We start from the raw sequence: 72,089 nt of genomic DNA on the forward strand, positions 1-72,089 counted from the left end.
GGTGGAGTCAAGAAGCTAACTTATAGTATTATCTTCAATCAATCTCAACCTTATTTTCTAAGGCAGAGTCTCTCTCTGAGGCTAAACTTTATCAACCTAGCTAGAATACCTTCACGGAGCTCCCTCTTTCTCCCACCACAGTGTAGGGGTTACAGGAGTGTGCAACCATGCCTGGCTGTATACATGGGGTGCTACCGATCAAAACTCAGATCCTTTGTCCACCAAGGAGCTTTTACTTCAACTGAGTTATGTTCCCAAACACTCTTTAGAATCTTTTCTTATTTTTCAGAGTTTCATAGATGTATGCAATAAAATATGATCATATGACTTCCTATCTCATTCTCCAAATCCATATCTCCCACAACACACACATTTCTATCCCAAATTCATGTCTTCTGGGTTTTTGTTGTTGTTGTTTCTGTTGTTTCAATTTTTTATTAGATATTTTCTTTATTTACATTTCAAATGCTATCCCAAAAGTCCCCTATACCCTCCCCCCCTGTCTTGCTCCCCTAACCACCCACTCCCACTTCTTGACCCTAGAGTTCCCCTAAAGGGGCCTCTCTTTCCAGTGATGGCCAACTAGGCCATCCTCTGCTACATATGCAGCTAGAGACACGAGCTCTGGGAGATACTGATTAGTTCATATTGTTGTTCCACCTATCAGGTTGCAGACCCCTTCAGCTCCTTGGGTACTTTCTCTAGCTCCTCCATTGGGGGCCCTGTGTTCCATCTTATAGATGACTGTGAGCATCCACTTTTTGCCTCACATGAGAAAGCTATATCAGGATCCTTTCAGCAAAATCTTGCTGGCATATGCAATAGTGTCTACGTTTAGTGGCTAATTATGGGATGGACCCCTGAGTAGGGCAGTCTCTGGATGGTCCATCCTTTCGTCTTAGTTCCAAACTTTGTCTCTATAACTCCTTCCATGGGTATTTTGTTCCCTATTCTAGGGAGGAATGAAGCATCCACGTGTTGGTCTTCCTTCTTCTTGATTTTCTTGTATTTAGCAAATTGTATCCTGGGTATTCTAGGTTTCTTGGCTAATATCCACTTATCAGTGAGTGCACATCAAGTGACTTCTTTTGTGATTGGCTTACCTCACTCAGGATGATATCTTCCAGACACATCCATTTGCCTAAGAATTTCATAAAGTCATTGTTTTTAATAGCTGAGTAGTACTCCATTGTGTAAATGTACCACATTTTCTGTATCCATTCCTGTTGGAAACGGGCCCGTGGCTCACATGGACCAGGTTTCACCTGGAAGGCAAGCTGGGGCTGAAAAGAGAGGGGAACTAGGCAGTAGAGAGAAAAATGGAGCTAAGTCAAGAGTCCTGATCAAAGCTCAAATGTTTAATGGCAAATGTGCTTGTAAAGGGCGGGGGGGGGGGGGGGATGAGGGGGGAGACCCATTCCCACCAATTCATTCTTGGAGCCTGGAACCAGCTGCAGGTAACTACATGCAGGATCGGGTGTAGTCTCCATAATAGCTCAGCAGCCTCTCAGCAGGAGGAATAGCAGCAGTAGCTGAACAATAGAGTAATCTAGGGAGGAAGGCTCAGCCCTAGGTAATCTCCTTAGTGGCAGCAAGGTCAAGGTCTGGCTCAGCCTGCTTCAGGCTGGGGGGTTACAATTTCCTCCCTGTTATTAATGTTTTTTTAAAAAGCTGGACTGAGGCATAAAATTTATTTATGCTCTATAGTCCTGCCTTGAGAGCTATGGTGGCTGGCGGCCGTGCCTGACTTAGGAAATCTTAGATCTTCTCGAACCATCCAATTCCGTCTTGGAGGCTCCGTGCAGCTTGTTTGTGTTATATTTCATACAAAACATGGCTCTGTGTTGTGTTATCAACAGCCACGGCCTTTTCACACGTACCTCTGTCTTAGATTGGTATGGTTCCGAGATCTGCGTGCCTGTCTTTGACTGAGAGGTCCTCATTGGCACATCTTATTCCCAATTCAGACCAAAGCCACAATATGTACTTAGAGTGCTTCTTCATGAAGATTAATAACTGCCACCTGCGCTGTTGGAGGCGAGGCTGCACACCTGCTGCAGTCAGGCTGAAGGGTGTTGACTGGCCTGCTTGAAAAACAAAGTGGAGACAGTGAAAAGCAACTGTACAAAAGCTTCTTTGGGGAAGTCCAGGTACTACATTCAATTGCAAATTAGCAACAATCATGTTTAGACTTAGAGCTCCAGGTGTGGGGGAGGTGGCTTTGAGAATTGCAGAAAGGCTGCAGCTTCTCTGGGAGTGGAGGCTGTGCTCCAAATTAACTTTGCTAGGTAATTAAGATTTTAGCTATCTTCCCTAAGATTCTCTAATACTGGAATTAATACTAGACCAGTCCAAGATTGAGTAGAATAACTGATCACAATGAGGGAAGGAGAAGAATCACTATAACTCTTTCTTGTGACTAGTCTTTCTAAGTCACATTACACGGTCTCTAATATTCTATGTCCCATAAGGTTTAAAAGCTTGAAGCAAGGCAGTTAGCTTGGCCAAACTGGGAAAATGGCATGCAAAGGTGGGTCAAAAACATATACCCAATTCAGCTTTCTTGTCACTACAGTCAGGGCACTCAGAGAACTCACCTGTCTGCTTGTCCCAGGAATTAGCCGTCATGCTTCTGCAGCATTCTGTGAAGAGAACCTAAGCTTTTCCCTTTCCCAATAAGGTAGCTGTTCAGGACACAAGCCATATGCCAATAAGTAGATCCTTTTCATCTCACCTAGTCATGATTATGTCTGGTTTTAAGATACTATGAGGCATTTATTAAGTTCTTTGACATCCAAATTTCAAAATTCTTAAAATAAAAGTATGATTTAAATAATGTGCATGGGGATATAATTTCCCCCTTTCTTTGTTTTTTAAGAAGAAGAGTTTTTAAAGTTCCACAATACCCTGTCTTTGAGAATTATTACATTGTTGACAAAACATCTCAAATACTTGACTGTTATAGTCAGTTTTAATATAACAAGGGCAGTGACTAATTACACTTTCAATTGTTTCTCTTGAAGAGTGGTTGTAACTAGAAAGCTTGAAAAGTTATTAAAAGTTACATGTGCATAATTCATTATTAATCAGAATAAGAGCATTCATTTGCAGCAATTGATTAAGTATAGGTCCTCAAGAATTAACACCATTATGTGGAAACAGGTAGGAACTGAGGACACCAAGAGCAAATTTTTTACAATTTGACATGCACATTCTCCAAAAATACCTAAATATTATCTTAAACCATTACTGTTTTGAATATATAAAAAACGAGATTATATAGCTAATTTTTTAAAGTGCGATGAGTACATTCAACTATTCCTTGTCCCATGAGGTTATAAGGAATTCCAGTTTTATGGAATTTGATGCCAAATTCCTTACAAAATGAAGTAAAATTTTTGCTAGAATAGGATGTCCTGTTATCTGTCTTAATAAGTTTAGGCAATTTTATAGCATTAAAGGCTTGTAGGCAATGATCAATTACATTAGAGGCAGAGAAGCAAAAAGAAATACTGAACAAGTGTCAATGCAAACATGTATATATTTTAACTTTCCAAAATCTGCATAATGTGTTACATCCATTTGCCAAATTGGATTAGGCATAAGACCTCGTGGATTAACTCCTAAATGTGGCACTGGAGATAATGTAATACATTTCGGACATTGTTTTACAATCATTCTTTCCTGCTTCTTAGTGATCTTATGTCAGAGCCTTAAGGTATGGCTAGAGAGATGAAATTTTTCATGATCACGTTTGTCCAAAGCAACAGGATCTGAATTTAAGGCCTCTCCTATTAGAGCTCAGTCGATGCAATCATTGCCTGCTGCTAAAGGTCCAGGAAGACCAGAATGAGATCATATGTGGCCAATATAGAACAGATGTTTTCAGGCAAGAATGATGTTTTGCAATTGTGAAAACCAGGATCCTGCTGGCATATTAGGGCTAAACATACCACAAGTCTCCAATAAGGGTACCAATTGTGCAACATATAAAATATCAGTAAAAATATTAAAAGCATCATTCACAGACTGAAAGACATTCAGTATTGCTGTTAATTCTGCTAATTGAGCTGAGAGACCAGGAGTCTTATTGATTACCTGTTGATTATTTATTTATAAGAGATCCAGGGGGCTGGTGAGATGGCTCAGTGGATAAGAGCACCCGACTGCTCTTCCAAAGGTCGGAAGTTCAAATCCCAGCAACCACATGGTGGCTCACAACCATCCGTAACAAGATCTGACTCCCTCTTCTGGAGTGTCTGAGGACAGCTACAGTGTACTTACATATAATAAATAAATAAATAAATAAATAAATAAATAAATAAATAAATAAATAAATAAAAAAGAGATCCAGCTCGCTGTTTAGAGGAGCAATCAGTAAACACCAGAACAGCATTGTGTAAGGGTTGTAAAGAGGTCATACTAGGAAATATCACCTCATGTATGTTTAAATATTTTGTCATCCTATCTTGAGGGTAGTGGCTGTCTATAGTTCCTTAAAACCCTATTTGAGCAAGCAACCAATCTGTACTGTACTGCTTTAGCCAAGTGTCTTGACCTACACTGTAAGGCTAAACAGTAATATCTGGCTCTTTGTCAAAATAAGTTAGTGCCTGCTTCCTTCCAAGGATAATCATCTCAGCTACTGCTTCATAATATGGCAAGATATTACATTTAGGAGAAATCCTCGAATGTATCCACATTAGAGGAGATTTTTGCCATAACAATCCTGTAGGCATATGAATCATATTAAAAATTGACAGATGTAAAGGCGAAGAGTAATCTATATACGTGACAAATTGTTCTTCAATAGCTTTTTCCACTTGTTGTAAGGACAGCAATCCTTCTGAGGTTAAAGATCTAGGGGAGGTAGGATCAAAACTCCCTTTAAAAATATCAAATAAAGGTTTCAACCCCTCTGTAGTAAGCTTTAAATAGGGGCGAAGCCAATTAATATCACCTAACAATTTTTGAAAATCATTCAAAGTCCTGAAGTTGTCTCTGCAAATAACTATCTTCTGGGGAAAAAAAAAAAAAAACAGCTTGATTAGTAAGTCTAAAACCCAAATAATTATAAGGATCCTGAGTTTGTATATTTTTCAGGAACTATCTATAATCCTTTATCAGCTAAAGCTTTATGTAAATCTCTATAGCACAAAAGGAAATCCTGGGGGTCTTTTCCAGGCAACCCAGGACAAATTCTTAACTGTCCAAAAACAGTCTTCTTAAAAGAACAGTATTTTTTCTTATGAGTTGCATAACCAATTGCAAACTTGAGAATTAATAGCATCTGAGGGATGAACAATTTTAAGCAATTGTAAGCTCTGAGATATATATTGATAAATATACAAATTAAAGCTTGATTATTCACCATTTTAAAGCATTATCTATAGTATACAATTTAATTATGTGTGCTGAAGCAGGACGAAACTCAGAAGAATAAGCGTGTGATCCAATTCACATATACTTTTCTCCCATAGAAGGGCTGTTTTTAAACACAGTAATTGGGATGCATGCATGCATGAATTTATATAGAAGATACAGACGCATGCATAAAAACATTTTTTAACTTATCTTTGGAATAATGATTGTCAATTTTATTTAAAATGATGGTATTCAATAGGTCAAATATTAATATTCTATAATAACCAATTTAAATGCTGTTTTGAACAAGGAACAGACACTTTGTCAGGTTCTTAAGACACAATTTTTGTTATAGGTTTTCTAAAATATATGAATTTATCTTACAATTCTTTATTAGCACCACAGCAGCCTTAGTAGGATGTTAAAACTGTGTTTTGAGATGAACACCACCTTGGCCTTGCCCACCTCCAGCCCTCCTCCCAGGCCATAGAGGATAAAGCAGCCCAATCTGTTGTAGGCCAGGAAGCCCGAGCAGGGGCAGCAGAGCACCTAGCAGGAAAAGATACGGCCACCCAGGCAGATGCTCATGGGAGCAATGGAGCACACGACTGGTGCTTCAGGTCCTCCGCTAAGTTTGCTACAAAAGCGCCCACTTTCTGGCGGCATCCCATGCCACCACCACTCAGGGAAAGAAGCATACCCCATGGTCCCTCCCCGCAGCAGCCAGCAGGTGGCCAGCTCCATGTGAGCCAATGGTCGGCCAGGAGGAGAAGAAAGATGACTTTCCAATAATGCTTTCTCTTGCCAAGGAATTGCTGTGGGCACATTTAATAACCAATAACTAAAATAGGCAGCTAATATTTAATTACCATTGATTATAATTGATAACAATTATAAAAGCTTTCTTTAATTTCTGCAAAGCTTTTGTTCTTTACCAGTTAATTTGTGTCTCACTTAATAGCACCTAACAAAGGCTTAAATTCTCCTGTGGTGAGTTTAAGGTGAGGTCTTAGCCAATTAACATCTCCTGGAAGCTTTTGAAAATAAAATTTTGAAGCAAATCAATTTTTCGTTCTTAGATTTTCTGTACCACAATTTTATAGTATAACTAAAACCCTAAGTATTAAAAAGATATTGCCTCTGCATCTTTTCTGGAGCAACAGCTACTCCCCAGAACTTAAAAGCTCTTTGTGTGAGAGCAAGGATTTAAAGTTAACTTCCCTTGAGAGGCATTAGCTACTAAAATACTTTCCACTTAGGAAACAATATACACTGAAAGATTCAAACTCTTAGCTTCTTGTATTGAAGCAGAAACACTAAGAATTTTTCTTACATGAGGTAAAGCTATATTAGCCATACCCAGTGGCAAAATTTTCCAGTGATTACAAGCTCACTAGAAGCAAACTCTTTACAATTTTCCAGATGCAAAGGAAAAAACAAACTCCTAAATCTATAATAACTTTACATAAAGTAGGTAAGTCAAATTGCAATGTCCTGATAAATTCTACAGCCTGACTGACCTTTTTATAAACTTTGAATTTAAACTTTATTTAGAAGAACATCTGGATAGATCTGCAACAATGTTCTTATAGCTAAAAGGAATTTTCCCTAAAGGCAAGGAGAGGCAAGTTTCGAGAGCTTCCTTAAGCACCGTTTGCAAGACAAAAGAAAGTCACACAAGCCCCCAAGAGGCTGCTCTGATCTTAGTTCCTCTTGCTGGGAGGACAGACTTTAGAATTTTTGAGTTTCTTTTGCAATATTAGACTATAACTACAACTTTGGGAAAGCAAAATCCAATTTCAAAGCAATTTATCACCTTAGAATCAACATCAAAACTTCACTATCACATTGCGAAATTTGGCTGCCAATTTATATCTATGAATGTATGACAGTGCAAGTTTTAATGCTTCATTAAAGAGACATTGCTTTAAATATTACCTTTAATTCTACTTTCTAGGATAAGAATCACATTAAATATTATCTCAACTAGAAGTATCCTTAGAGACCCAGCCTCTTGACCTGCCTTATGCCATGTGTTGGAAAGATTCCAAACCTGAGTTACCAATTAAAAACTAACTTTCTAGTAACCAGTGTTACACCTATTTGATCATACCCAATAACTTATAAGCTAATACTCTAACAAAGAAGACATGAAGAGCATATTATACCTCTAAGACCAATAAAAAAACAAATGAAGCAGCTACACGAGTCTAATAAATTTAGACCAATCAAAGAATTTCAATTTTTCTGGCTATAATTATAAGATAAAAAAGCACTTTGTCATTTGCCAAGCACATTCATCATGATTGCAGAGAACCCTCCAGGAAAAAAAAAACATCTATCTGCTTTTTTGCCCCAAAACTAAGAGCCTGCAGACTCCCTTTCTTTGAGAGCAGCTTTTCCAGCAGTGGCTTCCCTGCTGTGCCTGATCCATGGCTAAAGGGTGTGGCCACTCTGCTGAACCAGCAGATAAAGTTTTAGCCACCTTTTATTTTCCAACATGAAACACAGAACATTCAGCCATTCAGACAACTATACACAAACACACATGGATTGACACGTGGTGCACCAGACGGTAGACTAGACATTAGATAACACAAAGAGGACAGAGAACTTCTGCTGTAGGGACCAGAGAGAAAAGGGCAGGACATTCCCCGATTTTTTCTCTGCCTCTGGGAAAGTTTCAAATCCATTTTCCTCTATATTATTTTATTATTACAAACCCTGTTCCTGCTGCCCGATGCAGCTCCTGACTGCGGACATCTGCCTGATTATTTAATTTAAACCCTTTTTCCTCTCGCCTAAAGCAGTTTTTGAAAACTGCGGACAATTGCCTGATCAGTTCCTAGTTCCGAATAATTCACTGCCGAACCTAAGTGGAAACCACCATTGGGTTAGCACTGATTCCAAACTTAGCTCGTATCCTCCCGCACCTCTAGCAACAATTTAAAAAATGAAGTTTTAAGCTAGCACTAGCATGTGAACCTATTGCTCCAGTGCTCGATAAGATCCTTTTCTTTTTCTTCCTGTGGAGCTCAATACTAAGCAGAGTTCCTCCAGCATTTTTTCTGCCATTCCTCAGGTCCCTGTTCGGATACTAGACTATTGGAAGCCGGCCCAGAGCTCACATGGACCAGGTTTCACCTAGGAGGCAAGCCGGGGCTGAAAAGAGAGGGGAACTAGGCAGTTGAGAGAAAAATGGAGCTAAGTCAAGATTTCTGATCAAAGCTCAAATATTTAATGGCAAATGTGCTTGTAAGTGGGGATGGGGGGGGGCACTCCCACCAATTCATTCTTGGAGTCTGGAACCAGCTGCAGGTAACTACATGCAGGATAGGGTGTAGTCTCCATAATAGCTCAGCGGCCTCTCAGCAGGAGGAACAACTGCAGTGGCTGAACAATAGAGTGATCTTGGGAGGAAGGTTCCACCCTAGGTAATCTCCTTAGTGGCAGCAAGGTCAAGGTCTGGCTCTGCCTGCTTCAGGCTGGAGGGTTTACACATTCCTCTGTTGAGGGGCATCTGGGTTCTTTCCAGCTTCTGGCTATTGTAAATAAGGCTGCTATGAACATAGTGGAGCATGTGTTCTTATTACCAGTTGGAACATCTTCTGGGTATACGCCCAGGAGAGGTATTGATGGATCTTCCAGTAGTACTATGTCCAATTTTCTGAGGAACCACCAGACTGATTTCCAGAGTGGTTTTACAAGCTTGCAATCCCACCAGCAATGGAGGAGTGTTCCTCTTTCTCCACATCCTCGCCAGCATCTGCTGTCACCTGAATTTTTGATCTTAGTCATTCTGACTGGTATGAGATAGAATCTCAGGGTTGTTTTGATTTGCATTTCCCTGATGATTAAGGATGTTGAATATTTTTTAAGTGCTTCTCAGCCCTTCTGTATTCCTCAGTTGAGATTTTTGTTTAGCTCTGTACCTCATTTTTAATGGGGTTATTTGAATTTCTAGACTTCAGCTTCTTGAGCTCTTAAAGAAGACCTAATTCCAACTCTTCTCAAACTATTCCACAAAATAGAAACAGAAGGTACTCTACCCAATTCATTCTATGAAGCCACAATTTCTCTGATACCTAAACCACACTAAGATCCAACAAAGAAAGAGAACTTCAGACCAATTTCCCTTATGAATATCAATGCAAAAATACTCAATAAAATCCTCGCAAACTGATCCCAAGAACACATCAAAACAATCATCCATCATGACCACGTAGGCTTCATCCCAGGGATGCAGAGATGCTTTAATATACGGAAATCCATCAACGTAATCCACTATGTAAACAAACTCAAAGACAAAAATCACATGATTATCTCGTTAGATGCTGAGAAAGCATTTGACAAAATCCAACACCCCTTCATGATAAAAGTCATGGAAAGATCAGGAATTCAAAGCCCATACCTAAACATAATAAAAGCAATCTATAGTAAACTAGTAGCCAACATTAAAGTAAATGGAGAGAAGATTGAAGCAACCACACTAAGATCAGGGACTAGACGAGGCTGCCCACTTTCTCCCTACCTACTCAGTATAGTACTTGAAGTCCTAGCCAGAGCAATTTGACAACAAAAGGAGATCAAGGGGATACAAATTGGAAAGGAAGAAGTCAAAATATCATTTGTAGATGATATGATAGTATATATAAGTGACCCTAAAAATTCTACCAGAGAACTCCTAAACCTGATAAACAGCTTCAGTGCAGTAGCTAGATATAAAATTAACTTAAATATATCAGTGGCCTTTCTCTACACAAAGATTAACCAGGCTCAGAAAGAAATTAGGGAAACAACACCCTTCACAATAGTCACAAATAATATAAAATACCTTAGTGTGACTCTAACTAAGGAAGTGAAAGATTTGTATGATAAGAACTTCAAGTCTCTGAAGAAAGAAATTGAAGATCTCAGAAGATGGAAAGATCTCCCATACTCATGGATTGGCAGGATTAATATAGCAAAAATGGCTATCCTGCCAAAAGCAATCTACAGATTCGATGCAATCCCCATCAAAATTCCAACTTAATTCTTCACTGAGTTAGAAAGGGTAATTTCCAAATTCATCTGGAACAACAAAAAACCTAGGACAGCAAAAACTATTTTCAACAATAAAAGAACCTCTGGGGAAATCACCATGCCTGACCTCAAGCTATACTACAGAGCAATTGTGATAAAAAAAACTTCATGGTATTGGTACAGGGACAGACAGGCTGATCAATGGAATAGAATTGAAGACCCAGAAATGAACCCACACACCTATGGTCACTTGATCTTTGACAAGGGAGCTAAAACCATCCAGTGGAAAAAAGACAGCATTTTCAACAAATGGTCCTGGCACAACTGGCGGTTATCATGTAGAAGAATTCAAATTGATCCATTCTTGTACAAAGCTCAAGTCCAAGTGGATCAAAGAACTCCACCTAAAACCAGAGACACTGAAATTTATAGAAGAGAAAGTGGGGAAAAGCCTCGAAGATATGGGCACAGGGGAAAAATTCCTAAACAGAACAGCAATGGCTTGTGCTGTAAGATCAAGAATTGACAAATGGGACCTCATAAAATTACAAATTTCTGTAAGGCAAAAGATACTGTCAATGAGACAAAAAGGCCACCAACGTATTTGGAAAGGATCTTTACCAATCCTAAATCTGATAGGGGACTAATGTCTTCTGTTTTTAATAACCCACTTAATCCAGCTAATGTCATTTATAATAATAAATAATATTATATATATATAATATATATGATATATAATATAAATAAATGAATATATAGCAGTCACTAAAGCACATGAAAAACTTACCAGCCTCCATGTCCCAATAAAGAATAACTCTCCCTTTGGAACAACTGCCAATAGTTCCTCAATGTGGGATGGGGCCCCTTCTATGTAGGTATTTGGGTGGCTTGGTCTTGGATAGTTCTCATGTTGGTAAGCTGAGCTGCTGTGAGCAGTATAGTCATTTCCTTCAGAAATGGCATTCTTGGCCCTGAGTCTTGGTGGTGATGAGGTTAATTTATATGCCCCATTTAGACCTGACCGCTCACTCTCTTATGACTCTCACTTTGACCAATCATGTTTCTCTTTATTGATTGATGCCTATTGCAGAAAAAGGAGCTACACTGACCAGACCATAAATATTTAGAAGTCAATTTAATAGCATGATCATTTAATAAAATAACAATAGCACTTCTATGATTATATACAAACTTAATGTTAGAATATGAGGAATGAATTTTAATGGCTGGAAAGGTTCATAGAAGAAGCTGCTGTTGTATCTGATTACCTGAGTTCAACCCCCTAAGACCCACATGGTAGAAAGAGAAAAAATGATGTTTCATAATTTGCCCTCTGGCCTCCATATATGTGCTGTGGTGAGCCACATCATTCCCTAAATACATAACAAAGAAGTGTGGCTTTTTTTTTTTTTTTTTTTTAAGAATAGATTCACAAATAAAGGCTATGGCTTATCATCTTCAGATGATAGAATGATTCTCAGCAATACAAATATCACAGGTAATCAATTCTACTGTGAGATGAAAACAACACTTGTTAAGACCTAAGTTATACTTAAGACAAAACTTCATGTACTGCTTTAAGTAGCCATGCATCCTCAGAGGATATTCAGTGTACAGCCTTCAATAAACCACAGGGCAAGGGCAAGAAGGACTCAATGCGCATATGTGTGCTTTGGCTTATGTCTGTTGCTGTGAATTCCCTGGGACAATCACTGCCCACCTGACCCTGACACCTGATGGGAAGATTCTCACTCCTTCTCCTGGCTTGAGACTGGTTATCAGCCAAGGACTTGGCTCACAGATGCTTCTTGGAGGAGTAAGATTGCTCCTGAAGCTTACTGGAGACACACCCCTGGAGACCAATCACGGGCAGGGGAACTTTCTTCCTTCTCTCAGATAAGCTGTATCTGTTTCCCAGGGAGGAGATTTGTTCATGCATTTAGAGACTACTGTTCCTGCATGGAAAGCCACTAATTTTTTTTTTTTTCTTAGGCACTCAGAAGCGGCTGTTGCAGCTGCAAACATCAAGATCTTCTCCAGCCTTAAGGGAGACTTGACAGACAGCAGAACCTACCACTTTCCCTCTGAAAATTCTCAGACTCACTCTGCAAGAGTCAACCCTTCTCTACAGATGTAACCATTGCAGCCTTTCCTCAGCTGAGCACCCTGAAGATAACTAAGAACTTAAGAGTTGTAACACCTCCTGACTATTTCAGTTCGTTACCATCTTGTTTCTACTTTTCCATTCAAGTTTCCACTCTCCTATTTAAATTGTTCTTAACTGGCAAATAAAAGGTTCACTTGTTTTCTTTCTTGCGTCATCTTCTCTCCTCTCCTCTCCTCTCCTCTCCTCTCCTCTCCTCTCCTCTCCTCTCCTCTCCTCTTCTTTTCTTTTCTTTTCTTTTCTTTCCTTTTCCTCCTGTCTTCACTCTATTCTTGAAAAGAGGGCAAGCCAAGAACCCAACTGGAGAGTCAACTGTCTCACATGTGTTCTTCACATATAATGGCCAGAGATTGAGGTCTGATGTCTTCCTCAATCTCTTCCCCTGCTTAGTTTTTAAGAAAGAGTCTCTGACTGAACTTAAGTACTAATTCATCTAGAGTAGCTAAACAGCAAATCCATAGATCCCAATGTCTCTTCACTTTCCCCACAGTAAGATTATAGGTACTCAGGGTTTTTTTGTTTTGTTTTGTTTTGTTTTGTTTTTGTTTATATGGATATTAGAGGTTGAATTCATATTCACATGCTAACATATCCTATGTACAGGCAATTTTTGTAATAGTCCCTGCTCCAGTTGTTCAGGACTTACATGAAGACCAAGCTGCACATCTGCTTCATATGTGCAGGGAGGCCTAGGTACAGCCCCTGTATGCTCTTTGGTTGATTGTTCAGACTCTGAAAGCCTATGGGGTCCAGCCTCCTGTGGAGTCCATAACCCCTTTGCATTCTGCAATCCTTCCTCCTATTCTTCCTTAAGAGTCCCCAAGTTCTACCCACTGTTTGATGGCCTCCATTTTTAAATTGAGGCTTTCTCATGTATCTCAGACTAGCTAATTCTCTGAGTTACACAGTATGACCTTGAACTTCTGAGGAACTAGCTCTTCCTCACCAGTGCCAGAACAGCAGGCATGCAACACACACACCCAGTTTATGGAGTCCTGGGGATCTACTCTAGGCTTCCTGCATGCTAAGTAAGCACTCTGCTGACTGAGCTACATCCTGAAGCTGAAAGTCTTTAAGAAAAGGGGGGGCGGGGGAGGTAGAACATCCGGAGCATTCTCACTTGTAATAAGATGCATGACTGTTGGACGGAGCATAGTGGCACACACCTTTAATCCCATCAGGAATCAGATGCTGGTGGGTCTCTGAGTGTTCAAGATCAGGCTGGTCTATAAAGTGTGAGTTCCAGGACAACCACGGCTGTTAAACAGAGAAACCCTGTCTACAAAAACAAACAAAAAACAAAAACAAAAAAAAACATCAAAATGATGCAAACAAAAGCTTATAGGGAATACAGATATCATACCCTACAGATAGTGCATAGTAAGCAAGATCTTTTCTTCCTGTCAATTCTATAAGCTCTGTCTCAAATGCACCAAAAAAGAGCCCCAAGTGATCAGAAGGGCAGAGGGGCAGAGGGAAGAGAACACAGAGCTGAAGAGAAGGGGATCTGTGAAGAGGTTGGTGGGGACAGAAGCAGTAGTGGGAAGGGAGCTAGCTCCTGCAGCTACCAGGGTGATAGTAAGAGGCAGGTTGTCCTACAGCCCCACTTCATCTATGCTGAGTAGACAGCATGACCCATTCCAGCTCTGAAGGAAGAGATGCAGCCCAGGTGCTCTCAATTCCCCAGCATGCTTCACTCTGCATTTTCTAATAAACAGCTTCACTGATTTGCACTTACAAAGCCCATCATACTGGGGTCAGGGATGGAAGGGAGCTTATTAGAAAGACTTAATGCTACAGCAATGATTCCATCCCTTCCATTGACAAAAGGCTTATATTTTGCCTTTTGTTCTAGAAAGACAAATGCATAGGATCACCTTCACAATCCATAAAAGGAGAGGCATGACCCATTTGCTTTTTGCTGCTTGTCTTACTTTTTCTCCCTACACTTCTTGATTTCATGCCTTATCCCATCACCAGCTTTTTTGAGGTTTGTTAGATGTGGCATGTATCCTGTACAGGATAAAACATCCAGGTAGGAAGACTTGTGAGGGCCCACGCTGAAGGGCAAGTTCAGAAGACAATGTAGGTAATGAGATCTCACCCATAATGCTAGGCTCCGAGGACCACTTCCGAGACCACAAGAACAGAACCGCAGCTCTTGGAGGTCACACCAAATGCTTCACACTGTGATCTGCTGAAGGAATCAAAGAGTCCTTTTCTGTCTAGCCTTGATTTCAGAATCCTCTCTAAAACAAGAATGCTGTGTTCTGACAGACAGCTACACTCTCCACGTTTTTCTTCCTTCCTTCCTTTTGCTTTTCTACCTTCCTTCCTTCCTTCCTTCCTTGCTTTCTTCTTTGATTCTCTTTCTCTCTCTTTTTTTAAGATATAGAAATAGATGCAGGGAAAGGGGAGATCCTAAAATACTCTTTTATCACTTAATCAGAAAGAAATCCCAGCCACAGCCTGCCAGAGTTCACATATGTACAATTCCTTCACAATGTTAAAAAACAAAATAAAAGAAACAACCACAAAAATCCATACAACCATAGTTTGTGTTTGAAAAATTCTTTCTGAGTATGCCCTCTTAAAGCATTTAACAAGGGATAGTCTTTCAAAAATCCCTACAGCCTGAGGCTCTCTCGTGTGTGTGTGTGTGTGTGTGTGTGTGTGTGTGTGTGTGTGTGTGTAATTTTGTATTCCAGGAAATAGCAATAACAATTATAAAAATTACTATCATTATATATATATATAGGAAGAAAACATCACAAAGCAAGTTACTTTATAACAGTTACAGTGTAGGCTACATTTGTTCAACTATTGCTTTGCTGGAAACCTGCCTTGCATCATTTAAGATAATTTTTTAATGTGCTTTTCTTTAAGATTGCTAGTTTCCTGACATCTCTATGGTATATTTTCCCATACACACATTTTTCAAACGGTGTTCAGACATTGCTAAAGGTGGAACTGCATGTCAGTATGTAAACTTAGGAAACACGTGGTGTCAGACATGCAGTTGGTCACTCTCCAAAATGGTAGTAAGAAATTGCTTGGGTGGCATGTGGCTTATGACTCTTTCCAGGTATTTTACTTGCATCACCTAATTTATCCTCTACAGCAAACCACACAGGGAGCAGTTTACAGGTGGAGGAGCTAAGACAGAGAAAGCGTGAGTCACATCTTGCAGAATGAAGAATTACAATCAGATTCCAAGCTCTAGAGAGTGTACACCCATCTACATGTGCCCTGTTCACAATTCCTACATTTATTTCTCTGTAAGAAGATTTTTCTCCATCTCATGGTGAAGTCCTCAGCCCCCCTCTCTCTGTCTCTGTCTCTCTCTCTCTCTCTGCCTCTTTCTTTCTGCTCCCCCACCCCCCACTTCTTTCTCCCCCATATTCCATAACGGGGCCAAAAGAACGTTTTCACAAAGGAATCCTTCCTTCAAAGTAAAGGAGTGTGATAGTCACATTTCATGGTAGTGATAATACATCTGAGAAAATGACTTGCGGGGGGTGGGGGGGGGATGTAGAAGTTTGAATAAGAATGGCCCCCATGGCCTGAAAGATTTGAATGCTTAGTCTCCAGGGAATAGAGCTATTCTGCAAGGATTAGTAGTTGTGTCTTGGTTGGAGGAAGTATGTCACTAGGGTGGGCTTTGAGGATTCTTTTTCTGCCTGGAGATCAGAATGTAGAGCTCAGCTAGGGCTCTAGCACCATGCTTCCTGCTAGGATGAAATCAGGCTAAGACTCTGAAACTGTAAGCAGGCCTCCAACTACTTGTTTTTTTAATAAGAGTTTCCTTGGTCATAGTGACTCTACTCAGCAATAGACCTGGAGGAAAGAGAAAGTGAAAGAGAATTATTTTGGCTTACTACCTCATAGATTTTAGTTCATAGTCATCTGCATAATCATCTGGCCTCATTGTACATGAACCTCTACTCAGTGAGACAGGACATCAGGGTGACACAAAGGGCAGACAGGATACAAAGAGACAGAAAGAAGTCAGATACAATATTGACCCTTCAAAGGTATCCTTCCAGTGACCCATTTCCCATAACTGTGCTCTACCACCTCAGAGTGCTTGGATAAGTGAAATCATCAACAGATTAGTCCAAGCAAACATTCAACAATGAATTCATTAATGGAACTTTCCCTTGATGAAATGAGAGGTCTTGTGGTTTTGCAAACACCTTTAAAATCACACCAACTACCATAGAATTCTTCAAGGACAGTTTTAGATTCAAACCATCAGTCGTTAGATAGCATCCACAGTTGAGTACCACAGTACAGTTTTTGCAGACTTGTTATGTCAGCGGTTTGTTCTCCAAGTCCTCATTTATGGAGCAAATATATTCGTAGCGGTCAGCTAAGGAGAGATGAAGAGGGGCTGTTGACTACTGAGTTAGCAGCGGATCCCTGTAGTGCCTGGGACTGTGATCTGGATGCTGAAGGTAACTAGTTGTTGCCATTTACATTCACTGATTTTTTGTTTGTTTGTTTCACTGCAAACTATTACACAATAAACAGAATGCAGGAAAGGGAATAGAAAGACACCACGGTTACAACATTTATTTATCCAAAATGACTCCACCTTTCTCTTCAGCCTCATTTCCCAGTCTTCCCGGCTTTGTACATATTTCTACTCACCTAAAGGATTTGCTTACCCTCTAGTGTACCAGGTTTTACTTTTTCCTACCTGTAGACTCTTACTTTCTCTGCCTTTCAGACCACTGATCCACTTGCCTCATGAAAACTAACTTGTGTAGATTTTACAGAAAAGAGTAGGAGTTTAGATCTCAAAGTGACAATCGGCCCTGTTACTTCATGTGACCTTCCTCTGGGCCAGAGCTTATTTTGTTGTCTTGATGCATGTTTTATTCTTTTACTAGACTGTTTTGCTAAGCAGTTGTAGGTTCACAAAAAAATATAAATTCTCTCTCTCTCTCTCTCTCTCTCTCTCTCTCTCTCTCTCTCTCACACACACACACACACACAAACACACACCGTTTTCCCCTGTGTCAGCATCCAGTACCTGTACAAACTGTTTAGATTCTTCAGTGCTCCTTTCTAATTTCTGACTCAACAGGGGCAAGAACTTGGCCAGCATTTGTTCTAAGGCACCTCTGGCCCGTTCTGCAGTGTAGCTGTTGGTTCAGTGGGTATTTGACACTCGGCCCTTTGGGTTCTCAATTCAACCCTTTATCAAATTCACTTTATGGGTCAGTAAATTTTATTCAGACACCTAGTATTCAATATGTGAATGGGTGATTTTATTTGCCAGGAAGAACTATAGCTGCAAACACGAAAGATTGACAAAGACACTAGAAACAGAGGTTGGAAAAATAGAAGTTTTGAAACCTAATGTGTTTTTTTTTTCTATATAGAAGTTTGTTTGAAGCTATATTATATTATATATATGGAGGAGGGAGGGAGAGGAAAAGGAGGAATTCCAAATTCTCTTATAAAACCGAAAATTACAGTAATTGCTACCTCCATTCAGGTCATTTAATATTTACATTATTCACAGATCCTGTCTTAAATATATTATTAGTAAAAGAAATATTCCCTCATAATTTATATTTCATTTCAACCTCTCCAAATATGGTATATAATGTATTTTACCTCAATACTTACAGTTCCTGTCTATCATCTTTTAAAAGTCTTCCTAATCCACTAAATTAATTCACCAATATTGTATGCCTTTAATGAGAGAACCCACACAATGCTAAAATCGGTATGTTGAAATAAAACCAACAATAAAAGTTGGTTTGTTGACACTTAGGTAATCAAACAGCCTAGCTTTAATTATGTATATTTCTATTCTTCAGGGACTTCTTTTGCAGGTATATCTTATTTCACACACACACACACACACACACACACACACACACACACACACACACACAGAGCTTTCCCCTGTGTCAGCATCCAGTACCTGTACAAACAGTTTACATTCTTCAGTGCTCCTTTCCTTTCTAATTTCTAAAGTCAGTAAGAGTAGTAGACTCTCAGAGTAAATCTCACGAGTAAATACGGTGAAACGTGCCTCCGAAAGTTTCCCTGAACTTTGGTGGTAATCAAAGCAGCACATGCTCTCTGACTTCTGCTTAGGGACAAGGGTCCCTTTGCAGGCAAGAGGATTCAATAACTTTAACCTGAATCATGCATCAGCTTAAAAGCTCTGCAATAAGGAAAATGCAAATCAGTCGTCAGATGGACTACATATTTATTTATCTGTTCCACCCTCCACAAGTTCCTGGGAGAATCTCCTGCCTGAAACTATCCCAGAATCCTTTCTGCCTCCCGGATGTCCCACCTCCTATTTCCTGCCTAAGCTATAGGCCATCCGAGTTATTCCTGACAGGTGCCACATTCATACAGACACAAGACATTCTCTCTCTAAACCTTCTTCTGGGATTCACTGTGTTGATGTTGGAGGGTCATTTCTTCAAGAATTATGCTTAGGGAGATAGAAACTCTGATCATGGGCTTTCAGGTGGGCCGAGTCCACTGTCATTGTCATTCCTCTGGCAATTTTTGTTGTTGTTGCTGTTCTCTTGTTGCTGGCTAAATAAATATATGTATGCTCCTCTCTAGATTAGAGGCTTTCTCAAGGACCACTTCCAAAGTGAATGTGCATACACAGCTGATAAACCAGTCTTGAAATGAATGAGGAAAGGGAAGTGTTTGCTTAGGAAGATCTTCCATTGTATCAGTGTTTACTTTTCACTACGCTGGATTAATTGGTTCTATCTTCTCAAAAATAAAACCCTCCAGTTATGTTATGGGATGAAATGGTTTGAATATCAGGCCTTTTCCACAACTCACTGACAATTTATCCCCCAAAAGAGATAGTAAGTGGTGAGTTCAGGTAGGACCTATAAGGTGATTATAGGTCTACTGTTGGAATATGTTACATCTTAAATGGGTTTGGGAGTTAATAAGTTACCTCAAGAGAAGAACGGCTATAGGGTCCCAGCACTTAGAGAAGAAATGGACTTGGTATCCCACCACTAACCAAGAAGCTTTCTACAATTATTACCCACTGGCAAAGGAGAAAATGCTCTTATTAACTAGAAACCATATTTCTACCACCAGGACCCTGTACATCTTTGTTCTGAGTTTAGTCTGCTTGGCCACAAAAGTTTGTTTTATTCACCTGTCTCCCTCTTTTTAAATTAATGTACTTACCTGTTTATAATGTTTTAAAGGATTGATCCTAGGGTCATGTATGCACCTTACCACTGGGTCACATATGCAGTGCTCTGCTATCGTTTTTACTGAGACACGGTGTCTTCATGCTATCCTTGAACATATTCAGTAGCCCAGGCTAGCCCAGGCAAGCCTCAACGGATGATACACCTACGTCGTCATCTGTTCCCTATTCTGACTGAGGGGCCCCATGCTTAGGCACACGGTGTGAACACAATGCTAACTCACAGTTCCGATCTCCAGGCATGCTCCTCTTCAAGCCTGCAGGTCTCATATTGGCTGCACACCTCTATCATCTCCATTCCTTTACATCTCTGATTTCCTTCCTTTCTGAGTTTTCAATCCTAGAAAGCTTATTTCCCTGACTCCCCCTCCCTTCTTAGTCCCCGTGACCAAATTTCAAGTAGTCTTATGAATTCCAAAACCGTACAGTAAACAAGCCACACATCTTATCTCTAGTTTTGTGCTTCACTCTGAATCACAGACATTACTCTTTGCTGGACAACAGGACATGGTTTATATCTGTGCAGTATTCTGCCTGCCCTATCCTGTTTGTCCTTTCTGCTCTCTCTTCCCTGGAAGGTAAACATCTTAGGAGGTGGGCAGCTCTTTCATACATCTACTCTGACCTTTCCACCATCTCCAGCTGAAGGAAGGATCTTAGTAAGTGCTTAGCATTTTCCTGCAGACTGACAACAATGTGAAATCCTCCCCACTTCCAACCATCCAGCATCATCACTGAGGCTACAAAAGAAAAGGATGTCTAGGTGTGAGGATCTCTGAGTCTTAGAGAAGACATGGAGAAAGAGCCAGCCAGTAAGAGCCAGGAATCACAGGTAGAGAGGAGTGATGCAAACTGCCCTTGTCACAGCCCGTCCTGTGTGTGCTGTTAAAAAGTAAATGCTATAAGGAAGAGATATCCAGTGCTGGGATTGGGCCCTTAAATTTATTGTCTGTTTTAGTGTGCCTTTGCACTATTTGGCATTTGAAATTCATGGGCATTCATTTGTTTTATTTTTATAAACATGTTTATTACACGTACTGCCCTTGTAAATGCATTAGCGGTTCTATCGTTAGAGTCTAGAGCTTTCAAGTCTGTGCCGGGCCTTTTCAAAGTCAATATTAGAAAAGAAGTCGGCATGAGTTAATCACATTGTCTCTTTTATTTAACTTGTATTTGATGTATGAAATCTCTCCAGATGAATGGTAACATTTTGTTTTATTAGAGATTAGCTTCCACCACTGTTTTCAGAGAACTTTCAGGCTGGATTCTTTCCACAGGAACTAGCTTTTAAATCAGCCCCAGAGACTTCAGACTCTGAGGAGCTCAGCAAAGGGCATGTGAAGCATTTGTTTGTTGCTGCCTGAATCAGACATCCCCTTTTGAAGTCTTTCTGTTATTGGACAGAAGCAGCAGCCACCCCAGCACCTCCACAGCTGGTTCCAACGGGGCAGAATCATACACTAGAAACAGCAGAGGAATGGAAAGATTGTTCCTTGTTATAAAACCAATCAAGCCCCTTCCCGGTGACAGCAGCATCTTTGGACTTTGAGGACATTCTATCAAACACTCATCCATCTTGATAAATTTTCTAGCAGTCTTCATACTCCACTGAGGTTAAAGTAGACCAGGATGGCTTCAAAGTTACAATTCTGCTGGATCAGTCCCTCTGGTGCTAGGGTTATAGAATTATAATAGTAACACACCCTACTCTAAAAGATATATGCAAGTTTTTGAGATATACTTAATAAAAATTATGCAGTCAAGATAAACAATATGATACATATATATATATATATGTATATATATATATATATATATGTATATATATATATATATGAAAAGATTACCACAATCCAGCCAATTAGTACATCTATTCTTTTATAGTATTAACTTTGTGCATGTGTGTGTAGAACAAGAACACATAAAATCCAGCCTTTTAGCAAACTTCAAGGACATCATATACTATCTCTTAAATTTTTGTTAATAGTAGTGCATAGCACATTTGTGAGTGTGGACATGCACGTGGAAGTGGGAGGACAACTTTTGAGACTATGTTCTCTGCTCCCACTGGGGGATGTGGAATCCAGATTGAACTAACATCATCAGGCTTGTACAACAAGTACTTTACCCACTGAGCCTTCTTGCTGGCTCCCATGCCACTATTATTAACCAGAGTCAGTATCTCAAACATTATTTCTCTGCAACATACTCATCCTATAATTGAAGTGTCTACCTCTGACCAACATCTCTCCACCATCCACCCCCAGATCCTACCAGTCACTGAGTCCTGGGCACTGCACACTTTGTTTCCATAATGACAGCTGTTCTAGGTGTCTGGGCACTCATTCAGTGTTTGTCTGCTAGGTTGCCACTTTGCCAATGCTCAGTTCTAATTGTTCTTCATTCCAGAACTTCTGGGAACATGTCCTATAATATATCCCTATATTATATAAACCGTAAGCATTCAAGTAGAAAGATTGTCTATCAGTCTGTGCAGAATGAACAGTGTCATGCCTCTCACAGCTCTCTCTGTTCCTCAGCTGTTTGAACTCACGGGCAGGGCAGTTAAGGTTACTTCCATGACTCTCTGCAAGAAAGGGCAGTTGAGCCTCCAAAAGTTAGCCCCTTTCTGTTTCGTTTTTCTTATACTGTGCCATATTTAACAACAAAGTAGACTGCCCCCACATTCTCACACAGGACGCCTGGAGTCTGTTCTGCAGATTATGAGTAAGGCTTCAATTTGAACAAGAAGGGTCACCGCATTGGACAGCAGGCATCTTTCAATGAATGTGATGACTGATTGGTTGAAATTGAAAGGCAAAAGCTGATCCTGTTTTTCTCCATGTAAAAATCCCCAGGTGGTAAAGAATAAAATGGCCAGGATTTTTTTTTCCTAGGCAGATTAACTGAAGCCTACAGACTTATGGTAATAACTGTAAGTGCAGATGAAGCTGTGGGGAAGAGGAGTCTGAATTTTGGTGGTTGGTGGAGCCTAAGGTAGAGGCAATTGCTTGCTCAGGGTATAGAGGCTAGGCAGCCTAAGAAACCCTCTCCCGCTGCTGGAAAGCTCAGAAGAGTGAGCCAGTGCCTCTTTACAAATGAGGCTGGAGACAACATCGAAGTACACACTTCCCAGTATCTGGGATCTAGGACCAGAAATTAAAACCCAATCACAGCACCCAGGAACAGGAAAAGAAACAGAACACTGGGTTAAAAGCATGACCAAAACACATGGCCAACATCTGGACTAAAACACAGACCAGAAACAAGACCAGGACACAGGACAATGAGCTGAACTAAGATTTAGTGCCAAGGGTAGGACCAAAACACAGAGCCAGGATCTTGACTAAGACACAGGGCCAGCAGAAACTAGACCAGGACAAGAAGCCAGTAACAGGACCTGGACTCATGGCTAGTCAAAGAACCAGGATTGAGAATCAGCCAGGTCATTGGACTGGGACATAGGACCAGGCCCCCCAAACCAGTTTTGGTTACAGAACCAGGTCATGGTAACCAGAACCAGAACCACCAGCAACTCAGGAGCTATGAATCAGGTCACGGGACTTAGAATCCAGGAAAGACTCAGAGATGAAGACTTTAAAGAGAAGTAGATGTCCCTGCTCAATTTTGGAGGCCAATTAGACGCCTGGGTCTCACTCCAAGGAAATAAACTACTTATACAGAATCATAAATAAGGCTCTGAGGCAGTGAAGCAATCAGTGTGTAGAGTACTTCCCTCAAGCGTGAAGACCTGAATTAGATATCCAGAACTTACATAAAAATCTCTCATGGAGGCTGCTGTTCTAGGTAGGTAGAGACAGGAGGCTCCCTGGGGCTTTCTTGCCAGACAGTCTGCTTCCAGGTCCAATGAGAGACCTGTCTCTATAAAATAAGGGGAAAGTGACGAGGGAACACAACCTCATAGATTTCTAATCTCTACATGCTCACATAGGCACATGTACAGGCACAAATTTGTGCATACCTCCAAACATGCACACAAACACATACACACATACCACACACACACACACACACACACACACACACACATACACATACACACACACACACACACACACACACACACACACACACACACACTAAATAGAATCCTAACAAAGTAGGAGGTGCCTCATAGTATTGCAACTGAATATGGCACCTTTGGTTGATATCCCTGGGAGGCCTGCCCTCTTCGGAAGGGAAATGGAGAAGTAGATCTGGAGAAGGGAAAGGAGGGAAGACTGGGTGGAAGGGGGAAATAAATGAGATATATGAGAGAATAGTACTACTAGTAGCAGTAATAGTAATAATAAAAATAATAAAGAACATATTTTTCTTTGCGTTTTATAAACAACATACAGAATACATCATACTCAAAAAATGTAGGCATGGATGGGTATCTCTGAATTTATTTTAAAAGGGCCTATTGATTCTTTCTTAAGCACTCTGGCCAGTCCTTATCAACATAACACAGCATCTCAAGGCTAAGGCTCTTATCTCTACTCCTGGTTAGAGTTTACATTCAAAACCAAACCCAACCAACCAACCAACCAAACAAACAAACAACAACAAACCACTGGGCAACATAAAAGCTGGTACTTTGAATTTATCACTGGGCTTCTCTGAATCAGTGGCAAAGGAAACCAATAAAATGCCTAAGTGGGGTTAATGGGATCTTAGCAGACAAACCCATCATTTGTGTATTCTCCATGCTACAGTGGGTTGGAGAGAGCACTTCATAGTTGGCTGACTCCCCACTTCTGTTCCTGTTAGAATTTTGGTCTTAGAGTAAACTTACACCCATTCCTTAGTGCCCTGGTTCAGGTTGTCTTGGCCTTTTTATTACGGGTCGTGTTTACCAAAGGTTTACAACTTGGCTGTAAACACCAGTTGGCACCAAAACCGGAAAGTTGGCATGAGGAGGTTTGGCATAAACATTGCCCGGAAGCACTTTTTTCTCTCTCTCTAAATCTGAGAAAAACAGGCTAGGGTCATTTTCAAGTTATTTATGTTATTCATGCATAAATAAAAGCGAAGCCTGACAGCATCAAACAGTTGTTGGCTTTTGCAGGCCTCAAAAATAGATTTTATCCAAGAAAAGTAACATTTGGTAAACAAATACTCAGTGACAGGCTGTTAAAAAAAATAAAGGGAGGGGGAAAAGGTGTCATGGGATGGATTAAATAGTAAGAGAAGAGAGAAGGTTTCAAGAACCATTTTTTATGTCAGAGAACAGAGTCAAGAAAGTTATTGTTAAACGGAGAAATTTCTACAGACTCAAAATTATAAATAAGCACAATGTAAGCTTTCAAGTAGATTTTATTAAGATCCAGAGGGCACATCATCCAAGCATACAAAGTAAACAATATAGAATGATCTCAGGGGATAGAAATAAATGATTTTTAAGTATGCATTCTAAAAGCAATGGAATGTTTAAAGCATTTTAAAACTCAAGGAGAGAGGGAGAGGAGTGAGTAATGAATTAACACATGCTGATGTTAAAAGTCTTTTAAAAGAGTTAGTTGTCAGTGTTCAAAGTCTCCTCTTGTCTTCCTTTTATTAAATTGTTTAGAAATGCAATTTGTAAACTATAAACTTCGGCAGCTTGTAGCTGTATGCTAAAGAGAGAAAGTGATGGTGTCAACTGTTCCCTAAAGATCGTCTTTCTGGCAAACTTAAAAGTCAGCCTTGACGTCAAGTGACCCTGGACAAGAGTCTGCATTGAGTTCTGCGAAGTGTGGGCAGAAAGGACTTTCACTCTGGAAACCCTACCAGGGAGGAAGGACTGAAGAAACCGTTTAGGGAAAAAGAAAAGCAAGCCAAGTCAAACAGAAAGTAAAAATAAGTCAGTGGGGAAAGAATGTCAACTGCAGAAGAACGTAGCCTGTCTGCTGCAGCTCGCGTTCTGGAACACGTGTTCTTTCGGCAAGGAAGCGTTTTCCTCAGCTTGTTTTGGTTGCTCTTCGCAAGTGAGGTTGGAGCTATTGTTACGGCTCAAGTCAGGGACAGTTACATCTGGTGGCCAAAGCTGTATACTACCCATTACAGAAGGTAACTTTAGACACACTGGGCAGAGAAACAGAATAGTGCCATTCCATAATAGAATTAACCCTATGAACAGCCCGTAGACATAAGCCAAGACATCCGATCCGTATATTTCAATGCCAATTCAAGATGAAAAACGTTTCCGGGACTCATTTCAAATGTTTGCCTCCCTGGAACTACCTAGGTCAACTTCATCTACAACTACATCTAGAATATGATAAATGTTCCTGATGTGTGCTGCTTCAGATAGAGTCTATAAATCAGTTTACTTACCCTACTATCAAAGCTGTTGCCAGGACAATGTTGTGGCTCTGAGGAGACCAAATCACATGACCTGAAGATAAGTGTTTACATCACAGAGCCACAGAGTGCCATGGCAGACACTGAAAAGCACAAATATACACACAGGATAATCCCTTGGAGACTGTTATTGTCTGTGAAGGAAAAGCCCTAGAGAATGTGGTCTGGACACCAGAGACCAGAGAATAAACATGCTCATCAGATAACATGCTTCTTGGAAAGGGACCTAGGCAGCCTTCAGTATTCTCAGAATTGGCAATTAGTTCTTATTATATTTGAAAGACACATATTTCACCTCAACTGATTAGTCATGTGGCTTCTTCGAGGACCTGAAATGGATTTTTTTGAATTCTCAATTCCTGATATTGAGAATTCCTATGCCTGATATTTACCAGAGCTTCAGCAAGCATCTGTCGAATTAACAGTCAGCATGAGATGCTATGATAAGACATCCGTTGTCACACACTGATGCTTTGTTATTTTAACTGTCTATGCACTAAGACAGGGGTCCTAGATTTGGCTTTGTTTAAAGCTTTTGTTGGTTTATTTGGTGATTTGTTTTTTATTATTTTAAAGGAGTCTTACATGGCCCTTTGAACTTGGTAGTCTAGGATCACTTGAACTTCTTATTCATCCAACTTCTAGAATCAGCACTGTGAAATGCTTGGCTTTCTAGTCCTAGGGTTTGAACTCAGGACTTTATGCGTGCTAGGCAAGTACTCTGCCAACTGAGATATGTTCACTGCCTCTTGGCCTTCATTTTTGGTGGACTTTGAAGAAGTGGTTAGAGGCTAAAAGAAAACTTACACCAATCATAAATAAATAAGTTGTTTTTAAATGCTCTTTTGTTGTATCATTTCCACACAGATCAATATGAACAGGTAAATATGAATGTACACCAATAGATAATAAGTAGAAAACTGACAAATGATAGACCAATTGATCAACATATGTTGATAGATGTGATTATAGATCTATTGATTAATCAATAGATAAGAGTTGACATTAATACATAATAAAATGATTAGTAAATAGATGAGAAACAATAGATGATCAAATAGATAAATAGATGTGTAATAGAAAGAGAGAGAGATGGTAAATAGGTGACACATAGAGAGTAAAGAGACGGCAGATAATGGATGTTTGATAGACAGGTAGATGATAGATAATAGGCAGATAGATAATAGACAGACAGACAGACAATCAGACAGACAAATGCATAAATAGTCCTCAATATGCTCAATGAAGAAATGTTTAGAAAGCATGATCAGACAACACTAATAATTTGACAACTGCTAGGGCAATGTGTTTCCCAGCTAAGCATTTTAAACCCACAAATAATTTTGTCTGTCTCTATGCTGATATGGTAGGGGTATGCATTTGAAAATGAACTCTAGGAATGTAAAATTGAGCAAACGTGATTTAGGGTCTGCAGAACAACAAAGGCTAGAGCATGGCATCTGGAAGTAGCCTACGAGATACAGGCTGTGACTTGTTCGCCAAAGCTATGGGTCTGCAAGCACATGGCTGACTCTGGTACCTATATTTATATTCTCTGTATGTAACTCCAGAGCACAGGAACTACAGAGAATTTGACTGGCCCCAGATCAAAGATACAAAGAGATGATTTAACACTTTTCTTAGTGGTTCTTCAGTGTTACACAGCAAGTCTTGGGAAATGAAAGAGAAAGTTCTCTACATTGTAAATATTGGGACAAACTTGAAAATGAAGTGAAGTTGCATAGAGAAAGAGCTTAGATTTGGGAATCTGAGAAGCCTGGGTTCAGTGTTCTACATGTGCAAGACATCACTTTGAACAAATTATACAATCCATGTAAACCTTCAAAATCTCAGATGTCAAATGGGGTTCTTTGTACCAAGTCCTAGACAATTCACAGAATGCCGTAGCCTAAAAACTTGCCATGAGTCCCCCTATGTTTTACACCTCCTATCCATTCCATCATTAAATGTGGCAGATTCGACTTTCCAATATATGTGGACTCTGCATTACACAACACTCCTTGATCTTCCAACAGTTGTCTCTTCCTGGACTGTGTTCCTAGCCCCTCCCCCTACTTCCTCATTTGCTTCTCCACAATACCAATGTGAGTACTGAGATCATATTGTGTGTGTGTGTGTGTGTGTGTGTGTTCACATTTGTGTGAGGGTGTTGTACCTCATGTGTGCACATGAAAAGGCCACGGTCAATGCTCAGTATCTTCTTTTATCACACTCAACCTTAGTGGGTGAGACAGCCTTCTCACTATGCATGGAGCTTGACATTTTACCTAGAATGACTGGCTCAATTGAACGCCCCCAAGGTCTTCTGTTACCTCTCTCTCCTCACCAAGCTTCAGGGCTACAGATCTATGCTTCAATACTCTGCTTTTACAAGGGTCCTGGTGACCAAACACAAGTTCTCACACTTATACAGCACACGTTCTCTTCACAGAACCGCCTTAGTATGTTCTTAAACTCACAGGAAATGCTGGTGACTTTTTTGTTCTGTAAGAGAGCAGAGGCCCACAGAAGTTTCTGGAACATTACCTTTGCAGGCAGGTGAGACTCTCTTAGCTTTTGTCTATAGGCCAGTGCTGAGGTCTATGAAACTGCTGGAAACCATTTGACCTGGGATCTTGCAATTTCAAAATAATCTTATCCTTCTGCTGTAAATGACAATAGCATGCTAGCTGAGGCAGAAGAGAGATGGGGAGTAAAGGATGAGCTGTTGAATTCAACAGTAGCTCCAATGTAAGGCTTAGAACATTGTAAGGCAGAGACCAGAACAAACCAATGGCAGTGATTTGTGAATAGTTTCAGCAAGGCTCCAGCGAGGCCATATTTTCACAGCTTTATAAATTACTTTCTTCCTTTTGGAAAAAAGCATTAATGATGTAAAGAGGTCACTTAAATTTTATTGCATTTTAGGTGGAAATTATATATTACAATTGAATTTGCAAAGTTGGGTATTTTCAAAGGTCATAGAATGCATGCCTCACAGATGTGAGGGAGCATTATGAAGCAGGTGTTTTATTGGCTGTCTGAAGGATGAATTTTCGTCTATTCTCTACTTTTGATTTAATTCTCAGACTTCATATGTAATCTGCCTCCATTCCTCTTATTGCCTTTATGACCTTTGATAGAGATGGAGACAATGAGCATTTCAAGAGAACACTCTCAGTTACAACATGCCACCTCAACCTGAGCCAGTGCAGGAGGGCAGAGAACATTACGGACCCTTAAGGAGTGACTCACTTTCATATGATAAAATACAAGAGGGGAAGGAAGTATGCTCTGAGCTGAAACCCATGTCACAGGGATTCGGTCTGTTGAATATAGAGCACCTTGAATCTTGTTTGCTGGCAACATGGTCAAGTCTAAGTTTTCAGTGGCTACCTATTGTGTAATGGTTACCTTTCCAAAGATGTCCTCTTGATACACACCCATTTTCTTAATAGTCTATGAGGGCATAATTTCCTTTTAATAGATAAAGGAAATTTCAGCTCGTAGACTAAGAGAAGAGTAGTTATGATGAGTCTCAAGGCAGGCCTACAATTATCTATGTCAATGATATGTTGGTAAAAAAGATAATGGATGTTCACTGGGCACTGTCTGTGTACCCTTGACACATGCATCCCTATAGGTTAGGCACAATTGTTATATCAATTTTACAGTGAAATGGAACGATTTGCAAAGTCTGAATGAGGTGTACCTACTTCAAGTCTTAATCCTGTGCAGTTCCTGGTAGCAGACACCTCCAAAAGTCACAACATTGCCACCATGGACCAAGTCCAATTACTTAGGATGCTAGTAAAAAAATAAATTATGGAAATGATTCTGATAAGGTTTTTATATGGAGTCTAAGGAGGGCTAGATCTCTATCTCAGAGAAGACTCTCTAGACTCTTCTAGAACTTGTTTGTCTCTTGCTGAGAGTCAAGCCAATGAAAAACAGGTATGTTCAGCAATGTAAGTAAATTTTCTAGTGAAAAGAACTGAATGGGTTATGAGGTGTCTCTACAGTTAAGCACAAGATCTTCCCTGCCTCATTTCAATCACACCTCAATAATATGCTTTATCATCCTTGCCTCCATTTACTTCAGCTAGCTTTGATCATTCTTCAGCAAAGCATAAATTTTGAACCCTTAATCTTTTCCTTTATTTCTCTCTCCAGTTATTGGGATTTCATCTGTATGTTATCAGCATGACCTGCCCGTTCCCTCTGAGTACTGATCCCCTTTCTTTGATATAAATCCTAAAATGCCACTCAAACTTTGGGAGTCCAGGGAACCACTTCAGGTTCACCCAAGTCCTTCCCAGGCTCTTCTGTAGTGAAGGTCTTCCTTTGGCAGGCAAGACCTTTTGACAATACTTGTTCAGTGATCATTGTAGTCTAACATCATGTAGCTAGCTACCTTTAGTTCCCACATTTTTCTAGTCCATATTCTCAGGATGTCCCAACCGGTAAGAAGAACACATGCTCCATTATGTTCATAGCAGCCTTGTTTATAATAGCCAGAAGCTGGAAAGAACCCAGATGCCCCTCAACAGAGGAATGGATACAGAAAATGTGGTACATTTACACAATGGAATACTACTCAGCTATTAAAAAAATGAATTTATGAAATTCCTAGGCAAATGGATGGACCTGGAGGGTGTCATCCTGAGTGAAGTAACCCAATCACAAAGGAACTCGCACAATATGTACTCACTGATAAGTGGATAATAGCCCAGAAACTTAGGATACACAAGATATAAGATACAACTTGCCAAACGCATGAAATTCAAGAAGAATGAAGACCAAAGTGTGGCCACTTTACCCTTTCTTAGAAATGGAAACAAAACACCCATAGAAGGAGTTACAGAGACAAAATTTGGAGCTGTGACGAAAGGATGGACCATCTAGTGACTGCCATATGCAGGGATCCATCCCATAATCAGCTTCCAAATGCTGACACCATTGCATACACTAGCAAGATTTCACTGAAAGGACCCAGTTATAGCTCTCTCTTGTGAGACTATGCCGGGGCCTAGCAAACACAGAAGTGGATGATCACAGTCAGCTATTGGATGGGTCACACGGCCCCTAATGGAGGAGCTAGAGAAATTACTCAAGGAGCTATAGGGAACTGCAACCCTATAGGTGGAACAACAATATGAACTAACTAGTACCCGGGAGCTCTTGTCTTTAGCTGCATATGTATCAAAAGATGGCCTAGTCGGCCATCACTGCAAAGAGAGGCCCATTGGACTTGCAAACTTTACATGCCCCAGTACAGGGGAACGCCAGGGCCAAAAAGTGGGAGTAGGTGGGTAGGGGATTGGGAGGGATATGGGGGACCTTTGAGATAGCATTGAAAATGTAAATGAGGAAAATACCTAAAAAAAAAAAATAAAAAAGAAGTCTTAAGAATAAACTGAACACTTCCAGAGTTGTCCCCAGTGCTAAATACTCAGCCCATCCCTAGTGTCCTACGACCTCCTTTATTTCCTTGATCTCCTCTGAAATCACTGCCCTTTACCTTGAGTTTGGTTTACTTGTCCCATATCTACTCGGTTGTAACTCCTCTGAGCATAAAAAGTATCCTTCCTTTTTCACACTGGGTCCAACATTGACATTTGGTGCAGGAGAATAATCAATGAAAGTTAGCCAAGAAAATATGAAATCAAGTTTGGAAAAACCTCATCCTTTTTCAGATAAAATTATTATGTCTTTCCTGTTCCAAAATGGAAGGATTATGATAAAGTCAACACAACTGATCAATTGATCAGATATTAAAGCATGAATGACGTATTTGTCCCAGATTAAGCAGATTAAGTATCATCTTTTTTTTTTTTTCATTTTTCAGACACAGTTCCAGCTGTTAAACCTAAAAGGACAATTACCTCTTCAAGGAAAGTACATCTACACATCATTTTAAAAATATACTTCCTCCTTGGCTCTGCTGTTTTTTAATTCCAGCACCTTCCCACCTAGCAACTTGGCATGCTAGCAAGGAATCTGTGTACGTTGAAGTCACTTGAAGGAAAGCAGGTCTTTCATATTTATTTGTGAACCCACAGATTGTAAAAACTTATTTTGATGGCTGGCAAGGCACTCGCTGTATTTATTATTCATGACTGCTATTTTTCTACAGGTATATTTTTTATCAACTTAGAATAACATCCTTGAGAATCACAATGTTTTTTATTCATTTTCTTATGTATCATCCACAGGATACCTTGCACAGAAAGCATGAAGAGATGACAATTGAATTCCTTTATTTAGAATACACTGTGAAAGTATCTTTAAAGCATGTGTAATTCTGTGTGACATACATAAGGGGTCTAATTACATTCAAGTCTCTAGTCTGTTATAGAGATAAATTATTAAAAATTGGAAATATGCATCTAGTAATCTTGTTTTTTTTTTCTGTCAGGTCCTTTGTTAGCTTCTTTTTGATTTTTTAAAGTGAAACTACTATTTTAGTACTTAAAAATGGTATAAATTATTACTACATTATTACTCCTTTCATTTTAGCATATTCAAACGTATAAAAGAATTGGTGCCAAAATAAAACAAACTTCCTGCATTGAATGAAAACAAATAGGTAATGAGAACTAAGAAGAAAAGGTGCCTTGTATGTCATTGTTGACATTGTTAATAGTGTTTGGTTGGACTTATAAAGAACATTATCAGGCTATATTGCCTATACATAGCCTGGCAAGATTACCAAACTGAAGAGGTCATGCTTATACATTGCATACATGTGTAAGCAGACACAAATACAGTATTATGCAGATCTATTTTTCTTGAAAGAATCCAATAAGTAATAAATGCTTGCTATTTTTCAGGGCTATCTTAAGAGAGATTATTTTATAGCTCTATCCTATTTTTTGCTACTTAAAAAACTACATCTAAAGAGGCTACAGGCAGGTTCAGATCCCCTCAAAGTGGAGTTATAGACAGTGGTTTGCTGCTATATGGGTGCTAGAAATTGAACTCGGATCCTATGCAAGAGCACCCAGTACTTTTAAACATAGAGCCATCTTTTGCTCCATGCTCTGTGCTATGTAAATGTAACATAGTTTTAATTGTTAAAAGTGTCAACTGAAGTTATATTGGTACAATCAAAAACCATTTTTATCTTTATCTCTATATTAAAAACACAAAACCAAGAAGATGTAAAAATAACTATGTTATGATCTATTCTGGACTTTGTTCAATAGATAATCATATAGAGTTTATTTCACTTTGCATATTTTGTATAGTTCTCAAAGTTTTATGCTATTATTCTAACACCGTTTCTTTACCCCTCTATTTCTAGACAAGTATCACTATTATTTCCAGTTCTCTTGCAAAGTGATGTGTGATGTGAAAAAAAACAAAAAACAAAAACAAAAAACAAAAAACAAGAAACAAGAAACAAGAAACAAAAAAACAAAAAAACAAAAAACAAAAAAAACAAAAAACAAAAAACAAAAACAAAAAACAAACTTAGATGTTTTGTGTTGATGGAGATATTTTTGGCATCATCAGCCTAGAGATGTGATGAGTAAGACATACAGACTCCCAGTTTGCAGTGTAACTGTGCAAGTCCTGTTGATAACAAGAATCACAGCAAGCTTAAATCATGCCAGTGGGCTTCTTATCATTGAGAAGTCATATAGTTTGAGGTCAAGTACACCCAAGCATATACCCATCATTGTGGTCATCTACCTACCACTTGGCAACCTGAAGCACACTGAGCCAGGCCTCGACTTTGTTGCCACTAAGGAGATTATCTAGGGTGGAGCCTGCCTCCCTAGATCACTCTATTGTTCAGCCTCTGTTGCTGCTGCTACCTGCTGGGAATCGGCCTAGCTGTTCTGGAGTCTACATCTGATCCTACACGTGGTCACCTGCAGCTGGGCTCCAAGGATGATTTGGCGGGAATGGGCTTCCCCCCTCTATTATAAAGCGTGTCCACCATTAAAAATTTGAGCCTTGATCAGAATTCTGTCTTGGTTCCATCTCTCTCTCGTCGCCTAGTTTCCCTCTTCTTTTTCAGCTCCAGGCTGCCTCCCAGGCTCGAACCCGGACATGAGAGCTGCAGGCCAGCCCCAACACTTCAGGAAAAGAAAGAAGCTAAACCCCTCCCCAGGTCATGTCTACCTTCCTGCCAACTACCATTCTCACTCCACTGCAACTTTCCTGGTTGAATTTCTCTTCATCAATAAGACTTTCGAAAAGCAAAATAGAGAGATGCTCAAATGGAGGTAAATGATTATTGATGTCCTTTCAATTTTTTAAATGAGGAATTAATTTTGAGAAATGTTTGCTTTCTGAGCACCCCATTGTATTCCCAGAACTAAACAATTTGAGAATTTTCTACTGGTTCCAGTCACAAGAACATAGTATGTCTCATGATATCTTATCTTCAAATGAACCCCCACATGTGAGAATACTTAAGAAATGTAACACACAAGGAGGAAGAGATACTTGAAATTTTAAAGATTTATGCATATTTTTAATTATGAGTATTTGTGTGTATGTATGTAGTATGTATGTATGTATGTATGTATGTATGTATGTATGTATGTATGTATGTATGTGTAGATAGGTGTACAAGAAATGCAGATGACCAAAGAGGCCAGAAGAGGGTATCAGATCCCCAGATCTGCAGTAACACATTTTTTTTTTCTGAGTGTGCAGTGTGTTGGAACTGAACTCCGATCCTCAGAAAGAGAGTGAGCACTCACATCTGCTGAGCCATATCTCAAGCCCTGAGGGTTCAATATTTCTGTAATGTGTTATGCCTTTTAAAAAACACAACATGATATCTGACATAATTATATCAGTGTGTTAATATTTTCGGTTTTTCTCAACTTAAATTTGCTGATGATCCTTTGGCTACCTGACGTCATGAGACCTTCTTTGTTTAAAAGGAAGAACAGTGATTCATCCCATTAACTCAGAATATAAAATTTTCAGATTAAAAATTATGATTTTATACAGCAGCAGAGCCACCTTCTCTTCATAGTTAAACCCATACTTACCTCCTTGAGATACCACAATTAAAGGAGTTCACACATAGCAGTCTAATAATAAAACACTGGTATTTCCTACAAAGAGCAATAGGCACAATACTAGTCTCTTTGCTTCATAATCTGAGATTTAACAGGACTTGAGGGCAAAAAGAGACAGTTGTAGGGACAAGTCCAGACAGTTCAAAACGCATTCTACTACCATGTGCTGCTTTGTGTGTTCATATTGACAATCATTTCAAACACTATCTGGATTTCTTTTTCATTCATGAAGTTTGCCAGATAATCACCGTTAGAGATAGGGGTCAGAATGCCAGAACAAGAACTCAGACCCATTCATAGATATAAAAAACAAATAAAATATAATGAGGAGTAATTAAAATATATAAAATACTCATTTCATACAAAAACTACTCGTACAAATTACGATGCAGTTGTGACTAGTATCATAATTCTGCGCACTAAAAAAAGGCCTGGAGCATGCAAATGGCCTCAGAATCACATTTTGCTTACCTCCTGTACAGAACTCTCTCCCTTCTTTCTCTGTACCACAGCTGTCTGGCTCTGTGTCCCTAGCTCCTGAGTGGCAAGAACCCAGGGCATTCCAGGCACCCTGCTGAGTCATAACCACCTCCACCCCCACTCTCTTCTTAGGTTTGAAGACCTTTGTGACTTCTCAAGTATGTGGCTCATCTGGACGCCACATTCTGAAAACTGAAAGCCCCTCCTAGCCCTGTGGCTGAGTTCTACTAGGCTCCATGCCCAGATACTGACAATTCCTTTGCTGTTCTGTTCTCAGAGACCCCTATTTATGGAATGTTGTCTCCACTTTTTTTTTTTTTTTTTTTTTTTTTTTTTTTTTTTTTTTTTTTGGTTTTTCGACACAGGGTTTCTCTGTATAGCCCTGGCTGTCCTGGAACTCACTCTGTAGACCAGGCTGGCCTCGAACTCAGAAATCCGCCTGCCTCTGCCTCCCAAGTGCTGGGATTAAAGGCGTGCGCCACCACGCCCGGCGGAATGTTGTCTCAAAATCTGAAATTGTAGGCCATTTGCACATTCAACACTGGGAAATAGACTACTGAAAACCAATGCTACAATACATGGAAGGGAGGATAATTCAACAGAAAGAGGAAACCATAAAGATCAATTTACCCCAGCCAATTTCACATTAAAATGAAATACATAGCCTGTTTTTATTTGGCTTTTAGGCCATGCCACTGAGAAAATCTTATGCATTCACAATATTATAGTTTAATATATGACAATAAGAGTGTATTTCTGAATAATGTCATGTATTTTATATACACAGTGTTTTGCAGATGAAGATGTTACAAGTTTATTTGTAAGATTCATTTCAAAAGATACATATTAATACATATTTTTCTCTTTCTAACACCTCAGCATAGAGCTATGGCCAGATATAACAGCATGAATATGTAATCCTAGCAGTAACGAGTCTGTAATTATTTGACCATAAACAAGAGCCAAGAACCTAAATACCAATAATAACTTTGGGACTTCAAAGTCTTTGCCCCACAGAAAGAAAGTTTATTAATAAATTAGCCTTGGTAGATGCACACAATCATCGCACCTGGCAATGGGCAAAGAGATATCTTGTTGGCAGTGATGTTCTTCTATCAGTCAGGGCAGAGCAGACATCCGATCTTTGTTCATCCTAGATTGATGCCTGGCTTGGTGGCCAGAGCTCTTTTATGACTAGGACACATAAAATCAAATCAGATCAAATCCAGGCAGCAGCACAGCATGGGAGGAGGAAGACAGAGACCTGTGTTCTACCATGCCACACTGTGCAGGTGAGAAAAATGCCCATGGACCTGCCCTCCTACCCACAGGGCACTGATTTTTTTTCATGAGTAATTTTGTCTTTTTCTCATGCATGAGCTGGGTCCTGTTAGAGGCGCAATCCTATCTTGATGGAATCTAGTTTGTCTGCTTTGTTTCTCTGCTTGAGGAGAAAAAGGAACACAGTGAGGAGGGTAAAGTCAATGGAGTTAGAGGGGGCATGCTCCTAAAGGCTAACACTTTGAAGAAGCACAGGAAAGTGAATTTCTTGAAGAAAGTTGGTTGACAATTTCTCATTAATAGCTAAAGATCAAAAATAGACTATAAGAAGGAAAACATGAAGAAAAGAGAGACTAAGTATTTACTTGAGTATAGTACAACTTATCAGAGAATAACTGTAGGCCTGAGTCCAATGTGCTAAGTAGAAGGAATATACTCCCTCAGTTACTTCCTTTCTATACGTTCCTCAAGCATCCGCTAGGGATGACTTTGTTTGCTCTTCTGGGTCTTGGCCAATGCATTCAACTTCCCTTTTTCCTATTTAGATACAAGTAAAAGAGTCTGCAATGGCTGTGTTCTCACGAAATCCTGAATAAGCAAGCAAAGCATGATGATATCAGGGACAGGGTCTATACAAACTGACACCATGCCATGTCACGTCTCAGAATAATGATTTCAAACATCTCCTATAAACAAATAACAGCACTAAGATGGATACTAATTTCCCATGACCTTTAAAAATAACAACTTCTCAACTTCTGGGGCCTGATCATCTTCTACTTGTTTCAGTAAAAATGGGAAGCAGCTTTGTGTAAATATAAGGATACACTTGTGAGTCATGATGGCCAGTCACAAGTGTCCTATCCATCTCTCCATAGTTAAATATCTATAAATCCACCTATGACCCACGGTGAAGAAATATTAGCCCTGCAAGTGGTCAGAACTGGCAAGAAAGTATGAAATATCTTTGCCTGAGGCTCTGGAAGCATAAAGCAATAGTCCTTTTAAACTGATGAAGAAATCACACTTAATACATTTAGTCAGTGTTATATGGATTAACATTCTGTGATTCATACAGATTAAATTCCAGTAACATGGCTGACCCTCTACAGCTAGCTCTTTGACTCAGAGAAAGGCCCACTACTAGAGTAACCACATTACAAAGCCCAAATGCTTCTCTTTTTGATCTATTCTAGATTAAGTTGCATTTCTATCACATAGCTCCAAGACCCCCAATTAGCACCCTGTGATTTTTTTTTATGAAACAGCATGTTGTATAAATCACATAATAACAAAAACTACAGGCAATTTTCACAGAAGGTCAATATCAGTCATGCAAAAAGGACTCTTATCCATTTACCACTTCTTAAATTCACGCACACAGGAAACCAGTGCCCTGTTTTCTGAAATATCTTTGAGTTCTTGTGTGGGTGGGAGGGGTCTTCTAATTAAATCATTACACAGTTTAATTAAAATGCCAGAAACACATTGATTTGTCAAGAAGTCAATGTGCATTTTAAAGCATTAATTTTTTTAATTAGACTGAAATTCTAGAGAGTTTTCTTTTCTTAACTAAAAAAAAAATTAGCATGGGATCTCCATATTTGTTGTGTGGAACTATCATGTTCTATAAGTCATTGGTGTCATCTAGACCCATGGATACTGTGACATTCAGAATAATGTGTGAGGTTTTGTTGTCTGTTTCTTTGGGTGGTTGGTTCTGTGATGTTTTGTTTGTTTGGTGCTTGCTGCTGTTGTGTTCACGTCACATTATTGTTTTGAGACAGGATCTCATGCATCCCAACTTGGCCTCCTACTTACCCTGGAACTGACAATGACACAGAAGCTCAGAGACTGACCTCCTAGCCTTTAGCACCAGACAGATGGGCTTACAGGTATGTCCCACCATGCCCAGGTTGATGCCAACACTGAGTAGCACTTTAGCCTCACAGAAACAGGAGTTTGTTCCATATAGAAGGGAAAAACTTTCAACCTATTTCAAGTGAAGGTTTGTAAAGTACAATCCCAGAAGGTAAGGTCTATTTGGGAGCTCCTACGAACCTCTTGGTGCAAAAGGCTGTGGACAAAGCTAAAAGCTCTCACCAGAAGCTAACAAATAGGCAAGTGCAGTCAGAAAAGGAGAATGTAGGGGTTATGTTAATAGAGGAAAGCAAGGTCTTACCTAGATAAGAGATATGAAAGAGCTTGCACGCACACAGGTATATATATATATATATATATATATATATATATATATATATATATGGCAGGGTTGGTTAAAATCATTAGGATTAAATTATCTATAAATATTGTTGGGCCATTTCATACATCAACCATGGCTCAATAACCCCAACAGATGATTGAACACATGGACATGTGCATACGACCCAGATTCCAAGGAGGATAAGACAGCTTTAGACGGGGATATTTATATCTAAAATGACTCATTGTACAGAAAAATATCCAACAAGACAAAAAAAAAAAAAAGGAAGAGACCTTATAAGCAGGACATTAATTTTGTTGTATAATGGTCTCAGGTAGTAATAAGGAAGTGATTTAGTAATCATTATTAAAACAAAGTAGAGAATCGCTCCAGGCAATGTCAGGAGATGCGGCTACATTTCACTTTAAAAACACTTTCTTGCACTCAGAATTCTTTGAGATGAGAAGCCATCTGTGAAACTGCTTGCAGCTAAGTGGGAGTCTTTAAACAGCTTATCTTTTGATAATGCTTGTTAATCTAGCATAGCAAAGAATTTCTTTATAATATTATATATGTACATACATATGTGTATATATATATATACTTTTGCATATTTAGATCTTAAAAGTTGGAGAAGCATGAATTTATAAACAGCATTTCAAAAGAGAAAATTTAGTAATATATTTGATTAATACATAGGTTTCTTTTTCTAGAACTCCTGAGAAGAATTGAGTTATGACCAGGAGTGGTAGCACACACCTGTAATCCTAGCACTTCGTAGGCAAACGTAGGAGGATCTCTATGCACTTGAGGCCATTCTGAATGACATTATAAAACCCAGTCTCAAAAACAAAACATCAGAGGATTAAGTTACACGCTGTTCCCTATACCTATTTACTAATGTGTGCGTACAGATACAGATAAACATATGTATTCAGAAAGTTCCTGCTGCACATGTATGCAATGCAGATTGGTAAGCAGGGTTACTACAAATGTCATTTACATATTCTGTGTGAAACTCCATTCTGGCAGCCTGATAATAGCCAAGCTTCCAAAGCTTAAGTATATTCTCAGAGTGACCCAGTTCACTCAATCACTCCCCAGATACAATGAGAGGCTACTGAAGGGTCCCAGACTATAGCGGATTTGAAGTCTTTGTCCTTATTTCAGGATACCTTTGTTCCAATAACAATAGGTGACATCCCACATAATACAGTGCCATTTGTACAACTGCCTGCTGAAACTTCCTGTTTAGAATGAGGCAGAGGGATTTCTGAAAAGCCCAGGGAGGTTAGTGAGAAAGAAAGACAAACAATGCTGCTATTTCCAGGATTTTCTCTCATTGGAAATGTAACTAAATGTTTAGAAGTCAAGGGAAAGAACAGCGTTTCAAAGGAGAAACCAACATCATTAGGACAGAATTTATACAAGTGTGAATTAAGCATGCTACTCAGAAGCTAGGCATGCATTCTGAGACAAATTCATTCAAGGACTATGTGTAGATCACATAGTATCCTGCTAAGTTAGCTTGAGATTGAAAGTTAGGAATAAAAGTTGTAGTTTTCCAAAGATCACTATGTATAAAAATAGCAGACAATGTTACCTCAATATTTTGTTGTGATCATAAAAAGAGAAAGTGTATTAATATATGTTCTATCAGGGTGTGGGGGAAGGGGATGCCTCTGTGGGCCCATGCCAAAGGCATCCCTTCCTCCTGAGGGACCGACCAGCCACATGGACGGTATAGCATGGAACAGAGTTTATTCAGGGCATGGGGAGGGGAGTAAATAGAGTAGCAGAGGCAGAGAAAGGCAGAGACAAGGAGAGTAGAGAAGCAGAGGCCGGCCAAGACCACATGAAGAGAGGGGGTAAGGGAATAGGGAAAGAGGGGGCAAGAGGCAAAAGAGTAAGAGAACAAGGGAGTAAGAGAGCGAGGAGAGGGCAAGCAGCCTCTCTTATAGTGGGCCAGGCCTACCTGAGTGTTGCCAGGTAACTGTGGGGAGGAGCATATAACTGTGTGGGTAGAGTTCAGACAGAGTTCCAACATTCACCCATTTTGGTTTAATTAAAAAAAGAAAGAACTAGAAAGTGGTGATGACGAAGCAGGGATAGGGTTGTTGTAATATCTAGCTGCTTCACGCTGATGTTGGAGGGATGTGTCTCTGGGGAACCTAGAGGGATGGGTAAGGAGGATGTATGTCTAGTCTTAGGAGAGTTGGCTGTTTCCCTGTTGTCCGGGCCATGTGGAGCCATCTGAGAATAGGTCAGAAAGAACAGGTCCAGTAAGAAGCATCCAGGCCTTACCAAAACATCCCTAGGGCCATGTCAGGCCCATGCCAAGGCATCCCTTCCCCCTGATGGACCAGCCCCATGACAGTATGGTATTGAATAGAGTTTATTCAGAATATGGGGAGGGGAGTTAAGAGGGTAGTAGAGCCAGAGAAAAGCAGAGAGAAAAAGAGAGTAGAGAAGTAGAGGCCACCCATGACCATGGAGGGGGAGGGGGCAGGGGGGGAAGGGAATGGGGAGAGAAGCAAGAGTGAGAGACTAAAAGTAAGAGAGACTCGAGAAAGAGGAGGGGGCAAGCAGCCCCTTTTATAGTGGGCCAGGCCTACCTGGCTGGTAGCTGTGGGGGTGGAGTCCAGACAGAGTACCAACAGTTCTGTCCCTTTCCCCCTCCTTTCCCTTCAAAACAGTCTAAGCTGGCTTCTAACCTAGTGTGTAGTCAGGATTGACCTTGAAGTGCTGATCTTCCTGTCTATTGCTGAGATGACAAGTGTACCCCATGCCACCCTGTGGGAGTGGTGCTGGGGAAGCTACACCCCAAAACCATATTTTTGAAAATTCATTTCATACCTTATTTTTAGCATTTCTAAACTTGTTTTAAAAGACAGCAAAGCATATTCTTTCTTTTTTTGTTAACGTGAGTGGTTTTGTGTGTGTGTGTGTGTGTGTGTGTGTGTGTGTGTGTGTGTACAGACAACTTCACAAATCAGAATAGGAGTTTAGGTCCCCTGGAGCTAAAGTGTCAGGTAGTTATGGGATCTCCAAGGGATTGTGGGTTCAAGGAACCATGCTCAAGATTTCTGACAGAGGAACAGGTAGTATAATAAGCTTATTCACGCCTCTCACCACAATGTAGCTTCTTAACAAAGCATTGTTAAAGAATAATGCACTGGATCTAAAAAGATACAATGTACAGAATGATTCCTTAGTCTTTTAGTCTCCTGCTGGAAAGAAACTCAACAGATAATTTCAGGAGATGGATCCACACATGGACTGGAAGTACTATAAAATAACAGTTATTTCATTATTCTATACCCATGAGACATAGAACATGGAATTCTGCTTCATTTTGCTTTCTAGTTGTTAGATGGCAGATGGAGATAGTTGATAGCTAGTCTTGGAAAGTGGAAAAAGGTCAATATATAGGACATATTATGTTCTTGCCCCTTAGAAGTGAGAAACAGGGCAAAAGAGTTTTAAATGTCCACTGAAAGCTGATGTGTTGATCCTCAAAGCAACAGTGCTTAGGGGTGGGCCTTTGGGAATGTGATCTTATTGTGAGGGGTCTTCCATCATGGATAGATTAATCCATTTATGGACTCATAACTTAATGGGCATGCATTCTTGGTCTTGTGACTAATGTCAAATATAATTTAGTAAACTATTGGTGATGATAGAAACTATAGAAGATAGAACCTAGTTGGAAGAAAAGTATTACTGGTGCATAGCCTGGATGGGTATATCTTGCCTGCTTCTCTGCCTTTCCTTCTCTATATCCCTCTCCCAATCCCTTTCTTTTCTGGTTGTCATGAGATAATTTTCTAAGATGTTCTGTCCAACAAAGTCCCAGAAGCAATGAAGCCAGGTAACCTGGGGCTGAAGTGTGTGATGCTGATCCAGTTGCATTTTTCTTCCTACCCTTTAAGTTTTAAAACCGTTTGTAGTGGAGAGTTTGCTAACATTCCCATCTTTATTCTCTCTGTAATCTTGGGTTTTGGTAAAACTTGAAAATATTGGAGTACTTCCAAGATAATTTTCCAACAGAATCAACAGAATTTTAGAACAGGTAAATAATTGTGGATGATAACAAGTACCCTATAGCAAAAGCGTGACTCTGACGTGGGTCTTGGTTTTATATGGAAAGCAAACAAACCTCAACAGTGGTTAGTTGGTGCAATGTAAATAAGTGAAAATACTAATCTGCATCAATTTTATTTTAGGAGAGAATACTGTTAAAATGGTGGCCCAAGAAGACAATATAGTTTCAAAAATATGCCTTTAAGAGCTTAATTTATTGAGCAGTTAGTATATGACAATTATTGTCAATATAATCGATCATCCCCATTTTGATCCTTGAAGGGACAAACCAACACTACTTTTATATAATGAATGAGAAAGAATGGAGGCTGTCAAGAGGGTAAAATGCTTGCCCCAAACCACTCAGTGTAGAATGGAAAATCAGTAATAAAACACAGATGGGAAACTCCAGCTCATGCCTTCTCACCATGCTGGACTGCTTCCCAAGAAGGAATTTTCCTCTCAATTGGGATTTCATAAACTGTGGATTCAGAACTTGGAATCAAATCACAGAGCTTCCAGGTAAGGATTATATGGATGGACTTAGGTTACATAAAAGTCCAAAGGTCTAGACCATCTATACCTATATCAAGGCTTCCAAAGAAAACCAAGTATCATCCCTGTCAAGTGTAAGGAGATGCACATGTAGAATTCCTCTCTGAATTTTTTAGTATCTCACCTAAAAAATTAGAATAATATATTGAACACCCAGAATGCTTGAGAAGATGAATTGTATCATCTACGCAAACTGCTTAAGGCACTGCACCAAAAATATGAAATGTTTTATACAGCTAGTACTCTTGTACCCTCCACACTTCCTAAGTGCCAATAATGTGGCAATGCTAGATAGCTCAACACATTAGTAGCTCTCTACTCATGTAATAGTCTCTAACTACAAAAATAAAATCACTGTTTTACGGTATTGACCCCATTCTGTGGTGTAAACTCTCTTATCAGGATCCACTTGATGCTGCCAATGGCTATTGTGGGACAACTAGCACAACAGAAAGTGGTGAATCATACCAAGTAGACACGTCTTACGTTTTCATTCAGTGAACCCCTCCATCTATTATGGTTGACCTAGAGACTCTTCAACCAGTTCATCCATTCATTTGTTTTTAAGTCTACTGCTTATTTAGTCAGTAAAAGGCATTGTTGACCTTGAGTGTAGACTAGTATACAAGATAATTGTCTGCCTTCATGAAGCTTCAATTTCGATGGAAGTTCCATGGCTTAAATATAGCCATGCTCTCCCCCACTACCACCATGCACTTGCATCCAGGCACACATTTAATTAGTAGGTCTCCAAGTTGAGGATATATTTTTGAAGACTAGGGGACATTTAGGAGATGGAATGAGGTTAATGGAAAAAAGGCAAAACGGGCATGTCTGGTTACCTTCATGTTTCCTGATCTCTTACATCTCATGGCCACTGTTCTTTCCATCAAGAATGGAGTCTTCCTACCATGCTTTCCCCAATATAAGAAGTTTAAATCACTCTGTAACCAAAGATCAAAATAAAGCTTTCCCACTCAGTTGCTATTGACAGGTATTTGGTCACAGTTCCACAAAAGTCATAATGGATCATAAGTAAGCAGATCATAAATGTGAATGAATGAATACCAAATCATTTGCTCATGGAAATGAATCTTGTATTATAACCTACTTTTAGACTATAAAAGAGAAGTAGTCTTTCCTTTAAATTCTACATTTTTAACTAATTAATTTTTATGTATATGTTTTGCCTGCATATATACATTTGTATCATGTGCATGCCTGCTGCCTGTAAATGATAGAAGGCAGTAGAGGGTTACATTCCAAGAGATTGTAGTTGCTGATGGTTGAGAGATACTATGTGGGTGCTGGGAATTGAACCTGAGTTTTCTGGAAGAACATCAATTGCTCCCAGTCATCTTAACTGCTGCTCCATGCCTCCAGTCCCCAGCTTCTGTATTTTTTTAAAAAATAATCTTAAACTTCCTTCTACTGTAATGTGTCTTTCCACTAAGTGCAATCAGGGAATTCATATCTTTCCCCAACAAAATAATGTAACAAAACTGCAGCATAGTAACCCACACTTGAATCCTAGACACGGAAGATCTCCAGAGCATCCATAAATTCCACTGTTGGTATTGTAGTCAGTAAGAAGTAAGACAATCAACATCTTTTTCTTAGAAATTTGGCTTATAGAATGTGTCAGGTTGATGTCTTGCTAGAAAACAACGAAGTAAAGCTCAGTGGAGCCAGGCTTCCCAGGACTGAGCAGATGGCAGTGAATGGGCCTGTGTACATGTGGTAATAGCTGCCCATGCCTAGAGTGATATGTCTGTATGCATGACTAGGAGAACAGCTACCATGAAGGTGCTAGAGAGTGAATGGAATCAGAAATCAGAAGAGGTTGATCATTCTGTTCATTGAGGTAGATGCTCATCATTGACTTTAAATGGCAACCAGAGGCAAAGGAGTAAAGGAATGGCTTATCCCAATAAGGGGAAGAAATTATTTCTTTGTGTCTTAAAGAGATTTCCGCTACCAGCAAGTATTCTAATACACTATTTTGAATCTGAAATACTCATATTCAAATTGATATTATTGTTATGCTAATGTCATATCCGTAACTTGATAGTAAAAGGAAGAGCCAATAGAATATATACATTTTACAACTATAGGTGTGTAACAGGTGAATAGAAGTCTACCTACAAACAGTGAGCTGTGATGCGGTTACTGATTCCTCTGTGTTCTTACAATGTCATCATTGTGTTTCAGATTCCTGTGTAGTTTCTACAATAAACCATCAATGTATGACCTTGAAAAAGTCCTCTGATTTTGACTTTTCTCACATTTCTCATATATGAGATGGGATACATTATCATCATCTACATGCATACATACATACATGCATACATACATACATATATACTGGAACTTGCATTAAAGAAGATCATATTAATAAAGGTATTTTATACATTGCAGTCAGTATCTAACACTTGTAAGTGTTACATTCTAGTTAATATATTTATTATGGCTTATCACTCCTTATTCTTTATCGTACCCTCTTTTAAGATAAACAATCCCAGACTTCAAGATCTTAGATAAACCCTACTACTACTCAGTTCAAACTTCTGCCTCTAAGAAATTGTTTAGCTAAATGCTCCAGTGGAAATTGTTAAAGGTCCCATCTAGAAGCTGTCTAATAATGTTTTCCTGTATGTCTTACTTCCTGTTGGTCAGACCTCAATAGAGAGGCAAAGATCACAGGCAATTTAGTCTGCTCAAGGGCAGGGTATTCTGACTCTCAAGCTAACAAATCTTGTGGTCTATTGCTCAACCAATATTCATCATTTTTGCAGATCTCCCTGGGAAAACCTAAGTTCTGTCCATCTTTCTAGTATGGTGAAGAAAGAACAACATAGTATACTCTTTCCAACTAAGGCAGCCTGTTGAGAAAGTCCCACCACTGAGTCTGTGACAGTCTCTTTGGCCCCACCCACATGTGTATGTCTTCCACAAGGCACTTCATTTCCAACTCAGCTAGCTTCTCCTTTGACCCCCAGTTCTTCTTCCAAGATTTACACCAAGCAAGTTCTTTTCTTGCATTTGCAGTTTTGAATATTGACCCAGAGTCCATGTGTGCTCCTTTCAATGGCTCAATCTTTTCCCTTAAAGACAATGATCCCTCTAAATACTAAATGGCAGTTGACATGCTTGCTGCTGGGAGCACCAACCTAAGTCAAATAAAAATCCCTTAGGTTGGCATGCTTCCTCTGGTAGAGAAGATCTTCAAATTTGAACAGATCATGAAAAGGATAAAGTCCTGGAAACAGAAACTACTGTGTAGGAAGCTCTTTCTGCAATATGACTGGAGACAAACACCCTTTTCCCAGAATTCATGCCTGTCCCTGTCACTGTTCCGACAAGAAATGGCACAAATAACATCTATGTGCTCTCTCTCCCTCTTCCCTCCCTCTCTCCCTTCTTTCCAATTCTCCCCCTTTCTTCTCCTCTTCATCTTATTTTTGTTTCTATTTATCTCTCTTCTTTTCCTTCCAAGAACTATGTGCTCTTAAGATGAGTGAGATAAATGGTAAAATTTTGGGGGGAAAAGTAGATAGAATGAACATATTACTGGGGAAGCATTTGGGCACAGGGATAATGACAGCTTCTCCTTGCAGCTGAAGACCTTGAGAACAGCAGCCATCAAGCCTCGCCTAGCCTTGGTGGGAAAGGATGTGCCTAGCCTTGCAGAGACTTGATGTGCCAGAGTGCAGGGATACCCATCACCACTACCCCCATCTGCTCAGAGAAGAAGCAGATGGGAAGATGGGGGCAAGGATTGTGGGACGGGGTCACCAGGGGTGAGGCAGCAAGCTGAATATGCAGTGAATAAGTCAAATAAATAAATAAAAGCCAGCAAAAGGCTTGCACTTGTGAGTCTCTCCATTGGAGGTCAAGAAATAGAGACAGGAACGGTCTCAACCAAGAGAAGCCATCTGAGGAGCTTCCTGAATTGACCCCCCGTTAGCCTTCACTGCAGTATCTATTGCTCATGTCCATAGGCGACAGTGGCAACACCAAAACCCCTGACTCAGACCATGCCATCGTCTTTGCTGAGATAATCAGGGAGTATCTTTAGGGAAAATACTAGGACAGATGACACAGGTCTCTATCTGGGTTCCTTTTGTCCTGCACAGAGAGAAGTTCATGAATTTACAAGGAAACGCCATGGGTTGATATGGCTTATCTCTTTCAAGTTGAAGCAATTCTCAAAGTGGGCAGAGAGATTAAACGCAAACATCATATCACCTGTAAAATATGCTCCTCTTCCTTGCGGCATTTTCTCACAGGCTCTTCCATACCAAGAAAATACACAAGACAAGGCAATGATAAGGTACATAGTTCTGAAGCAATGGAGATCAAGTGAGGTATGAACACTGCCCTCAAAACAAAAGGAGCAGACTTATGAATTCAAGAGTTCATTGAACAAAGGCACACAGGCTATATGGAAAGGCTACAACACAAAATGAACAAAATAAAATGCAGTGAAATACTCTTGGTGTTAAAGCCTTTTTACATTTAGATATTTATATTGTATGAAGTGAGGATAGCCATATTAACTCCATAGGATGCATCTGGAGATCAGAGAACAACTTACAGGAATTGGTTCTCTATCTCTCTGTGTTTTCTCTTCTTGTGGCTTCTAGGGATTTAACTGAGACGGTCAGGTTTGGCAGGAAATGCCTTTACCCACTGATCTGTCTCTCTGATTTTAGAATTAATCCAAGAGCTGGTCATTCTCCATTTTTGAGCCGGACAAAATTAACCTCAATTGCAGCAACTCATTTCCATTCCTGAAATACACACATGGCTCATTATCACTTATGGGCGTCTCTCCCTGCACAGATAAACTACTCTCTGGGCATCACCCATGCAAAGATCTCATCAGCACGTGGAGGGCATGTGATATAAAGCACGTCCACAAGGGAAGAATTATCTTTTACTGCAATCTGTGAACACTATGGAAAAAGACTCTTCCGTGATAGAATTATAAATGCTGGCCCATCAAACAAATACCTCCCGTCTAAACCCTGGGCGAATATTGAATGCCATTTTTTTTCCTGCTTGGCACTTTGATGTAACTATGAAATAATATCAAATAATTTTGTGTTTACATATGCCAGGTGACAAACTGCATATGCACTATTATAGCATTTAGTAAGGAATTTTACAGGCATCTAATGCATAATGAAAATTCTGTATTGAAATATACATTTTCTCCTACAGCTTTATGCGTATTAGACACAGAGGAGACAGGGGAGAATCTTCCAATATTGGAAGCACACACCAATTCAATTCTTTCATAACTCACTACTGTGCATGAAGCCAGAGGTGGAAGAAGTCAGCAGAATATCAAAGAGGAAGCAAAACTAAAAACTAATTATAATAAATACTATTGAAGTGATCTCTGTGGGAGTGAAAATTAATATTTTTGTTAGAAGCTACATTGGTCAACAATTTTACATCAATCTGACCATTCAGAAATAAGCTGATTGCCATTTAGAACAAGATGAGAGATGGTAGCTCAGAGTGTTTAGCCTTTCCTTCCTAAAAGAACATGACTATAAACCATGGTATAAATGAATCTACTCAGCACCATGAAACATTTAGAACCAAACGAATCACTTTCTGAATATCAGGGTTGTATACTATAATTATCCAGATAATTGTCACAGATCTCTGAATATGACAGGGTTGATTAGTCCTGTTCCTTGGCGGGTGTAATTTAATTTATTTGTTGAATAGCGATGTATGCCTACTATTAAAGGAGGCTCTCTGATAATCAAAGAACGTCTCTCTTAGCTAACTTTACAGGCATCTAATCTAAGATAGCCTTTTTTTTTCATTAAAACAATGTAGTTTAGTTTTAATTCTTAATTTCAATATTATTTTTCCAGTGGAGTATTTTCTAAAATACTTGAGCATATTTTGTAATTACAGATGATCTGCTACCAGATGCTCTAAGATATTCCTAAACCTATGTTTACTTTAAACAAAGTTTAAACTAAAGATTTAATATTGTTGAGTAAATTTCCAAAGATCTTAAAGAAATCACTCAAAAGCCTGGTGTTTGTTTATGTTATAGAAGATACACTTGAATTACAAATTTTAAAACACATTAAGAGTGCTTTGGGGCTAACACCGGTATCATCAGTTGGCAAGTGTCTTGGCTGCTTATTATACACCAGGGCCCGTGCTAGTCTGGATGCCAATAGTGGTGGCAGGGAATGAGATTGCCAGTAGACTTTCTGCATAACTTTCTCAAGTTTCTTTTTTTAAGATAATAAGATTTAAAAATTATATAATAAAATTCAAAATAACTAATACATTGGAGTTAGACAAACAAACAGAGGACAAAAGCCCATGGAAGGAGCAAGAAACAGAGGCATATTTGTTAATACTCTCAAGATCCCCAAATCAACCCTAAGCAGGAAGCTATAGTTTATACACAGAGGACCTGGTACAGACCTATGCAGGCCCTGTGCATGCTGTCTCAGTCTTAGTGAGGTCATACGCACTTTGATCATGTTCATTTAGAGTGCCTTGGGTTTTGTGTGTGTGTGTGTAAGTGTCCTCCATCATGTCTGGCTCTTAAACTCCTTCTGCCTCCTCTTCTATAGGGTTCCCTGAGCCCTGGGGGAAGGATTTGATAGACAACCTATTTTTGCTAAACTATTTCAAGGTCTCTGTTTCTCTCTGTTTCTGTATCTCTTTGTCTCTCTTTCTCTGTCTGTCTGTCTGTCTCCTTCTGTCTTTCTGTCTCTCTCTCCCTCCCTACCCCCACTCTTTCTGTGTGTGTGTGTGTGTGTGTGTGTGTGACTGTATAACCCCTGTCTGCAAGTCTCTGCATTTGTTGCCATCTGTTGGAGGAAGAAACTTTTCTGATGATGGCTGAATAAAGCACTGGCCTATGAGTATCATTAGGAGTCATTTTATTCTCCTATGTTTTATTTTTTAGAATACTATTTTGATCTACCCTAGGTACATGGTCTACTCTCAGATTCTTGATACCCAAGCAGTGTCAGATATGGGTTCTGTATTGTGGAGTGCTCCAAGTAAAATCAGATATTGGTTGATTACACTGTTAAGCTTTTTGCCACTATTACACTAGCATAAATTCTAAACAGAACATCAAAGTTTGACAATATAATGGTCTAAAAAGCTATGACAATTGCTCTACAGCCAAGGTTTGTACTGATAGTTAATAATTACACCATGTACCCTGATATAACTGACTCCTGTGAGCCTTTGCCAGTGCCTGGCAAATATAGAAGTGGATGCTCACAGTCACCTGTAGGACAGAACACAGGGCCCCCAATGGAGGAGCTAGAGAAAGTACCTAAGAGATGAAGGGGGTCTGCAACCCTGTAGGTGGAACAACAATATAAACTAATCAGTACCCCCAGAACTCATGTCTCTAGCTGCATATGTAACAGAAGATGGCCTAATTGGCCATCATTGGGAAGAGAGGACCCTTGGTCTAGCAAACTTTTTATGCCCCAGTACAGGGGAAAGCCAGGGCCAAGAAGTGGGAGTAAGTGGGTAGGGGAGCAGGGCAGGGAGGAGGGTGAGAGTATACGGGACTTTTGGGATAGCATTTGAAATGTAAATGAAGAAAATATCCAAGAAAAAATTAAACCATGTGCAACTCATTTTGTCTAGCTGAAGTAAATAGTATTGTGCTTGAAGTATGCCTCAATAAAGCTAAAATTACTGCTACTATAAAACAAATTATACATAAATAGTGACTTTGAACAGAATCATTAACTATAGGATTAAATTAAAATGATTTGATAATTTAATTTGCTTAGTGGTAATCCTTTTAATAAGTGATGTCTCACAGTCCCATCACTTTCTAGAGAAATTTCACCATTCTGCTCTTTCTTGGTATGTTGTGTTTTTTTCATGTTGTTAGAAAGCATTGCTGGGTAATGAGGAACAATGTGAACAAGATTCCTGGATTTATGAACTATGATGTTGTCTTTACAGGTGCTTCAGTCCCTGTACATTGAAGTCTCTATGAGACCATAACTGCATTATGAAACTACCACAAATATAGTCTAAGGACAACTGGGAAAGAACTCTCTCATGGTATACCCCTCGGCTTTGTAAAATATCAATGATAGAAGTTTTCATAATAAAGCTACTTTCCATTGCATGTTTTACTCTTATAAATTATTTCTTTGAATTTTTTTCTTTGAAAAATATCTTTATAAGGAACAAATACAAAAAATAAATGTGTTTGACCCAGTTGACAAATGAACTGTCTTTCTCAAGTTAACCAGCTAGCTCAATGTTTTCTGTTCCTCTGGGATTGGTCCCTTTGTTGAGGTAATTCAGTAGGAATCTAGCGTGAGTTTTCTTGCCTTCAAGGACCCTGATTTATTTTTTAAAATGCACAGAACTTGAACAAATTGTGTAAGATAACCAAGCAAAATGTTATGTAATTTAAGTGGGGGGAGGGAGCAGGGGAAGGCATACCAGGACTTGCAGCAAGACTTGTGTTGCAAACCAGGATCACAACAAAATGGTTGTTTGAGAAAAATGGATGGAGAAAGCCAGTGTTTCTAAACACTGACTGTACTTGTCAGAAAGTGTCCAAAGGGAATTCCTTAGGAGAATAGCAAGTATATCTCTTGTGATGTTGCTCTTCTTTTGGGCACTCATGTCCTTCTGAAAAGAATAACGAACACACATGTGTTCATCAAATGCCATGGAGAAATAGCTCGTAATATCTCCCAGCCTTCATCTCTCTCTCTCTCTCTCTCTCTGAAATTATCTTTTAATAAATAGCACCGACTTTTCTTTCTTTTTATCCAACCTGTAAAACAGGAGTGTATTCAAAATGCAAAGTCATCTTCTGCTACCTAAAGCTCCACCTCCTATATACAGGACCAGAGTCTCACTTTTCATTTTCCCCTCTGACTCTAACCCCATCATAGGTTACGATGAATGAATTCTATAGACCTTACTTGTCTGTGATCACATAGATTTTAAGACAGATAAAGCAGTCAGTCAGAACCTGGAAAAGTAAGTTTACTGTAGATTTCATTTTCATGAGATAGTATGAGGTTTCTAGTTACTAAGTTCCTATTAGATGTTTAAGAATTGAGGAGCTGAGGATATGGCTCAGTAGGTTAGAGCTCTGCTGTCCAGGCAGAAGGCCCTGCATTTGAATCTCCTGAATGTATGTCAAACAAGCATACCTGAAACCCCAGTGCTGAGCTGTAGGGACAAGATAGCCTGTCCAGACAAACCAGAGAGCTACAGGTTCAGAAAGCACACATCTGTTAAGGGAGAAACCTGTGTACTCATCCATCAGAATGTGGGTTTGGTTTGTGTCTTTTGCCTGCAATTTCAATGGTTTTCTCATCTTGACTAAACACTTGTAAGATGGCGCCGTCCTAGAGCAGCACTTGGGCTTTTAGGTATGAGGATAAACTAGTTTAAGTTAATTCCTTGTTCTTGACAGTTTCATGACAGTAGATCCTATCCTACTGGAGAGATTAGGCACCTCAGTATATGATCATTTTTACTTTCTTATTACATTGAAAACTTTCACATTGTGCTTTATAGCTTCTCATCAGCATGTCTAAATTGCCAGCATCATTAATCTTGATTTTTAAGGGCCATGATGTTAAATTAGAAAAAGTTGAACACAAGTACCCTGGCATCATGGCAGTCAATCTGATAGCTGTTCGATGACTAGTAGAGATGTTGTATACAGAGTATGGATATACTGGATAAAAACATAGTTCAATTCTAGCTGGGATTCACCAAGAGAACACAAGATTTAAGTATCCTACTCAAAAATAGCATGGAATTTAAATGCAATCTATAGATTATTTGTGGAAAGGCACAATAAATATTTTCACATACAGTTGACTTCAGAAAGCAAAGCTATAAATTACATGAGAAAGGTGCTAAGGTAAATAACACCATTTTATAAAAATATCTGAAAGACTCTAAGGTAATGTTTATGCTTTATAAAATTATCAAAGAGATGAGCTAAGTTAAAAGGGGGCAAACTGTTCTAATGAATTAGGCATTAATACTTTTATTCTAAAGGATATTTATGAGATAACTATAGATGTCCTATGTAATGATTTTGAACTTATTCAACATTTACAAATGCCTTTTGTGACTTGTACAAATTCCTCTCTCTAAGTACCACATTCAACCATCAAGTCCCTTATGGTACTTCCTTCAAATATATCTCTTTAAATGTCCTCTCTTTTTTTTCCCTCCTCTTCCCCAACTTAATGAGGTTCAATAAAGAGCAGTTTAAAAAAGAAAGAGAGCGAGAGAAATTATTCTATTGTGGCCATTTGTGCCAAAGTCAACAGACTCTAAGGCTGCAAGGCTCTAATGACAATGTCTTTTTTCAAAGTCTATGATCTTAAATCACTTCTGTTGTCGTGGGGCCATACATGACAAAGACTGGCAATTTGGAAGAAATGGTGGAAGTACCAGATTGGATCTATTTCTATCTAGTTGTAATTGTGTGCAATGCTTAGCTGACATAAAGGAAAAGGAAGGAAAGAGGGTAGCTGCAAAGGGTTAGTGTCATACCTAGGAAAGTTCTATCAGTAAGTTTGAGAATATGCGTGTTTTGTTCTCTCTTATTTTCTCTTCTCTTAAGAATGAAGCTATGCTATGGTGTCAACATGTGTTCTGTTGAGTAATTAATGGTTGGAGGCCCATTACAGAAGAGACGAATGAAAACAAGTTTGAGTTTTGTTCACTCCTTGACTCCCCTCAGATATTCTCTCTCCAACCTCAGAGAACCAGGGTCTCCCTTCTCCATGGGGTTTCTTTGTCTTCCCCTTTCCTCACCTCCACACACATTTCATCATGTCACCGTGACTTCCTTCATGATTCCTTACTCACATAAAGCTCGTGGCTTTATTGTGAACTCCCAACCAGAAACTTCTTCCTTCTTTCTTGTCTCTGGGTCAGATAAAGATAAAGAATGCCTCTTTTATGGACCACAGTATTCATTAGTAACTGTCAGTGTGAGGTCGGGTCATTGTTTCCAGTGTATTCCATATAGTCTCTTGCTTTCTTCATTAATATTCTCAAACTATAATCTAACCATGGCTTAAATTTTCTTGGTTTAATCTTTAAATCCAAATGAAGTTCAAATATTAAATCGAAAGCCTTTATCTGACACACAAGCATGCTTATTAGCTCTCAATTCTGTCCTCCTGAATTATCTATTGCTGCATATCATCCAGTACTGCTTGGCTGCCTTTCCAGTTCACCTGCCCTCTCTGAAACATGGCCCCCAGGTATTAAAGGACCTGCATCTGCAAGAGCCTGTCCTTTAACCTACCTAGCTCCCTGGTGTGTTCCAGTCATAACTTAAAAGGTCTTTCCTGATTCTGTCTTGCCATAATCATAAACTACACCTACCATCTCTGCTATCACAGTAGTTTACATGTGCACACACACACACACACAATGTGCTGTACTCATTCTACTAGTGCTCAGTAGAATGTTTTGAGAATACTGAGTAGAAAGGCAATAAACATTTGTTGGCCACACTCTAATCTCATGATTGAGTGCCCCACTGCCTGGATTGGTGTTTGGTCTGAGTTCAGATCTATCCTTATATGCATGCCTTATTTTCAACCAACACTTAAAAGAACTATTTTATTTATAAACAAATGCTCACAAGTCACCTCTGCTTGTGTACCTAATAGTGAGTTCAAATATCAGTTCCCATCAGTAATCTCTTGTTATGGCGCTACTGTGCTCCCTTTCCAGTCTCTCCACCTCCAGGCAGAGCCTACCATTTACCCAATTGCTGAGGTCAATAATGACTAGCCTTCTCTCTACCACAACAATCTCATTAGTCAGCATTCTCAATATTGAATCTCACTACTTCTCACCGCCTTCCTGTTACCATTTGATGAGTAGCCACCATTGTTTTGTTCTGTATTGTTCTGTTTTGCCTGAGCCCACCATGGTAGTGACCCAACTGAGAGTTGTGCTTCTACATAAGCCCTGCTATTCCTTCAGTATGGCAGCACCTGAGACTGAAATGCATATGGACGTGATCACAAGTCCTGGCCCTTATAATCTGAGTTCACACCTCCCAACCTGTGTCCTTATTTAGCTTGTACCTCTGGCCAGCTTTCTGGGGTAACTTACTCCTCTCAGAATGAAAGGAATTTTTATATGGTGTGCTTACTACTGCATCTCTAGGGTCTGTCACACAGTGGCCACCTAGTGATGTTTCTCAAATTCCCAGCTTGATTCTGCTTCTTTTAATCCTAGGGTGCTCTTGTGACCCCCCCCCCATTCTCTGCTGCTGCCCTTAGCCCCAAAAGCACATCTGGCATGCTGTGTACACTATGGACGATCAGGGTGGTTTGCACTGCCTTCTGCCTTCTGTCTCTGCCTCTGCACTTGTTTGTGTAATCGCTTCTCCAGAAACTTGACTTCTCTCCCACCCTTCTAGTTACAGCTCCAATGTGCTTCTCTGAGAGAACCCTTCCCGACAATGCCAGGTCGAAATCATCCCTGAACATCTTGTCTGTTTAGTTAAAAACCCCTTTGTTTCTACTTATGAATCATGTGTTTTTTTATCTCAGTGTTCACTCTAAGTTATATTCAACTGTTTGAATTGTTGGCACTGGCTGAATCAGAAGCTGCATACCACTCATCCCTTGCTAAGAAATCCCAGAGTTAAAAAAAAAAAATTACTGAGAATTGTCACTATTTTAAACTGGCAGAAATTCACGTGCTGCCTTTTAAATATTTAAAAGGTAGCTAACGACCAGGGATTTGCCATTACCGAAAGGTCTGTGAGGCAGCATGCTACCATGATCATTTTGTTTACTGAGAAACAGAAGAGAGCAAAGAGGAAAACGGGGGAAGTGAGAGGACAGGGAGTTTTCCTAGGAGGACTTTCAGAGAAGCTTCATGGAATCCGGGTTGTACTTGCCTAATGACTACAGTAGCCTGCTTGTGAAGCTTCATGGAAGGCTCTCAGGGTTTCTGTGGTAAACTTACATAGAGAATGATTTGCAATATACAGATGATTAACCCAAGGGAAAAATATTCAATAATTCTTGGGATAGCTCTTGGAGCTTTCCATAACTTTTCAAGTTTGAAACACAGAAACAAGTGGGGAGGCAAGACCGAAAAAAAATTAACAAATATTAAAGTATGCTTAAATACACAGAAACAGCCTTCAGGTCGGCGCCAGCACTGGGTCACCTTGGGCGCTGAGTCGGAGGACACCCACAACGTCCCTAGAGGACTCTCCACTCGATCTTAGGATCTCTGGTGAGGGAACACAACTTCTGTTTCAATCCAATTGCAGGGGACCTAAGACAGCATTAGGGAAGCAGAAAACCTGCCTGACCAGGGGCACAAGTCCCTTCCAGTCAGCGCCCGCACTTGGTCACCTTGGGCGCAGATTCGGCAGACACCCCCATGATCCCTAGAGGACTCTCCATCTTAGGACCACTGACCAGACAGCTCCACGCTCCTCAAAGGAGACACCACTTCCAGGCACTGTAACAAGCCCAGGATCTTTGACAACAGGATCCCAGGATAAAAGGAGCTTGGTCACACCAGTATTTCAGGGTCTCAGAGGAACTTGACTGCCAAGAACTCTGACACACCCAGAATCTCAGGTTCACAAGAGCCCACAAGCAAAGGATCACAGAGAAAGCTCGACTCTGAGGAGTCTTGAATCAACTGGGATTATAGGAAGGACAGGCTCCAATCAGATATATTGAGGGCAGAAAGCACTTGACATAATCAGATGGTAGGAGGCAAGTGTAAGAACAGAAACAACAGAAACCAAGGTTACTTGGCATCATCAAAACCAAACTCTCCCACCTGGATACACCATCACACCAGAAAAGCAAGACATGGATCTAAAGTCACTTCGTATGATGATGATGGAGGACTTTAAGAAGGAAATACAGGAAAACACAGGTAAACAGATAGAAGCCTTTAAAGAGGAAACACAAAAATTCATTAGCGAGTTATAGGAAAACACTAACAAACAGGTGATGGAATTGAACAAAACCATCCAGGATGTAAAAATGAAAGTAGAAAAAATAAAGAAATCCCAAAGAGAGACAACTCTGGAGAAAGAAACCCACGGAAATAAATCAGGAACCATAGATATGAGCATCAGCAACAGAATACAAGAGATGGAAGAGAGAATCTCAGGTGCAGAAGTTTCCATAGGGAACATAGACACAACAATCAAAGAAAATGCAAAATGCAAAAACTTCCTAACTCAAAACATCCAGGAAATCCAGGACACAATGAAAAGACCAAACTTATGGATAATAGGAGTAGATGAGAATGAAGATTTTCAACTTAAAGGGCCAGCAAATGTCTTCAACAAAATTATAGAAGAAAATATCCCATACCTAAAGAAAGAGATGCCCATAAACATACAAGAAGCCTACAGAGCTCCAAATAGACTGGACCAGAAAAGAAATTCCTCCCAAAACATAATAATCAGAACAACGAATGTACTAAATACAGACAAAATATTAAAAGCAGCAAGAACAAAAGGTCAAGGAACATATAAAGGCAGGCCTATTCGAATTACTCCAGACTTCTCACCAGAGACTACGAAAGCCAGAAGATCCTGGACAAATGTTATACAGACACTAAGAGAACACAAATGACAGCCCAGGCTACTATACCCAGCCAAACTCTCAACTACCATAGATGCAGAAACCAAGGTATTCCATGACAAAACAAAATTCACACAGTATCTTTCTACAAATACAGCCCTTCAAAGGATAATAACAGGAAAAACAAAAACAAAAACAAAAACAAAAACAAAAACAAAAATACAAGGACAGAAACTACGCACTAGAAAAAGCAAGAAAGTAATCATTCGACAAACCTCAAAGAAGACAGCCACAAGAACAGAATGCCAACACTAACAACAGAAATAATAGGAAGCAACAATTACTTTTCCTTAACATCTCTTAATATCAATGGAATCAATTCCCCCAATAAAAAGATATAGACTAACAGACTGGCTACACAAACAGGACCCAATATTTTGCTGCTTACAGGAAACCCATCTCAGGGAAAAAGACAGACACTACCTCAGAGTGAAAGACTGGAAAACAATTTTCCAACCAAATGGTCTGAAGAAATAAGCTGAAGTAGCCATTCGAATATCGAATAAAATTGACTTCCATCCCAAAGTTATCAAAAAAGACAAGGAGGGGCACTTCATACTCATCAAAGGTAAAATCTTCCAAGAGGAACTCTCCATTCTGAATATCTATGCTCCAAATGCAAGGGCAACCACATTCACTAAAGAAACTTTAGTAAAGCTCAAAGCACACATTGCAGCTCACACAATAATAGTGGGAGACTTCAACACACCACTTTCATCAATGGACAGATACTGAAAACAGAAATTAAACAGGGACAGAGTGAAACTAACAGAAGTTATGAAACAAATGGATTTAACAGATATCTACAGAACATTTTATTCTAAAACAAAAGCATATACCTTCTTCTCAGCACCTCATGGTACCTTCTCCAAAACTGACTATATGTTTGGTCACAAAACAAGCCTCAACCGATACATAAATGTGGAAATTGTCCCATGCATCCTGTCAGATCACCATGGACTAAGGCTGATCTTCAATAAAAACATATAAAATAGAAAGCCAATATTCACGTGGAAACTGAACAACACTTTCCTCAATGATACTTTGGTCAATGAAGAAATAAAAGACTTTTTAGAGTTTAATGAAAATGAAGCCACAACATATCCCAACTTATGGTACACAATGAAAGCATTCCTAAGAGGAAAACTCATAGCTCTGAGTGCCTCCAAAAAGAAACTAGAGAGAGAACACACTAGCAGCTTCACCTCACACCTAAAAGCTCTAGAACAAAAGGAAGCAAATTCACCAAAGAGGAGTAGACAGCAGGAAATAATCAAACTCAGGGGCTAAATCAACCAAGTGGAAACAAAAAGAACAATTCAAAGAGTCAACCAAACCAGGAGCTGGTTCTTTGAGAAAATCACAAGAGAGATAAACCCTTAGCTAGATTCACTAGAGGGCACAGGGACAGCATCCTAATTAACAAAATTAGAAATGAAAAGGGAGACATAACAACAGATCCTGAAGAAATTCAAAACACTATCAAATCCTTCTACAAAAGGCTATACTCAACAAAACTGGAAAACCCGGATGAAATAGACAAATTTCTAGACATATACGAGGTACCAAAGTTAAATCAGGATCGATTAATGACCTAAATAGTCCCATATCCCCTAAAGAAATAGAAGCAGTCATTAATATTCTCCCAACCAAAAAAAGCCCAGGACCAGATGGGTTTAATGCAGATATCTATCAGACCTTCAAAGAAGACTTAATTCCAACTCGTCTCAAACTATTCCACAATATAGAAACAGAAGGTACTCTACCCAATTCATTCTTCGAAGGCACAATTACTCTGATACCTAAACCACAGAAAAAGCCAATAAAGATAGAGAACTTCAGACTAATTTCCCTTATGAATATCAATGCAAAAATGCTCAATAAAGTTCTCGCTAACCAAATTCAAGAACACATTAAAGCAATCATCCATCCTGACCAAGTAGGCTGCATTCCAGGGATGCAGGGATGGTTTAATATACAGAAATCCATCAATATAATCCACTATATAAACAAACTCAAAGACAAAAACCACACGATCATCTCGTAAGATGCAGAGAAAGCATTTGACATAATCCAACACCCATTCATGATAAAAGACTTGGAAAGATCAGGAATTCAAGGCCCATATCTAAACATAATAAAAGCAATCTACAGCAAACCAGGAGCCAACATCAAAGTAAATGGTGAGAAGCTGGAAGCAATCCCACTAAAATCAGGGACTAGACAAGGCTGCCCACTTTCTTCCTACCTATTCAATATAGTACTTGAAGTCCTAGCCAGAGCAATTCGACAACAACAGGAGGTCAAGGCGATACAAATTGGAAAGGAAGAAGTCAAAATATCATTTGCAGATGATATGTTAGTATATAAAAGTGACCCTAAAAATTCTATCAGAGAACTCCTAAACCTGATAAACAGCTTCAGTGAAGTAGCTGAATATAAAATTAACTCAAACAAGTCAATGGCCTTTCTCTACACAAAGGATAACCAGGCTGAGAAAGAAATTATGGAAACAATACCCTTCACAATAGTCACAAATAATATAAAATCCCTTAGTGTGACTCTAACTAAGGAAGTGAAAGATCTGTATGATAAGAACTTCAAATCTCTGAAGAAAGAAATGAAAGAAGATCTCAGAAGATGGAAAGATCTCCCATGCTCATGGATTGGCATGATTAATATAGCAAAAATGGCTATCCTGCCGAAAGCAATCTACAGACTCAATGCAATCCCCATCAAAATTCCAACTCAATTCTTTTGAGATAGAAAGGGCAATTTGCAAATATATCTGGAAAAATAAAAATCCTAGGATAGCAAAAACTATTCTCAACAATAAAAGAACCTCTGGTGGAATTGAAAGAGTAGCAAACTCAGTGCTCCAAGGTATGCTAATCATAAAACAGATAGCGACATTCCTTCTTCCACCCACCCGCTTCCTGGGTTCAAAGAGTGTTCATTCAAAGAAAGTCACCCTGACCCACCCTGACCATTGCTGGAACCCACTATGCAAAGGTGCTATTGCTAGGGGCTCTTAGATTGTTAGGGGCTCTTAGAAACTGTCTTGAGAGATAACCTGACACTTGTGACTTTGTACTTCCTTGTGACTCTTAACTGGTATTTTTGGTATTTTCCAACAATGCCCTTCCCACCTCCTTGAGTTGTGGTTCCTTCCTTTAAATACCCCACTACTCAGCTACTCGGGGCGCCACAGTCCTCTACCCCTGCGTGGTGTATGACCATGAGCCAGAGAGCGCTCTTGAATAAAAATCCTCTTGCAATTTGCAGCAAGACCGTTTCTCATTGGTGATTTTGGGGTGTCGCCTCTAATGAGTCAGAACGTGGGGGAGTCCTCACGTTGTGGGTCTTTCAGAATCACTATGCCTGACATTAAGCTGTACTACAGAGCAATTGTAATAGAAACTGCATGGTACTGGTACAATGACAGACAGGTAGATCAATGGAATAGAATTGAAGACCCAGAAATGAACCCACACACCTATGGTCACTTGATCTGTGACAAGGGAGCTAAACCCATCCAGACAGCATTTTCAACAAATGGTGCTGGCACAACTGGATGTATGTAGAAGAGTGCAAATTGATCCATTCTTATCTCCTTGTACTAAGGTCAAGTCTAAGTGGATCAAGGAACTCCACATAAAACCAGAGACACTGAAACTTATAGAGGAGAAAGTGGGGAAACGCCTCGAAGATATGGGCACAGGGGAAAAATTCCTGAATAGAAAAGCAATGGCTTGTTCTGTAAGGTCAATAATCAACAAATGAGACCTCGTAAAATTGCAAAGCTTCTGTATAGGCAAAAGACACTTTCAATAAGACAAAAAGGCCACTAACAGATTGGGAAAGGATCTTTACCTACCCTAAATCAGATAGGGGACTAATATCCAATATACATAAAGAACTCAAGAAGGTGGACTCCAGAAAATCAAATAACCCCATTAAAAATGGGGCTCAGAGCTAAACAAAGAATTCTCACCTGAGGAATATTGAATGGCTGAGAAGCACCTGAAAAAATGTTCAACATCCTTAATCATCAGGGAAATGCAAATCAAAACAAACCTGAGATTCCACCTCACACCAGTCAGAATGGCTAAGATCAAAAATTCAGGTGACACCATTGCATACACTAGCAAGATTATGCTGAAAGGACCCTGATATAGCTGTCTCTTGTCAGAGTATGCCTGGGCCTAGCAAACATAGAAGTGGATGCTCACAGTCGGCTATTGGATGGATCACATGGCCCCCAATGAAGGAGCTAGAGAAAGTACCAAAGAAGCTAAAGGGAACTGCAACCCTATAGGTGGAACAACATTATGAACTAACCAGTACCCCGGAGCTCTTGACTCTAGCTGCATATGCATCAAAAGATGGCCTAGTCGGCCATCACTGGAAAGAGAGGCCCATTGGACACGCAAACTTTATATGCCCCAGTACAGGGGAACGCCAGAGCCATAAAAGGGGAGTGGGTGGGTAGGGGAGAGGGGGTGGGTGGCTATGGGGGACTTTTGGTATAGCATTGCAAATGTAAATGAGCGAAATACCTAATAAAAAATGGGAAAAAAAAAAGTTGAACTGTGGGCTAAAAATAAATCTTTGCTTCCACAAAAAAAAAAAAAAAAAAAAAAAAAAAAAAAATTCAGGTGACAGAAGATGCTGGCGAGGATGTGGAGAAAGAGGAACACTCCTCCATTTTTGGTGGGATTGCAAGCATGTACAACCACTCTGGAAGTCAGTCTGGTGGTTCCTCAGAAAATTGGACATAGGACTACAGGAGGATCCCTCAATACCTCTCCTGGACATATATCCAGAGGATGTTCCAACATGCTCCACTATGTTCATAGTAGTCTTATTTATAATATCCAGAAGCTGGAAAGTATCCAGATGTCCCTCAACAGAGGAATGGATACAGAAAATATGGTACATTTACACAATGAAGTACTACTCAGCTATTAAAAAGAATGAATTTGTGAAATTCCTAGGCAAATGATGGATCTGGACGGTATCATCCTGAATGAGGTAACTCAATCACAAAAATCTTACATGATATGTACTTACTGATAAGCAAATATTAACCCAGAAATTTAGAATACCCAAGATACAATTTGCAAAACACATGAAATTCAAGATGAATGAAGACCAAAGTGTGGACACTTTGCCCCTTCTTAGAATTGGGAACAAAACATCCATGGAAGGAGTTACAGAGACAAAGTTTGGAGCTGAGATGAAAGGATAGACCATCTAGAGACTGCTGCACCTGGGAATCCATCCCATAATCAGCCTCCATACATAGACATCATTGCATCAACAGCAAGATTTTGCTGAAAAGGCTCTGATATAGCTGTCTCTTGTGAGGCTATGCTGGTACCTGGCAAACACAGAAGTGGATGCTCACAGTCAGCTATTGGATGGAACACAGGGCCCCCAATGGAGGAGCTAGAGAAAGTACCCAAGGAGCTAAAGGGGTCTGCAACCTTATAGGTAGAACAACAATATGAACTAACCAGTACCCCAGAGCTCTTGTCTCTAGCTGCATATGTAGCAGAAGATGGCCTAATTGGCCATTATTGGGAAGAAATGCCCCTTGGTCTTGCAAACTTTATATGCCCGAGTACAGGGGAAACTCCAGGGTCAAGAAGTGAGAGTGGTTGGATAGGAGATCGGGGGTGTGGGAAGGATATGGGGGATTTTGGGGATAGCACTTGAAATGTAAATGAAGAAAATACCTCATAAAAATTGAGAAAAAAAAAAACAAAAACAAAAAAAGCAAAAAAAAAAAAAAAAGAAACAATAACCTAATCAACCAACAATAAAACAAGTCATCAATATGTTGCAAAGAGGTCATTCTAAATTGGTATAGATTCTGGATAGCAATTCTATTCAAAATTGAGATACTTAGAATATGGCAAACATTATGAACAGTGCTAATAAAACTGCTGTCATTCTTTACTGGGTCTTGGTAGAGATAATGCTTCACTATTTCGAACCTTTTTTAAGGCTAGCGAGTAATGTCCAGTGGATAAGGTGCTTGCTGAGCCAAGTGAGGGACAATTCTGATCTCCACATACAAATGCTTTCGATTCATTTCTGTTTCTGTGATAAATAGTCTTGATCAAATTAAAACAAATAAGCAAAAGGGAAGGAAAGGAGAGGAGAGGAAAGAAGAGGAGGGGAAAGGAGATGAGGGGAAAGGAGAGGAGGGGAGGCGAGGGCAGGGGAGGGGAGGGGAGAGGAGAAGAGAGGAGAGGAGGAGAGAGGAGAGGGGAGAGGAGGGGAGTGGAGAGAAGAGGAGAAAGAAAGAAAGAGAGAGAAAGAGGAAAAAGAAGAAGAGGAAGAGGAAGAGAAAGAGAAAGAGAAAGAAAGAGAAAAGAGGAGAAAGAGAAATAGAGGAGAGGAGAGGAGGGGAGGGGAGGGGAGGGGAGGAGAAGAGGAGGGGAGGGGAAGGGAGATAAGACAAGAAGGGAAGAAGAGAAACAAAATGAAAAGTAAGAAAAATCTTAGGGAAGAAAAAGTTAATTTTAGCCTCAATTCCAAGTTTCAGTCCATCAGAGCACAGAGTCAAGGTTGCAGGAACTTGAGTAGCTGATCACATTCCACCCAGTCAGAAAGGGAAAGAAACAGATACACACATGTTCACTTACTTGTTTCATTTGTACTCACTCATTTCTGTCACTCAAATACTTCAAGATGCTCTTCCTAGGGAATTATGACCCCCCACAGTGGGCTTGTCCTTTCCACATCAATTAATGTAATCCAGATGGAAACCCACACACACACACGCAACACATATACGCACAGATATGCTCACAGTCCAACCCACTGAAGACGATCTCTCACTGAAACTCTCTTTTTTTTAATTTATTTTTTTTATTACTCTTTTTTTTAATTAGGTATTTTCCTCGTTTACATTTTCAATGCTATCCCAAAGGTCCCCCATACCCACCCACCCCCCATCCCCTACCCACCCACTCCCCCTTTTTGGGCCTGGCGTTCCCCTGTACTGGGGCATATAAAGTTTGCAAGTCCAATGGGCCTCTCTTTGCAGTGATGGCCGACTAGGCCATCTTTTGATACATATGCAGCTAGAGACAAGAGCTCCGGGGTACTGGTTAGTTCATATTGTTGTTCCACCTATAGGGTTGCAGTTCCCTTTAGCTCCTTGGGTAATTTCTCTAGCTCCTCCATTGGGAGCCCTGTGATCCATCCATTAGCTGACTGTGAGCATCCACTTCTGTGTTTGCTAGGCCCCGGCATAGTCTCACAAGAGAGAGCTATATCTGGGTCCTTTCAGCAAAATCTTGCTAGTGTATGCAATGGTGTCAGCATTTGGAAGCTGATTATGGGATAGATCCCTGCATATGGCAATCACTAGATGGTCCATCCTTTCGTCACAGCTCCAAATTTTGTCTCTGTAACTCCTTGAAACTCTTTTTAGGTGTTCTAGGTTGTATGAAGCTGACAATTCATCACAACACATAAAGAGTCCAGTTACAGAAGCAGGCACTTATAACCAGCACTGGAGGCAAAGACTGAAAGATCATGGGGATTTGCTGGCCATCAAGTCTATAGACATTGCACATAGCTACCTGAGCAAGCACACCTTCACACAATGTATATTTATGTCAATAGAATAAAGTTATCCAAATTCATGAGCAGAAGATAATGGTTAGTGCTTATCATCATCATCAAAGCACCTGAGACAGGAATGTAGCATGTCATTAGTTTGACACATCCAGAGCTACATGGTGAATTCAAGACCAGCCTTAGCTACACAGTGAGAACTTGTCTAAAAAAATCCAAAACATTAGATGTGTGGAAGCTTTTTGCTAATCATATCTACTCATTATTTTAAAATCAGTTATGAAGAAGAAATAAACTTAAGGACTATCTATAGGACATACTATCTGATACCATAGTATCATATCATACTATCTATAGGACAAAGCTTGCTGTTGAACTATGAGATCAAAACCAAAGTACATTTTGATAGTCATCAAACTGGAATCCTGTGTTCCCTGTAGGACATTAACCAAAACCGCTGACAGACTCAGACATCTACGATCACATTTGCAAGTGAATGGATTCATTTTGGAAATCTAGAGTCACTATAAAATGCATGTACTAAATGTTAGCTAGATTAATCAATCAAATGAAAGAATTTATACTTTCTATAAAACTTTCATACTTCAATTACTCTTTAGGTCTAAGAATTTTTTATATATTGTTCTCCAATGTATTCATGGTGGAAGGGTCCATAAAGTATATTTCTTTAATCCTCAATGTAGAAACTAGTACATCTTTTTATAATAATTCAACTTTCTTTTAATTTATAATAATTTCTATACAACTTAGTCATTTAATACATCTTATATTACAAAATGTATATACTTCACATCGGTGGATTTTTAATTATAGTCATTTAAAAATGTAGATTTTCAGTTCAGAATTTCAAGTCAAATAATAATAATATTCCATAGTTACAAAAGTCATGCTTTATGTTCCTATAGGAATCAATTTTATAAGAAATCTTCTACATTCTTTTCTCATATAATCACTTTAGTCAAGTACGTCTTTTGACATATAAGGAACATGAGTTCATTAAAGAAAACAACAAACTGCAAAATTGTACAGCTTTCATGGAGACATAGATGACCCTTAAACTATGCATCCCGAATCTTCCTTCGATAACCTTTCCACTCTGTCTTAATTATACTTTTGATTATGCATGAGCTAACTCCAATTCTATTTCACAATTGACTCTTTAATTTTGTCAATTATTATTCCTAGTCCCCAAGTGAAATGTCTTCAGCAATGGAGCTTGTCTGAATGCCGGTGTCTTCTCCTTGTTATGTTCCAAGAGCAGCATGGAAAGACACAGGAGAACCACTGAGACAATAACACATATTTCCCTGGTGGCATCACTACATCCCAACTGGGTCAACCTCACTTACTCTCTGAACCTCATATTTCTCATGTGTAAAAAAGAAAAGAAAAGACAAGAAAAAGAAAAATGATAACACAGTACTAGCGTCACAGGTTCAAAGAGTTGATGGAATGAAATATTTATGCACAAAAGCAAGCTAAAAGGTGTAGTTTCCCGTATTTAGAAATGGACCATCATTCAAGAGCTCTTAACGAAGCCCAGACAGTATGTCTGTATCAACAACAAACATATGTACTACATACGTCTTCTGTGCAAGATTTGAACAGGCAGGAAGTGAACCACGTATCCCCATTTCACTATTGATAATAAGAAAAACTTGTGGGATGTCATACTGTGTTCCATGACATCTACTATGTGCCCTGGATGCAAATAATGTGTACAGAGGCATGCAGATAAGGGAGCAAACATGTGCAGGTGTTTTCAAGGGATCAATACTCAAAGATGGACAAGTCCTCAAGCAGAATATAGTAAGGGGGCATCTCACCAGTAGATAAAATTAAAGAAATAAAGAGACAGAATCAGGTGTAAATACCTGCATACATAGAGGGCTCTTGGACTGTTCAAGTTATGAGTGAGATGGGAAACTTCTGAGGATTTTCCACTATGTAAAATATTATTTGATTGCATTTTATTGTGATGCAATACTGATATCTTGAAACCTAACTATAAATGAACATGGGAGGCAACATACAATATGGGGCCCAATGGCTCTATCTCTTGGTGTTCAGGCCTGTTTTCTGTGATATCATCTATTTGGATACTTGCTGGAGTCACTGACTTGTTTTTAACCAACTGAACTCTGAGGCATGATGGGAGCTCACTCACAGCTGAGGAAAGGGTGCACAAGACTGCTTCTATCTAGGGTGATTTTGACATCTCTTGTTATCATGGTTACTTGGCTCTGAGAAGACACAGCCACATATAACTGACTCTGGCCTCTAACCAAGAGCTTGGAGGAAACACAGGGCCCTCAGTCCCTCAGTCTGCAAGAGTAATAGCCAACATGCCAACTTCAGAGACAAAATTTGAAAGACAATTTGCCTGTTGAAAACTCAACTTGCGCATACCGTCAGTGTGACTTCATATGGGACCTTTTGCTCAGATGAACTTAGATTTAGACCCACATAGCCTAGGAGATAATAAATGTATGTTTCCTTATAGAACTCAGAGAAAAGAGCATTTCCTGGATGTCACATGAGTAAATCAAGCCAACATCAAGAAAGGAAGTCAGTGAAAGCATCCACAGAAACCACAGAAACTTGATCATGATACATGAAATGCGAGCAAGAATCTTGCTTAAGCTATCCTTTCAAAGAGAAACAGTATCTATGTTCCCTCACTATGATTAAGCTGTTTCTTACCTGCAAAGTACTTGCAAAATAAATGCACAAAAACAATTCTACTCTTTGAAGACAAAGACTTCCATTTGAAACAGCCTTATGGTACATAGTCCTGTGAATCAGGATACTGTTAAGACCCAAGCTTCAACAACAGGCACCACATTCTTGATAGACCTACACTTTAACTCTACCATGACAGATAGTCAATCACCTTATAATTAACTTGAAGTTGGTGAGTGCCACCAAAGTTAAAATTCCCTATTGATGCAAACTACTCATTATAAAAACATTTTCTAGGTCTTTCCCTTCCAGGACTCATTTCTGTGAAGCAGGCAGATGATCAAGGGACAGAGTCTATGAGGTCATAGCTTTGTTTTTTCTACTGGCTATCCTGTTGGATCAATTTCATAGCCCTATAGTCTATTTGTTTTTTTTAAATACACGCCAACCTACTTGTCCTATGTCACCCTCACTACTCTCTTCCTTCCTTGAATGTTACTATCCTTGAAATGTTTAGTCAACAGGGATAAAAGTGGAAGGATTTACAAGAGAACTGTAAGGTTTTTTTTGTTTCCAAAAGCATAAATAAAAAAATGAACAATTCATTAACTGCTGGCTGTAATGTAATCTCTCAAGTTTATGGGTATTAGACAGCACATTAAGGCACAGATGTTAGAAGTCTGAAGTAGAGTACACAAGTAAAATAATTGCATAAACGAGTGCTAGGTCTAAGATTTGTAGGTCACACTTTTTAAGCAGTAATACAACAGACAAATAGGAAAGTCAAGGTTCACTGAGAAAGAGAGATAAAAATAAATTATAAATATTATAAAGCTGACAAATGCCATATGCATTATAAACCTTGGGAGTATTATACGGCATTTGATTACCTGTTTGATGTACCTTTTGTTCTAGTATCATTTCTGTTACTTTGGTAAAAATTCTCTGATCAAAAAAAAAAAAAAAAGCAAAGCCAAAAAACAAAACCAAAACCAAAACAGCATAAGGGAGGAGAATGTTCTAATTTTAATCCCAAGATATAGTCCATCATTGCGGGGGGGGGGGGGGACAGAAATTAGTCACATCACACCCATAGTCTAGAGGAAAGAGAGGCAAAAGGTACATACATCCTGGTTTGCTTAGTTTTCTCTCCACCAGCTTTCTCCCCTCTTATACTGTTAAGGATTCACTTCCTAATGAGTGGTGCCACCCACAATAAGTTGTGTCTTCCTACATCGATTAGCAATCAAGACAATCCCTGGCATCCATGCCCACATTCCATTTGAAGCTACATAATTCCTCATTAAGCTTTTTAAGAGGTGACTCTAGGTTCTGTCAAATCAACAGTAGCCTTACACTTGATCTTAACAAGGTCTGGCGTAGTAGTACATGGCTGGAATCCCAGCACGCTGGAAGCAGATGTAGCTCAATCTCTGTGAGTTCAAAACCAGCCTGGTAAGTGTCAAGACTGCCAGGGACCCTGTCTCAAAACCAAACCAAATGAAACAAAATCCTAGCTGCATACCCTTGTTATATGATTCCGAGCTTTTGCTTTTGTCTTTGTTTTTTGGTTGGTTCCTCATGGAAATAAATTTGTAACATAATTGTCTAGAGATAAAAGAGAGAGTTTACTCTTCCCTCTATGCGACTCAATTTATTTGTGTGTTATGTCCACAGATGAATATCTTTCTGCCTCAATTATTGTTGACAACCAAACATTTTCCAAGTTTCTAATCCAATTTGGTGAAACATTTCTCAATTGTTTATACACATAAACTTTAAATTTCTCACAGAATCTTGTGTTTTCTTATTGTATACTGAACAATAAATTTCTGTTTAATATTTTTCTTAAGAAACATCTGTTACAATAAACTACTATTTTAGTGGAGTATGAACCTTTGTTATGCAATCTATTTGCCATGCTAGAATAATTTATTTTGAGATGATTTGTGGTACTTATTGTTTTTCCTTCAGATTATATTCATCCTAATTTGATTTTTTATCTTACAGTGTTATAAATAATGTGAAGATAAAAAAGAATAAGTAGCATATACATTCACAAAGTCAGAAGTTTGGAATTTTTGACTTTGTTAAAACATTCCAAAATGACCTTTAAAATTGCCTTTACAGTACATGGCATTGGTGTTACTTCTCCTCAGACAGACTTCAAAAAGCCCCATAATTTCCACCACCAGGTAACATAGGGCACTGGTACCCTAGGATGACAAAGTAAGTTATGTCTCAATATGCAAGGTTGTGCCCTTTGGCAGAAGATATAACAACACACTACTATATGAATTCTCACAAAGGGAGCCCAAGAAGTTCCTGTTTCATGGAAAATACAACTCTTTTTAAATGAGTACAAAACACAGGAAAATTTAAATTATAAATTTCAGGCTCCACAGTCTTGAGATGAAGAAAGAAAAAAGACAAATCTTTCCATTAGAATTCCAGACCTTTGCAACATCTCTTTTAAATTCATGGCAAATCAAGTAAGCTGACACATTAGCCACTGGTAAAGGATTTTTTATGTGGTTATAGAAACATCTCAGAAACATTTGGCCTCAAATCCTCTCCAATTTTGGATTATTTGTGGTTTAAGGCAAATATATAATTCATTCCTCTGCTGATTCATCTCTTCTGTTTTTCTCTTTCTCTATCAAACTCAGTGTGAGCACTTCATACTGGCAGACAGAGACAGGTGATACATGCTACTCCTCCAGGGGTCACACTCTAATCACAGTGACAAGCAAGTTAGCAAAGGACAAACAAACACATTGAAATAAGTGTTGTGAAAGAACTAAGCATAGTTCTATAAACCCAGGGGAGACTAGTTAGAGGCCCCTCACTAGAAAGACATAATCAGAGAGCAATGTGCCTGAGCCACAAGATGCAAGACAAGAAGAGTAAATGTAATCAAAGCAAAGCAGAGGAGACCAGGAGTAGAAGAGAATTTATAGAAAGAATAAAGGTGTACATACCTAGCATCTGCTCAGAAGCTAACTTTGTAAGTTTCCTATGCTACTTCTTGATGGAATCAGGATTAAAAATAAGACAGGATGACTGGAAAGCCATTTTCCATTTCTTAAAAATAATAATGAGAATAATCATAACAGAATAATAATATTATAATTACATACCTTTATAATATAGAGAGTAGGAAATAGCATGTCCCTTCCTACATAAGACAGTCTACACTTTATTTTAATTTCTGTTTTCTTTTTTTTCCTAGAATCCTCTACCAAAACAACTTCATTTCACTTGACCCTCTCTTGTATAGAAATTTAAAATGCTGTTTCTGTGCCTAACAATATTTATTTTTCTTAAGAATATGTTATCACATTGGAAG

At 39.4% G+C, this 72,089-nt stretch overlaps 1 long non-coding RNA gene and 1 other non-coding gene across 5 annotated transcripts; one reads left to right on the plus strand and one right to left on the minus strand.

Moving 5' to 3' along the window:
• Positions 1-2,057: 2,057 nt before the first annotated feature.
• On the minus strand, positions 2,058-35,848 carry Gm35330. Of its 4 annotated transcripts, none has more exons than XR_001780855.2 (4): positions 35,636-35,843; positions 14,655-14,744; positions 13,717-13,829; positions 2,058-2,084 (listed from the first exon to the last, which is right to left on the minus strand). It is a non-coding gene; the product is annotated as a predicted gene, 35330 (long non-coding RNA). The 4 variants fall into 4 exon arrangements; XR_873112.2 differs by having other exon boundaries at positions 14,655-14,747; positions 35,636-35,842; XR_873111.2 differs by having other exon boundaries at positions 2,070-2,087; positions 14,655-14,747; positions 35,636-35,842.
• An 860-nt stretch (positions 35,849-36,708) lies between these two features.
• Positions 36,709-36,851, plus strand: LOC115488222. The gene has a single exon (XR_003950734.1). It is a non-coding gene; the product is annotated as a small nucleolar RNA SNORA48 (small nucleolar RNA).
• The last annotated feature ends 35,238 nt before the right edge of the window (positions 36,852-72,089 follow it).

The sequence above is a fragment of the Mus musculus genome, chromosome 13 (assembly GCF_000001635.26).
Source record: "Mus musculus strain C57BL/6J chromosome 13, GRCm38.p6 C57BL/6J".
In the NCBI taxonomy this organism is placed as follows: domain Eukaryota; kingdom Metazoa; phylum Chordata; class Mammalia; order Rodentia; family Muridae; genus Mus; species Mus musculus.